The sequence below is a fragment of the Alosa pseudoharengus genome, unplaced genomic scaffold, assembly GCF_046254945.1.
Source record: "Alosa pseudoharengus isolate Yale_2024_CS ecotype anadromous, Long Island Sound unplaced genomic scaffold, YU_APseudo_1.1 YU_APseudo_1.1_scf_16, whole genome shotgun sequence".
Classification (NCBI taxonomy): Eukaryota; Metazoa; Chordata; class Actinopteri; order Clupeiformes; family Clupeidae; genus Alosa; species Alosa pseudoharengus.
Window position 1 is genome coordinate 24759022 of NW_027468630.1, and position 70583 is coordinate 24829604.

Genomic DNA, 70583 nt, shown 5'->3' on the forward strand with positions numbered 1-70583 from the left:
TTTGCAACCCAGTTGTTTGCGACAGCTATAACCTTTCATTCGTTTGTCAATTAGAAAAAATCTCTCAGTTGAGGGCAAGCAATAATGCGCAGCTGTGCGGCTCCGCGCGGTTTCTTTATTAGTTTGCGAGCAAGCGAGACAAAGACATATTTCAGTCAGCGGCATCCTAATGACACCATCCAAATATATAATGTAAATGCCAGCCTGTACCAACGGCGCCACCGCGCACCACCTTCCAGCTAATAGAAGTGTTGTATACGCCACCTAATGGTCAAGTGAGAAACGATAAAGACCACAACCTCTGTAACACAACTTTATCTTTGGACTTGGTATCCGAAAATGCAAACAGAAGCCAACAGCATCCTGATTTTTTTTTAAATCCAAATCCTTTATCCCCAAATAATTATTTTCCGCTTAACACTAAATTGTGCTTAACTAACATTCAAATGTGTGCTGTTTTGCTGTCATGATATTCATCATTTCCTATTACAGTGGCAATGCAGAAATCAAATTATATATATGACAAAGGATGAATAGTAATGTGGGAAGGACATACAAATCTATTGATCATTAAATTTCAAAACATTCAATGAGTGCTCATTATCTCCAAGTGCAACTGTTCCTATTTTGATCTTTTCAAAAGCATTCTTGTCCCATAAAACACTGAAAAGATCAAAATAACATAGTGTTGAGCACTCACATTTCGAGGACAGTAACTGTTGTGCGTCTCTGCCAAATATCAGCAAAATGAAGTGTGACCAGCCAGGCTATATAAATGTCTTCCCAGCATGAGAATGATGAGGTTGTGTGTGTTGAGTGTGTGTTGAGTGCGCTCAGGGAAATCCGTCCTGCTTTTCTTTTCTTGTCAATAGCCCTTGAAGTGGGCATCCTGCATGTCTGCCCGGCGTGTGTATCGACTGGGGAGTGGAGTGAGGAGACCCCTTTTGCTCTCACTTACCTCGCAAGGAATCCAATTAAAAGGGAGAGGAGAGGAGAGGAGGTCGAGCCCCCCCCCCCCCCCCCCCCCCCCCCACACACACATACACACTAATGAACCCCTGTGCTTCCACTCCGCCAGTGGTTGGGGTCAGGCCGGGAGAGCTGGTAATCTAAACTCACGGTTTATTGAGACATCCATTAATCGCAGACTTCTGCTGCTGACCTCTGACCTCTGCTGACCCCTGCACATCGTGTTACTGGCCGGAGGGAGAGGGTGCCTCTGCACCCACACGGCTGGCCGGCCGGCCACCCCTCCTCCTACAGACACACACACACACACACACACACACACACCTCGTCTTTTCTCGCCTCACCCCAGCTCCGTGGTGGCAGGCGCGCACACGCTCTTGCTAGGCGGGCAGAAGCATCATTAAGCTGCCTTTGGAAAAGAGGACCAGGGGAGGGTTTCATCCAGTCAAACAGTGCCATAAAGCCTGGTGTCCACGTTAATACCTATAGATAGAATTACACCCATGTGAAAATGAATCATGGCGTAATTGCATTCCCCCCCCCCCAGTCACCCCTACTTGTGCTAACAAATCTGCACCACAGAAAATTAAAGCCAGAGGAATTTCCATGCCACATTAATTTTTAATGCCGCTCAAGAACCCAAATGATTCAGATGAATCAGGGATCCATTTTGTTTTAAAACACTTTGATTGTTTTTTTGGTTTTTTTCACTGCAGTGTTACGGAAGTATTGCTTTACAGAGTGCATTATTGGCCCAGATGTCTAAAAAGGACTTAAATGCACATCAGTCCTGCTCATGGAGCGTCTAAAAATAAGGATTGAAACTTTAGATAGGCGTTTTGCGAGCGCAACACACATAGACGAGCTCTCGCTCTCACTCTCGCTCGCTCTGCCTGCCCTGCCTCTCTTCAGAGGACCGTACAGAGGACACACGCTGAAAGAAAATCCCTGATTGTGTTAGTGTCTCCCCTTTAAGCTGTTGTCACCTCTCTCACCGATTATGAGCAATTACCTGCTCTGTCGGAATCCTAGCTGAATGGATTGAATTCGGATTGATTTCCGCCCAGGAAAGAGAAGGGAATTTAAAGGTTTTTCTCTTTAATTGGGTACTTGGTGTGTGCTGATGTGAACACCATGGCTGTCCCCGGGGATCCTTTATGGGGCAATAATGGCATTGGGCTGCAGTCTCGTCTGCCGCCTCCCTCCAAGGCCATAACCCTACATTTGCTCTGAGTGCTTTTCTATTATGCATTGATAGTTGAGCATCAATCAATAGCCGGTGGAAACAGAAAACCCAGCGAAACCAACTTCTTAAGTGTAAAACGCCTCTTAATACCGGAGCTTTCAAACAACTTAACCTGGGTGCTTTTTTTCTCCTCTGGTCTTCTCAGACACTTACAGAGAGCTGGGCCATGTTTTATTTAACAGGGACAAGTAGAGGAGGCCCACTGGGTAAGTGCCCACTGGGTAAGTGCAACATGGTCTCTGTATTTTTATTTATCATTTGTGTTTTTCTCTCTCTGTCTTTCTCTCTCACACACAGACATGGTGCATGGTGCATACACACAGACCTGCACACCTACACACACACACACACACACACACACACACACACACACACACACACACACACACAGACACACACACACTCTTTAAATCCCTAAATCTGCACAAATACAATGGAGGATAAGCATATCAGGATAGCCATCACCCAGATTGGAGGGAAATATAGCAGCTATCATCCCTAACTATGGCTAATTAAATGCTCAAATCATTTTGTTCACTCAGCATACCAAGCAGTAAGACTCTGAGAAGATGAATAATATAATAAGCAGTGAACTTGTTACCAGTCTTACAAAGAATTAATTTGAGATAGTAGGTATAAAGGAAATAGGATTTTATTTACATAAATCAGAAATTGTACTCACTGGAATGCAATTATACATACACTTCAAGCATCTTATAAAATCTATCTAAATATATTTTGTTACATATTCTTTACCGCCAAACAAATTTACACGTACATATGCCCACTGGAGTGGCCTTCGTAGTCTTCATCCTCACCATCCTCTTCATCGTCTATGATGCTGTATGGCTTCGTCTTCATCTCATCGCTTGCTGTCTGAGATTCTAGGGAAAGAACAGAGTCATCATTACAACTAGAACTGCAATAAACTCCATTTCATAAAATCACAAGAGTTGCACGTGCAATCAGTAGCCTATGTTTCTGATAGTATAATGGTATGCAGAGAATGAAGCATTACAGCTGTAAAGCTCTTCAGAATGACTGTGGAGAACTTTTGGCATCCATACATTGAGATATGAATATATGTCTTATGGTTTATTCAACCTTCAGTGTGGGCAGAAAATGGGAGTGTAGGGGGTTAAAAAGGCCAAAGTGGATTCCCTTGGTTGCAGGTTCACCTTTCAGCAACAGGGTTCAATGAGTTGGGAGCATTCCGGGAAAGAAGACCAGAAAAACACGGATCCTGGGTGCACCGATAAAGGGTGAGGGGGGTACAGACCCCCCAGAGATGAAGATAACAAGGAGACAGTCACTGCCATATAATATACCCCCTCTACCCCCCTCCTCTCCTCTCCTCTCCTCTCCTCTCTCCTCTCCTCTCCTCTCCTCTCCTCTCTGCTCTGTCCACTCCTCATCACAAACGCCTGTCATCACTAATGTGACTTTTCCTTCAGCATAAAGCCCCTGACAATGTAAGGCTATCTGCATCTCCGTGAAATTTCTCGGAAAGCCAAGTTCACCTTTACGTGCGTCCAGATGAGAGGCACTGATAGTGGGGCCTGGAGACGGGGAAGTGGGCTGGGGGATCGATGGGACTCAGTTGTTGATAGCAACGTCTCTTTATGCCACAGGTCAGACCGCAGTCAGCAAATGAATTGATTTGAAAATGGTTGCAGGGTGTATGAGTTTGAATGCAGGGTACAATTTCTATTCAGAAATTCCGTCATTCAGAAAACAGATACAGTCGGGAAAAGCAGCATGCGTGGTCCTCATCTGTTGAGGAGAAATGCTAATCTGTGGGCTTGAATGCATTGAGAATTAAAATGTTTTGTTTTTATACAAATGTTTTGTTTTTATTCAAATGTTTTGTTATATATAAGGTATTATAAATATACTTTTCTCTCCCTAGAACAATTAATCCCTGTAATCCGCAGAGGGTTTTCGGTGCATAATGTCTCTTGCCTTCTAGATTTGTCATACACTGTGCTTTAACATTGACTGAACCTTGAAAGCTAGATCTAGGAACATGTTTAGACAAAGAGGTCATTGCTTTTCAGTGGAGTCTCCCCCAGACAAGCCTGTCTAGTGACCCATTGAACGCGTTGTTTTGGTGGTTAAGCGCGTTGCCCTTTGCCCTGACTCCGTTATCGTCTAAGAGTGCCGCTGTTTGGCCATGCTCAGACATACCTTTCCTCAGAACCTGCAATCTGGCCGAGGCAGACGCCTCTCCGAAGGCGTTCCTGGCAGCGCACGTGTACACGCCCTCGTCGTCAGGGCGGACGCTCTGGATCTGGAGCCAGCCGGTCAGTTCAAAGCGCTGGGGGCCTCGGCGCGCCTGGAAATTACACAGAGGGGCAAACACCGTGTGAGTGTGTGTGAGTGTGTGTGTGTGTACAGTATGAGCCTCTGCAAACCTGACAATTACACAGAGGGGGCTTACACACTTCGGTCTCACGCTTTAGTCTCTCTCTCTCTCTCTCTCTCTCTCTCTCTCTCTCTCTCTCTCTCTCTCTCTCTCTCTCTCTCTCTCTCTCTCTCTCTCTTTCTATTTCTTTCATTCCCTCTATTTCTCCCCAACTCCCTCTGTGTTTTTTCTGTCTATCTCTCTCTCCCTATCATTCTCAGGTGCACAGTATATAATTCAACGGGCAAAGGCAATATTATTGAGATAGAGATCACACTTGAAAGTTTCTTTAATGTTACACTGGTATGTCAGCAGCACCTCTCTATTTGTCTCTCTGTCTCTCCTTCTCTCTCATTCTGAGCACGCAATGCACAGGCTTAATGACAAAGACAACATAATTGAGGCGTAGGCTGCATTTGACTGCCACTGGCACACATAAAAGAAGGACTACGTCTAGGTGCAAAATCATCCATATCATGGGACCCTGACACACATCTGACCTGATTCAGACCCTCAGCCATGAGGAAATAAGGCACTATCAATAGAAGGGACATTGTCATCAACATTGTTTATTTCTCATCGGATTTCCCTGCACAGTAACATTTGTATACACAGTGAGGTGAAAAAAGTGTTAATATCTGTTACATGCATGCATATGTAATGTACTCTGTTAATGGGCACCTGTGTAGCGATGTTGGAGTCATCAGAAGGGCGAAAGATGTTCTTCCCATCTTTCCTCCAGTGAACGGTGGCCAGGGGATAGGAGGAGACCTCGCACACAAACACAGCGTCGCTCCCCTCTAACATGTGGCTGGTCTGGGGGCCAATGGTGATGACTGGCTCTGCAAAGAACACAGAAAGCCAAACATAGCTGTTAGTGTAACATTGGGTTTAAGACAATTAATTTACTTGTTCTAGTAATTCACAAGTATGACCTCTGTGGGTAGCACTGAGGCTAACATTCAATCTGGAATGAATTCACACAGAAACATATGCAGTTTGGGGAAAGATACGTGAGCTGAAAGTAACATTGTCTGTGAGTAATGCAGATATCCCCTAAATGACTGCCGTAGGATTTCATTGCTTTCATCTCACCTTTGTAGGAGCAAAGTAATAAATGGTCATTCCGTTAATATCTCTTGCCTAATTAAAGTCATGATGAGCAATGCCTCATTGGCCTTTAGCTCTGCATGGCCTACTGCAGGGAATGCTATAGTACCTTGTCTTGAAGAAGGCCACAGGGTGAATTTACCTTAGCCGATGTGCAGTTAATGTCATAATGTTTTATGATTCCCAGTCAATCTAATTGGACTACTATATCAACATTTCACACATCTCTATCCATTTAGTGCTGTTGGCACTACCAGTAGTTTATGATTTAATCTGCAAAAGACATTCTTGGTTTTACAGGTAATTATCACAGGTATATAATGGACAGTAAAATCTAAACTGTAGTAGTTAACAATCTTGTTCATAATTCTTACTGCAAGTCTGAGGGTTAACACACTGCAAAAACACATTAGCATAATTTAATTGGGCTCCCTTTTCTACTATCAGTTGATAGGCTAGCGAAAACGTAAGTTCTTTGTCAAGGACAGACTCGCAAATAACAATTAAGAAACACATCCCAAAAGACACTCACATTCTCATTATTAAACCTCTCTGCCTTTTCTTAACCCCAGGATGTGGTTAACCCCTGTCCTACTACCCAGAATGCACTCACTTGATCGGCATGGTCCATAGTGAGCCACGCTGGGTCTACTCTCTCCCTGTGCCAGGCCACGCTGGGCACTGCGCAGTTGGCACTTGTTCTCGTAGGTCTTCCCATCAGTGGCACACAGCACCTCATGCTTGGCACACACGCAGACGGCCTTGGGCGTCTCCTCCTCCTCCGCCGCACTGGTAAGGAAGCGGGCCCTCTCCCTGGGAGGAACGCGGCACCTCAGGCCCTCGCCGCAGCGTCCGTAGAACCCAGCGGCCGGGTCGGCGTCGCAGAACTGACCCTCGGCGTTGCCGCACTCCCAGCAGCACCCGCAGGCGTCCCGCACCCGCCCTGCCGGGCACCGCTGCAGGAGGTGAGCCACCGGGCACAGGTCGGGCTGGCACACCTGCGGGCACCCTGGTTGCCGTGGGACAATTGGCATGTTCTGAAGGAACTCCACAGGCACCGGTTCAACACAGAGGGCCAGCAGCAAAGCCAACAGTGCCTCCTTAAGAGCCATGGTCTTTTTAAATCCCTTTGGAAAAATGGAAAACACACCAAAAAAAAAAACACACACAAGAAATGTGCCCCAGTTGTTTTGTCCTGTTGTTCCTCCAGGCGTTGTTTGTGTGGGGCGCTCCAGAGTCTCAGCGGGATCAGAGTGCTTCCATCTGCTCAGCTTGAGTGGCGGCTCTGGCACTAGTGGTTCAGCTCTTTCTGGAGATGAGTGATCTTCAGCAGGCTTTAAGGCCCGATCATATCACCTGTCTGTCAAAAACACCGGGCTCACTGGTACCAGGATACTTAAGTGCGGCTTATCTCACCTCAGTTCCCCACCTCTCTCTCTCTCTCTCTCTCTCTCTCTCTCTCTCTCTCTCTCTTTGTGCCGGTCTAAGTGCTGTCTGCCTTCACTCCTTTGCATGGAAGCGACCTGCACAGACAGTCAAAAAGAGCAGACAAGGCAGAAATGGGAGAGACAAAGGGTGTCACGGACTGTCTGATGTTCAGCTGACCCCACTCTTAAATTGCAACCTAGTACAGCAAGGTATGGAGAGGGTGGGCCCAGCGGCTTGTGGTGTCCAATCAAAAATCTGTCTCCTTAGGGTTGGGGAGGGGGGGTGACGGTCACAGCCATGGCCATAAATTCACCTCTACACACCTGGTACAGGATAATACCTGCACCTGAAAACATTCAAGAGCTTTAGATAATTACGCACAAAATGGGCGCACAAAGATTCTGTTGTGAAAATGTTTAGTGCTGTATTTGGCAAGATATTCTATCATGCATTGCATCATGCGTGTAATTACTGACTTTTTTAAGAGTAAAAAACAGGTCAAGCCTGACATCAAATGCATGTAACAATAAGTATTATAATTGCAGGGGGAATATACATAACAATAACAATAATACAATAACACCATGATATGGTGGCCAGGTCTTAACACATCACACTCTTATTTAAAACTATTTAAAGTGACTTTTATATACAGTATTATCAGATATTTTTCTTTTTAAATTATATAGTATATCTATCTATCTATCTATCTATCTATCTATCTATCTATCTCTCTATATATATATATATATATATATAGAGAGAGAGAGAGAGAGAGAGAGAGAGAGAGATATATACTGTACATTAGCCTAGCAATGAGAATACTATTAGGTCCATGCCTTTGCCACACAAGACTTTGTCTTAAATAAACATACCTTTTAAAGTTTTTTCCCTCTGAGCATTTGCAAAATATCATATTAATATCAAAAACAAAAAAGTAACATGCTTCATTACCATTGCTACATTACCATTATGTATGAACATTCAGTTAATTAATTGTCTTGCCATTGTGCAATAGATTCAAGCTATCTGTAGATATGTTCAACCAGTGTGTGCAGATCATCAGTTAGAGCACTGCATGTTAATGCCTAATGACTATGAAAGGGACTGCGCAGAAGTGGGCGAGCATTGGCCCACCTCTCTGTCCTGATTTATCCCCGAGTCTCACCTCTCCCCGTTCAAACAAAACAAACAATTAGTGGGCCATTACGGGCCCTTTGTTAATTGTAAATAATCCATCATTAATATTGATTAGCCGTGTGGAGCAGATCTCATTCAGCTCGCTGGACGCCTAATGAGTGGCCCTTATTGGAGGTAATTGCCTCAAGCTGCCTCAATGGATGGTGGAAAGGAATGCACTATTGCAATGCAAAGAGGACCAAGCTGTAGGTATTGCATTGCATTTTTAAATCTACCCGTTTGACTACATCTCCCTGCTTTCTATATGTCAAGGTGCGTCCACTGTCTAACTTTGAAGTGCTCAAGCATGCTGATTTAATTATTTAAACAAATACACATTAAGCTAAACTGCAGATTCAAAATTCAAAATGATTGACACTCAAAAGGAACTCTTTATGGCTCTCCACCGTGATGTTCAGCTGTGTTGGCCTTTGACAGCATGCAAATCTTTTCAAGCCAGTGGCCTGTTAAAGCAAGTGGGGGCTGCAGAGTCCCTCATGCAGGGGCGTGATGAGTAACTTGGGTAGGGGAGAGTGAAGGCCTGTGCCATTGCAGTGACCTGAGCAGTCACTCTGTCAGCCATAATCATGGTGGGAGCTCAGTACTACTACTTTTCCTCGACAATCAGATACCAGATGTCGGGGTGTATAACGTGTAATTAAAGGCTAAGTGTATTTCGGTGTCAAGTTGGAAGATTTAATGTACAAGATCTGCAGGAGAGCAGTGTTTTAGACGAACATGCCAACTTTGTGGAAAAGGGTCAATGTTTATCTCAGACATTTTAATCAATTGAATGTGAAGTAGAGGTTGGGTAAAATAGATCTTATCAATTGGTAAAGTAAAATATTGTAACACCTGCAGTTCATTTTAGACTTATTTAAATATTGTGAAAACAGCCAGTGGCTGTGCAGAACATCAAAGTCTTGTCACCTCCTGAACTGACAGAATAGCAAAGCTGATGCCTTCATGTAAACAAACAAAGAAAAGATGGAAAGAGTATGAAAAATATCTATGGACTGCACACACACAGCTGACAGACTGCACAGCAGCATATGACAGATGACTGTCATACTTGAAAATAAATCAGTCGAAAGATTTACTGTCAACTCAAAGATCATGCAAAAATATCCTCTCATCTCAACATATACTTTATCTGTACCATTGACAGAAACGTTCATCCCCTCAGTAGTAGGCTACTTCCACTAAATTGTATAGATGCCAATATCATCAAGATCGATACACATTTATGTCCAATATATCAAAACGGCCTTTTATTTGAGACCATTTCTACAAAAGGACAAATCAACCAGCTAACCATGATAAAGCCACAACAGACTTATTTGGCCTTCTCCGCCAGACCAGAGCACGGACACGTTACATAAAACCACACCCTATTCCCTCTCCCAGTGAACAACATCCAGTGAGCTTATTTGCAGTCTAAATGGGGACATGCACTGATAAGTGTTAACACATCATCATGCTGATTTCTCTCATAATGGCCACAGATAACAAGAGGCTCTGGTTAACAGCAAAGTAGACTGCATACCTCCCTCAGGGTTTCTTTTCTTATCCCAGCAATGGTTTCTGAATGGTTAGGCCTACTCTTAGATTGCATGGTGCACTTAAAGTTTGTCTGAAGGCAGTGTATTCTGATGTGATGACTTAACACCAAACAGCTGATTTATAGTAAGAATAAAAAGATATAAACATAATCTGCTGTCTACTTTCCTCATTTCTAAGTGTGTCATTTGTATCAGTCTCACAAAGATCATTCTCATATTGCACTTGTGGTATCACCTGTGAGACCAAAGTGCTTTCCAAAAACTGCAGGCCTGGCTTAGTCTGAATAATTAAAAGCAGTGCACTGGCCGTCATTTATGTGAAGCACTCTCATTAGGCCTTCTCCAGGGATAGCCTAACGGGAACACCCCCACCCCAAACACACACACACATAACACACACCATTATGAAAAGCATCCAAGCATTAAAAAATAAGTTCTCCACATTCTCTTGAAAGGTTTCTATACGTGGAGTGGAGTATAGGCTTTGGCTGCACTTTCACTTCATAAAGGGTTGTCTCTCTGATCCTTTGGAGTAATTGTAGGATATAGTATTTTTATTTTATTTTAAAAGAATGATGTTACGTCCGTGGAGTAATTTCCCACAGATTATAATATTTGATTTCTGTTCAGGCTTGCTTGGTGGGTGCCTTTCGATTTTGTCAGAAGATTTGATCAGCATGAGCAATGGAGCTCCAATATCCTCAGTGTCCTGATGGAATATCAATCACTGTGGATAGATAGATAGATAGATAGATAGATACTTTATTCATCCTGAAGGAAATTTTAGAAGAAAAAAAAATGCATTCATGCATAACCATAACATATCAGTCACTCATTTAAGTCATCCACATTACCAGGCATTTCAGTTGGGTCCACCTACTTCATATCATAGCACAGATATGGAATGACCCACCAAATGAGTAAACAACCCCAAACCTTAGGCTCAAATGTCATTCATGAAGTATCAGTGACCTGCTATCAGCTTACATCTTACAGCATACAGCAAAACACAACAAAATTTGAACAGGACAGCAATGGATGCCTGAAAGCCTGAAACTACGCTCGGCTACGGTTGCACAAACTTTGCCTTCGTCTCCTCTCCTCTCCTCTCCTCTCCTTTCCTTTCCTCTCTCCTCTCCTCTCCTCTCCTCTCTCCATCAGAGCCCTCTCCCCCCGTCCGCCATCTGTTCTGGAAGAATCTGTTTCACTCTGCGAGCCAAGCCCAGCCTTTATTGGTCCTAATGGCGCTATCAGCTGAGCCGCTAAACCCAATTACTGCTTAAAAAGGGAGGCCACCCCAGCTAATCATGGCCGTCTAACCCGATTTCGCTGTGATGAAGAGACGGGATAAAGAGCAGTTAATGGAGGGAGAATGATCTCACAAATACAAAAAACTCAATTCATTTCTTTGGGATGGCAATCTGTCCGACTCAGCAGTAATGGAGTGGAGTTTCATTAGACTGTGGGCCTAAGCAGCGATGCGACGCCACCCCCTCAGCCGCCAAATGACAAGAAAGAAAACATTAACTGCTCACACTTCTCCGTTCTGGTGATGCCATGCCTACTCTCTTTTTTGGAGAGAAACCAAATCATGAATGAGGATGTCCTCCTCAGTGAACATAGATTACATTATATGGGCTCCACCAGACATGGAGGGGTGGAGGATATTGGCTACAGTATTTTGCAAACATCCAGTTCTATGCTGTATAATATAATGCACCACAAACCTATGATAGACCTATTCTTGGAAATGCCTATTTAGAATCACTGCTTTGCCAGTAGAACAGAAACAAGACCGGGTGCTCCAGAGAAATGGGAAGGCCATGTAAACTGTGATTAACATTTATAGGGTAGTAACATGTCTCCAACTGCAATTTATCACTGGGACAATAACGACAACAACAGCAACAACAAACATAATCAACTGTGTTATCTGTGTTTGTAGCAATTAACGCTGCATGTTTAATGAAGCTCTCCTCAGCGGAGGGGAACCAGACTAGTAGCGCCACGCCGGGAAGAGGCTTCAGAGGAGTTAGTCTCATCTGCAGACATGTGCAGTGGGCAGAGACCAGCACACAATATGATCCAGAAGGCAACGGGTGGGTCAGCGGACAGGGCTGGGCCCAGGCCTTTTGCAGACGGACATTAGGCCAAGCCGGAGTTAAAATCCTATTAGTTTGAGTTGGGAATCAGATTATCGTCGTCGAGAATCACTCGTCTGGCAACTAGGGTCTAATTTACGCCAATCAACGGCAATTATTGAGGGGAAGGGGAGCTCCTATTAGGGAGCTTCATCCACTTAGTCTAATGAATGGGGCAGATTCAATCTCTAACTGAGAGATGTATTGGGGAACAGCAGCTGGGGGCTACTATGCTGTGCTGAAGGAGCATCACTGTTATTTATCAGGGAAAGGAGGGGAAGACTGCATGAGAAAGGTCAGAGTGCCACAGTCAGATTCGGGGGCCAGGGGTTAGGGGCACTCTATAAAGCAGGAGCAAGGTCAAGAGCACTGGCTATGACATAGATTAGTAGTGAAGCACACTCAGTTTTCCTTTTTCTGATACCCACAAAACTAAATTAGACCTTTAATAGTTGTAATAGCTCAGTGACCAATATCATATGGTTAGCTTATTATCTCGTCTCGTGATATGTTCAACGGCTGAGAGCCATTCCCCTGGTGCACTGTTTTAATGTCAGTGTGAACTGCCAATGTATTTTATAATCCAATGGTAGCTGTTCTAATTGTATGCAATTTTATATTGTCCCAAATATGTTTACCATTGACCTTCTAGAAAAGGCAATAGACTAGAGCCTGCCGAGTTTTCAAAAAGATTGTAAACAATTGGCGCCCTCTAGTGTGAGATCTACGGACTAGGCTAATGGAAAATAGGTCTACAGTTTCATTAACTATTTTTCTTTCTTTCTTTCTTTCTTTCTTTTTTTCTTTGTTTTCTGAAAGAAAAATAGTTATATTTTATCCAGTAGGTTTGTCTCTCTCGGCACAATTTCTTCTAATTTCTTTGTCTTATAGGCTACTGTGACTCAAATTCTGCTGACCAAATATTTAATTGAAGCGATTTCCTATTTATAATCTAAATATCAGGGACATTTTAAAATACCTATGAAGCCTTTTAAGGACTTAGGCCCAGGCTATTCTAGATATCCAGCCTACACGGTCGGCACAGTCACTATTGCGCTGTTGTGCCACTATTGCATGCATTGGTTACTCCTTGGCGCTAGGTGTCAGCCCTCACTTGTGGAAAAAAGAACTGTCGAACCCACAACAAAAATTAGCCGTCCTTTCAACCCTTCAACCTATGAAGATTCTCTATAATCAAGATTTCAACATGGCGTCCGAAGTACAACAGATGAATAATACAAGCTAACAAGCTGGTGTCACTTAGCTGGTAGACACGAGTCTAACAATTTCCCGTTGTACTATGCAGGAAATTAAACAGTCAGTATTACGAACAAAAAGCAGAAAAAACAAATAATGGAAACGCGGGGCATAGAGCAGATGTTTGACTTCCAGAGGTAAGAAACGTTGCCCCAATTTAGCTAACGTTAACTGGCTAAGCTAACTAGCCGCCTGCTTGCAAATTAGCTGGCTAAGTGAGTCAGTCGTGTATCTTAAGCAACGTCAGTCTTATTTAGCTAGCGATAGCCACATTACTGGAAGCTATCAGAACGAATTAGCCATTATTTCAGATACCTAGTTGATCCAAACGTTACCTGTAGCATTGCAGAGAGTACCTATATGAAGTCAGATTATGCCTAGCAAGCTAAATTATATTAACATTGTTTGATTTAACGTTAGTTGTCGTTTTTAATAACAAGCCAAGTGTAATCCAGCATACAGGGACAAGGCTTGTAACTTGCCTAACTAGCACTACGTTGCCAATGAATTTAAAGTTCACTAATGTTACGGTTAATGTAACCAAAGACCAATACATAACATTACCCCGGCCCTACCATACGACGTTAACACCTAAAACGTACAGGACCTGACATACGCCTGTTGCTATCAGCTAACATTAGTATGCTATGAAAATGGGGGTCCTCAGGTCGAAATTAAGTTTTGCCTCGTCAACTAGCTTTCAAGCTGGCTAGCTAACGTTAAAGCGATAATTTGATTGGTAACGGTAAAGTGTGTCTTTGCCTCATCTGTGCATTTTAAGGTTTGGTTACTGTTTGTTGATTAACTAGAGAAACACTCTTGTATTTCTGTTTCAGGTTGCCAAATGATGGACTGGTACTGTTGCTGTTGCTGCTGTACTCACCTGTTGGTCTCTGTTTGATGTTGTTACGAATATTTATTGGCGTCCATGTATTCTTAGTGAGCTGTGCACTTCCTGACAGTCTGATTAGAAGGTAAGAGGGAACAACATCCCAAGCACGCAACTCCATTATGTTCTGTTGTGTACTGCTTTGGGACATTTGGGTAATAAACAGATATCTACACATAAGATATAAGACATCCATTCTCAGACCAACTGTGACTATACTACTACTCATTCTCAGCTGACCACTTGGCAGCAATAGCCCAGACTTAGTCCAAACAGCTAGTTAGTTTAACCTCAGCAATTGCACCTTGTTGTTCAGTGATACCAAGGAAAACTCTGAATATGAATTGACCTGCTAATAATTCTCACGCTCATCTATCTTCCTCTAATCTTCCTCTCAGATTCATTGTCAGGATTATGTGCTCTGTGCTTGGTATGCATGTGAGACAGAACAGTCCTCGCTCGAGGGACAAGAATGTGAAGCTGTACATCTGTAACCATGTTACTCAGTTTGACCACAATGTTATAAACCTCCTTACATCATGCAACACAGTAAGTTGTTTTCTCCTTCTGTCAAGAAAACTACAAATAAGCCACCATATAACACCAACAGAGATAGCAGAAGTGTAGATGCTGAGGTCATTCTGCATGCTGTTCCATGTGCTAGCTTTGCCCTTTGTCTTCCTTAAGACCCACTGTTGTCTCAATTGTTGCCAGGATAAAGACCGCATTCACAGTGTGCACAGCTGTGTTGACCTAGATTTAGGCCAGTAGCCATAGTCTTATTTTTTGGTATTGCCCACTTGAGAGGACCTGCATAGAATAGGCAAACCATGGTCAGCAACACAACAATTCTGCCTGAAAAAAAATGTTGCTCTTTGCAGCAAAATTATGCTATGCAGCCACGCCCTAACCTCCATTATAACCATCACAATGCAATTGTGTTGTGTAAGGAAGAAACTCATGCTGGTGAATTGAAGAACAGACTAAACTCAGTACAAGTGTTTCATGATTAGATGTTTTCTCATTTGACTGAGTTGAATTGATTAATGAAGGCGCAACAGACTGATACAAGGATACAAGGAAGTTTATTGTCACATGCATATAGTTACTGGATGTAAGAAATGCAGTGAAATGATGTCTGGTGTCAGCCTATTTGTGCATTTATGGGGGGGAAAAACTTCCTTACTAAGGAAGAAACCTTGGGCAGGTCCACGGCTCAAGGGGCTAACCCAACTGCCAGGGGTCTTGGTGTATGTGTTGGGGGGGATGACAAGGGAAATGGGATAGTGTGCTGTGTATGTGGGGAGAGGGCAGTGTGCAATATGTGTGTTGGAGAAGCTTCCTCATGAGACAATGTGCTGTGTATTGGGGGGGGGGGGGGCAGTGTACTGCAAGTATGGTGAAGGGACTTACTATTGCAAGCAGAGTACTGTATGTATGATGTATGTGAGTGATGACAGTGAAGATGTGTGTGTGGGCGGGAGGGGAGTGAAGCAGTGACTGTAAAAAAAGCAGTATGTCACTCTCGTATATATTAAAGGTGTTCCTCTGTCCGGTTCCCTGTCTCCCCATGCAGCCCTTGCTGGAGGGCCCTGCAGGTTTCGTGTGCTGGGCGCGGGGCTTCATGGAGCTGGGGGGTGGGGCGGAGAGTCGGGCGGAGCTGGCCGGGACTCTCCAGAGGTACTGCTCCATCCCCGGGGCTCCACCACTGCTACTCTTCCCCGAGGAAGACACCACCAACGGCCGAGCAGGGCTCCTCAAATTCAGGTGACTCAAGAGAGGGAGGCCAACGGCCACTGCCGTGCCATGTTGCTCAAAAACGCTCAAATGTAATGATTAAGATCATGGCTGCAGGAAGTTGATTGCGTTTGCGTTTGCTTCATTCTGCTTTGCCCAGTCATGCTATTCTTTTGGATCGCTAAAAGCTTCCGCCCGTAAATTATGAATATGTATTGATCAAACTCCACTCTGTCAGCAGTGTCCATTTAGCTACCATAACACTTAACACAAGTAGAGTAAAGAAAGAACCAAGCATGACGTGATAGTCCAGTTGTAGAGTACAGTAAGCAGACCCCAGGAAGCGTGTAGTGTTTGTCTATTCTGTCTACATCTGACTTAGCACCTCTAACACATTGGTGACAATGTAGTTAAGAATATTGCTGGCCAGCGTGTTGGTGGTGTTGGTGACACGCTAAGGTAAGGTGCTGCTTGTAATGGCTCCTGTGAGTTAGGAAGGGGAATCTTTTTTTATTTTTTTATTTTTTCTTCATGGGAGCTATGCCAGGCTCTCGGACATTTGACTCCAGACAGCAGGGCTTAATCTGAACGGGGCAGAGACCGTAAAGGACAGGGTGGGGGATTTCCTCACTAATGTTACCTTAATGGACCCTTTCTCACTGATCCTGCTGCGTTGCTTTCTCTCTATTTACCTCAACTTTTCATCTACACTTAGTCACCCTCTGATATTGGATTCTTTTTTTTGTTCGGTGGAACATAGAGAGACAGAGAACACCCCTCATACTTTTCTGAAGATGGAACGTGGTGTGAAACTGCGTCTTAGTGCACAGAATTAAAGTACTGCAATGCTCACAGTAGTGTAGTGGTGTTGGTGCAGTCACATGGTGGGTGTTGAATGAATGGTGCATTGATGGTGTTGCACTGTAATACAATATTTTAGTCATGCTGTGCCATGAATCTTTTTAGTCTGAGTTAAAGTTTAGTCTGTCTCTTTATCAGCACACGGACTAATCCAGGGATTAGTGGAGTTTTGTATGTTTACATTCTGGGCAAAGCTTAGTCTTAGTACCAGCAAAGCATATGCTCCTGGATACTTACAGGAAAGCAATCAGTTCCAATGAGGGACTATTTTCAAAAAATATTCTTATAAAGCATGCTAGAATTGCATGAATAAAGTTTAAGGGGAATTGGGACAATGCCGCATAGTCTTAACTGCTTTGTCTGATCGGTAGAACTGTGCCATAAAAGTGAAAAAGAATCACATGTTTTGCCTACTTACGTTTGCTACTTTCCTCTTGATATCAAACACTACAGAGGTACATGTAGGCTTCACTTATTATCCAACTCTACAGAGGGCCATGTAGGCTACACTTGGTATCCAACACTACGGAGGACCAAGAGGGCCATGTAGGCTACACTTGGTATCCAACACTACGTAGGGCCATGTAGGCTACACATCCTAATCAGTCCAGTGGAATAGTATGTGCCACAGTACTATTTATTCACACAGTCTGTTTATAGAGATTGTTATCTTAATTGCCCATTGCACTCTTGCAGTGAGTATGTGTAAATGCACTTGTTCCTTTAAGCCCAGGTGGTGGAGGCACACTCCTGAATCTTGCAGTCTTGTAATGTGTGTTTCTCCTCCTCTTTAGTTCGTGGTCTTTCTCTGTGACTGACTCAGTCCAGCCTGTGGCCCTGCTGGTGCAGCGGCCCTTCCTAGCTGTGGTAAGCACACACACACACACACACACGTCACTATACTAGTACCCACATACTGAGGAATTCCTCAGTGTCAGGCTCAGCAAAACCAGTTGTGATTGTGAACTTGCTATAATCTCATCTATGAAGTAGTTTTATTTTGCCGTATTACACATTTAAGTGCACACTCTCATTGCAGCAGTTACAAATTAGCAATCTGACCGATGTTCAGACCATAGCAACATTGCAACATATGACGGATATGGCTTTTAGCTCTGTTACACTGCATTTGGAGTAAGGACAGCAGTGATTTTGTAAAACTAAGGTTCAAGCACAATCCTGGGATAGATGCAACTAACAGCTGGTAAAGGCAGTTTGTCTTATGATGAAATAAGTGTGTGGTGAGTGTGTGGAAATTATATCAGCAAAGACAAGTGTAGCAACAGTGCACATCTGCGGTGCACAACCTGTCGGTGCGAGGCTGAAATTCTATGCGTGCCAGTCGGATCGACGTCACAATCGCGCAAGAATGGCAGAGAACAGCGACTATACAGGCCGCTTAAAACAGGAGTCATATAATTGCCTTAACTTACTAAATAAATACTAAAGAAGAAAGTGTAGCTGCCATCTTAGCGTGGTGATGTGGACACAGTGCAGTGGTGCTAGATATGGGTCCAAAGGGTGGGAGTTTTTGCAGGTTGAGTTGCATTGAGAGCTCAACTGTGTGTGTGTGTGTGTGTGTGTGTGTGTGTGTGTGTGTGTGTGTGTGTGTGTGTGTGCGCTCTGATTTCTCGAACCACGACATGAGATTATGGATGTTTGTATTGTGATTTCAGCTGTGGATTTGCGTATTGTTACAGCCCTTGTCAGTATAAGTTGTTTGTATATCTGGTAGTGGTGACTCAGTGCCCATTGGTACCATGTGATAAATGCACATACACACACCTTTTGTTTGTGAAATGAAGAATGAAGACTATTATTGACAGTTGTACATCATTAATGTATTTCTCTTTCTTTTAGACTACGCCTGATTCATCTTGGCTGACAGAATTGCTGTGGACATTTTTTGTTCCGTTCACAGTGTACCATGTAAGGTACTACATATGACTGTTTGTTTGTTTCTGTATTTGGACTCTTCCTTATTATTTTCCAGGTGACTCTATTCATTATAAGCTCAAAGTAGAGTAGCTGTAATCACTTAACTCTATTGAGTCACCACGTTTGACTCAAACTGCAAGAGACAGACGTTCCCTTAGAATGACCTTTTCATAGGGGTTTCATAGGGGTTTCAAGGGTTTAGTGTTATGAGTTTTCTGTAAAAGCCTCTGGCTAAATCCAAAAGCAGATTTGTTTTTTTTAAATAACCAACATTTCTGCTAATATTGTTGAGAGCTTATGGAAATTCTTTTAGTGGGACTTAATGATGCAACCTATCTTTGCTTAGCAGGGGGTAGGACTAGTGAGAGGCCTGGTGCACGGCTAAAGCACCCCTCACCCTTTTTGTCTCCCTAATCTCCTTAATGTCTCCCTTCCTCTAGATGGCTTCCACCCATATCCAGACAGGAGGGGGACTCGCATCAAGACTTTGCTAACAAGGTCCAAGAGGTATGAGCCTGAGATCTGTGTCTGCAGAGTGAGAGCACAGTGCCACACATATGTGATTCCTGAGCAGTGTAACGGCAGACAGAAAACACGCGTTGGATTCCTGAGCAGTGTAACGACGGACAGACAACACATATCTGATTCCTGAGCAGCATACTTGCTAATAAAACAACCATACTCTCTAATCTGTGTTGGGTAGAAATGCTTAGCCAGCTAAACTGATGTGTTAAACACATTTGTGGGTGGTCAGAGAGGTGTCAAAATGTAGTTTTTATATGTATATGTTCATGTGTACAGATCTCACAGTTGTCATTGTTTCAACCCATCATTTAAATCTGAATGGTCCTAAACCCCCTCCAGTTTTGTAGGCTTTTGGTTTAGTAGCTTTTGACTTTGTCAAGCATATTAAATGTTAATCCCGTTATTTTGTCCGTTTTGTGATGTCTGTGTCGTAGTTTCTCGCCACTGAGCTTGGCGTGGTATCGACGCAGATCACTAAAGCAGACAAAGCAGAGCACATCAAAAGGAAACGACACACCGCAGCACAGACAGCGAGCACCAGTAAGGATCTTACTGAGGTCACAGCATGCAGCTGGGATAATCCATATGATGTACTGATCAGATTTGGACTGCATAGTTTGGCCATTGTGAAGATGCAGATTGCCCGCTTCTACCAGACCTTTTTTTCCCCTCTTGATCCTCCTTAACCAACCAGTCCAATAATATGAGAGGATTTCTTATTCTATTCTTATCCTTACATGGGATAATATTTTTTTTACTAAATACTTATGCACAAGAGTGGATTTGTTCAGCAGCTGAATGGCATGTTTGTCTATGACATTAATGTACTGGTAATTTACTCTATCGCTTTGAATTAGTGAATGATTTCTCTAAGCCTTCCTGTGATTTATAAGCTGTGGACCTCGTGTACTTGTTTCAGATCTGGGTGCCCAACCCCGGACAGTCCCACGAGGTTTCATGTCCGCCAGCTTGGGGGCGGAGGACCCCAGGATCATCAGGATGGCCCAGCAGGTGAAGGACGTCCTCCCCGACGTTCCCCTCAGCGTCATCACCAGAGATTTGTGTACGTCCACCCCCCCCCCCCCCCCCCCCCCCCAACACTCTGTATCCAGCCTTTGTTCCCCCCCCCCCCCCCCGGAGCTGCCACTGGGCAAAGGCCTCTGATTGTGTTTGCGGTCATCTCAAAGCCCTGGATTACCTCATTGTGTTTGCTCAGTGTCTGTAGTCTATCCATATCAAGCTCCTTCTATGTGTATGTAACTGTGAGAATTGATCCGACGAGGTGAAACTAGATTAGGCCTCCGCAGTTTTTCTTCTCTGATGATCTCTTGTGTCTGAAGCTTACCCTTGTTCTTCACTGTCTTGTTGTTCTTTCTTTATTCTTTTCTTATTCTGGAACCGTATGTTCTGGATGCAGTGCAGACGAACTGCGTGGACACCACCATCACCAACCTCTTAGAGAGAACCGAGGAGTATCCCCCAGAGGCGCTGAGCGGTTCTTCATCTGACTCTCTACGGCAACTTCCTACATCCCCCTCCTCCGCCTCCTCTCATGCTGCTGCACTAGCACCCATCCCGACCATCAAGGTGTGTTGAAATGGCTCAGATATGTTCCATTGAGTTGTTCCATGTTCCATATTCAGGGCTTAAAGTGTTCTGGCACCGTGCCTGAATTCAGGCGTGAGCTGGTATGCTTAAGATTTGAAAATAGGCAATGAGACTACAGTATATATGACGTCCTCATAAATGTGTGATATCTTCAGGCACAGACATTTCTATTGCTTTAAGCCCTGCATATTCCATGAGTGATGTTTGGCGGTCCTAAGTGTGCCAAGTTGGGCGGTGTCATGGGTGCCAGGAGGGGTGCCATGCTTGAGTGCAATTTGTTCAGTGTTTCTAAACTCTAATCACCAGAATGGCTTCATCTTTTTTTCTTGTCTTTACATGAATGTGTTGTGTTTTTCCCCCTCCACATACAGCCAGCTGCCAAATCTTTTGGAAGATGTCCAATTGACAGACACATGTCCTTACAAGAGAGAAAAGAGGCCTTGTATGAATATGCCAGACGGTATGGCTTTCATTTCTTTCTTACTCTTGCTGGTTGTATTTTAATCCATGTTTTAGGCCCAACCTTTATTAGATGCTTACGTGTGTCTTGCCATGTTGTTAAACTCAACTATACCTCATATTCTCCCTCTTTTCTGTCCACCAGGCGTTACATTGAGAAACATGGGTTGAATCAGGAGGAGAACCTTTGAATGAGGTTTTTTTTTCTTTGAAGATTTGGTATATGAGGAGAGCCACTTGATGGACAAGAGAAATAGTCATTATGGTGAAAACGGGACACGACACAGGCTGAATGAAAACATTTTTGATTACCATGCGTGGTCAGGAGAATACGAGGCTGTGGAGATCTCGGCAGATTTTGTTTTTTATTCTCTTGCATGGCAATCATGCATGTCTTTTTAATTATTTCTCTCTGCAAGAAGAAGAAAATAGATTATTTTGGTATCAATTTGTATCAAGTCCCAGTGACAGTGACACATCTCATATTATTTTTATAAAGTCCAGAAATGGAAATTTAACAAAGCAAAGGTTCAGTTTTGTGTGGTTTGAGCTATGACACGGTTGAGGTTCATTATGTTCTGAGGACTCTTTGTCGATGCAGCATCAGCTTTTAAGGACATTAAAATCATTTCTTGATGCAATGTGACTGGCCTCTTGGTGATGTTTGAGGACACCTTTGAGGCTTTCATTAAAATAAATGTCTGCTAAAGTGGGTTAATAAAGAAATATGCAATTGCACAATTGCCAAAGTCAGTGCAAGTTTCTTCAAGTAGTAAAGGATGTGTTGTGTATGTTGGTGATTAAAAATGCTTTTTCTAGTTCTACTGCTTTCAAGTGGAGCTGCTGTATATGTAGTTGTATTTGGTCTTAAAGTCCAAACACTGGGTTTTGTACCACATGGCCTTGTTAATATTAAGAAATTCATCTGGGTGAAGGTATAATGCATGTTCTTACTATTTGGCAGTAATATTTAATGACTGCATCACTGTAAATCTTTATTGCTAGTATGTTAAGCTATGAGCATAGCTGTTGGGTCACTTGCATGTCTTTGGACATAATAAAGTAAGATGACTTTACCCAGGACAGCTGTCCAGAAAGAAATCCTGAAGGCATATCCATGGCCTATAAACTGCCCCATCCAGCAAATGGAAATAGTTGGCATGAGCGTAGTTGAGTAGTCCAAGGGATGCATTTTGTGATGAGGGATTTAGAAGACTGCACAATTTATTCCCCCATGCTTTAAAGGAGAAAACTGGTGATTTTTCACATAAATCTCCGTTTCTCGAGGTCACCAAGTACTGTCAGTACGAAATTAAAAAAACAAAAAAATTGGTGCTACGTAGCTCAAGTTGCTGCAGCCAGACAGCTGAAGTGCTACATATATACTTTTATTATTTTCACAGGAATTGTTTATCCTCACCTGTGAAGTACTTTATCATTTTCTCAGAGTAGCTTTGCAATAAATTGTCTAGGGAAGGATGCTTTGTGACCCCCTTCTCTAAGCCTTCTCTAAGCCTCAACCCTTGATCTATACAGGGTCAGCCAAACCCCCTGCTTGAGTTTCTGTTCTGCCAGGAAATTTCCCATCGAGAGTAAACTCCACCCAGCAAGAAGCTTACAAATCAAAGAGGATATATAGATCCACATGTTGGAGCAGTGTCCATTTTCAAAGGTGTGCCTGAAAGTACCCAGTTTTTCCATGAGTCTGCAGGAACTACAAATGAGGGAGATAGTGCATTTACAAGTTGGCCAGTGTGGGAATCAAATTGGAGCCAAGGTATGTACAAGTTATATTTAGTTAAACATTTCATGGATAGGGCTATAACCAGACTCAAATATTTACTAAGATCAATGTTTTTTGTTCTCCTAATATGATTGTTTCAAAATAAAAGGGAAATCTATAGATTGTATGCTTTACAATAAATATAAAATAGAATAGAAACGTGATGCACTCAGTCTTGTGTAGACAGCTTTTCTCTGCACCTCTGCCAGTGTTAATAATCTCAAACCATGCATACTATAATGCTACAACCTCAGATGTCCTATTGTGAGTGATGTGTCAGCTGGGTGGTACAACACTTTTTTTCCCTCTTGGATAGTTTTGGGAAGTCATCAGTGATGAACATGGTATCGACCAAACAGGCAGTTACTGTGGAGACCGTGATCTTCAACTGGATAGAATCAATGTCTATTTTAACGAAGCCACTGGTAAGAAAGGAAATCTTATAGAAAGTTATTTTAGAAGGACTCCACATTTATGATACATTAATCCCATGCTCATCTATTTAGTACTCAATACATAGAAATGTAGTGATTTACTCTTATCCTCTAGTACTAGTACCAAAGTCCTTTTAGGCAAGTCCCTCCACTCGGCGGCCATATGCCAAAGTTTTATGGGCACTCATCGGGCACAGTCTTTGGGTCGAACTGCACGTGCGCTATGCTTCACGACACCAATCTTGCTCCAGCGGCGAGATCACAACACATGATTGGCACGATGTCTTCACAACACACCATATGATTGGCTCAATGTATTCACATGTCGACGTTTTGCCGAGGAAGGGGTGGGATATGTGTAGACAACGGCCATATTGGCGTGACAAACTAGCCCCATGCATTTCTATGGAGTATTTTTTGTAGTGCTGTGTCTCCACATTAGAAAGTCTCTGCAAGTACTGATAGATGCAGTGGTAATTCCTACCTAATGTCTCCTCTGCACTGTAGCTTGAATGTTATTCTTTGTCTGTAAGTGGCTTTGGATAAAAGGGTCTGTTTAATGAATACATGTAAATGTGATTTTTTCTTTTTATCATGTCCAGGAGGACGCTACTTGCCCCGTGCTGTGCTTGTGGACCTAGAACCTGGCACAATGGACTCCGTAAGGTCTGGACCGTTTGGCCAAATCTTCAGACCAGACAACTTTGTATTTGGTAAGACATAGCTCTGAATGGGTGGCTCGTCAGGCTACTGAATGGGTTTAAACAAGGTCAGAATATTAACGTGAAGGCCCAGCAGTGATTGTGTTGGCTGAGTTTCACATATTGATTTGGTTCAGCACAATTTGAATAATGCTAGTCTGTGGGGGAAGGGAGGATATAAGCAAAATCACAAAATGACTGTCTCCTTTTCTCTTTTTCCTCAGGTCAAAGCGGTGCTGGCAACAACTGGGCTAAGGGCCACTACACAGAGGGAGCAGAACTTGTGGACTCAGTTCTTGATGTGGTCAGGAAGGAGGCCGAGAGCTGCGACTGCTTGCAGGGCTTCCAGCTCACACATTCCCTGGGTGGTGGTACTGGCTCTGGCTTGGGTACCCTGCTCATCAGCAAGATCCGCGAGGAGTATCCCGACCGCATCATGAACACCTTCAGTGTGGTGCCTTCCCCCAAGGTGTCCGACACCGTGGTAGAGCCCTACAACGCCACACTGTCCGTTCACCAGTTGATTGAGAACACAGACGAAACCTACTGTATTGACAATGAAGCACTATATGATATCTGTTTCCGCACCCTTAAACTGACCACACCTACATATGGTGACCTCAACCACCTTGTCTCTGCAACCATGAGTGGTGTCACCACTTGCCTGCGCTTCCCTGGTCAGCTTAATGCAGATCTCCGCAAACTCGCCGTCAACATGGTGCCCTTCCCACGTCTGCACTTCTTCATGCCTGGATTCGCACCCCTTACCAGTAGGAATGGTTATCACTATACTACAATACGAGCACTTACTGTGCCTGAGCTTACCCAGCAGATGTTCGACGTCAAGAACATGATGACTGCCTGTGACCCACGTCATGGCCGCTACCTCACAGTGGCTACAGTCTTCCGTGGTCGCATGTCCATGCAGGAGGTGGACGAGCAAATGCTCAGTATCCAGAACAAAAACAGCAGCTACTTTGTGGAATGGATCCCCAACAACGTGAAGACCGCCGTCTGCAACATCCCACCCAGGGGACTCAAGATGGCCGCCACCTTCATCGGCAACAGCACTGCCATCCAGGAGCTGTTCAAGCGCATCTCCGAGCAGTTCACTGCCATGTTCAGGCGCAAGGCCTTTTTGCATTGGTACACAGGAGAGGGCATGGATGAGATGGAGTTCACAGAAGCTGAGAGCAACATGAATGACCTGGTGTCCGAGTACCAGCAGTACCAGGACGCCACAGCTGAAGAAGACTTTGATGAAGATGAAGAGATTGCTTAAATTTGTTGGGACGACCGAATTGAATTAGCTCATCATTGTTTTCCAACAGCTGATGAAAAACACTGTCCTCCTCGCTCTGTTTCTTATCCCTGAAATAATGTCAGTGCGTATAGGCTTGGCTATAACACATCACTGCCTCCGTCTTTTATATGTTGTTTGACTATTTGACCTTTTTCTCAATTGTCCTGAACTATAGTCATGGCACTGACAAACTGTTGTACATGGTTTTACAGTTATGAAAATAAATGATTTGAAGAAATGTTTTACCTCATTTTATACTTTAAAAAATAAATGCACTGTACAGTGACAACTGACTCATTTATAGTATAGAGTCTTTATTGTCCTATAAGGATATTCTTTTTCACACATATGTTACATCCCATGCAGGATGTACACAGCCTCATGCATATAACATATAACCCCCCCCCCCAATTCCCTCCCTCTTCAACACCATACAAGCAAAAGGTGGACAGTGCAGACAACATAAAACACAAAAGAATAGGGGGAATGGGTAATTGTTACAGGAGTTTGTTTAGTGCAGTGATTGCTGAGGGTATAAAACTTTTCTTAAAGTGCGCTTTTTTTCCAGTCCAGGGCTCTGTATCTGCGGCCAGATGGGAGTAGGGTGAAGAACCGGTTCAGGGGATGGTCAGGGCTGCTTACTTTGGTGCGTGCAAGGTGTGTGGTGGCTGTGTCATTTGCATCAGTGAGGCTGGGGGTGGGAAGCTGTATTATCTTGGATGCTAAGTGTGAGATTTTAATGAGTTTGTTCTTGCTGGTGACATTTAGTATGGTGAAGAAACAGGGGGAGCAGTAGAGTAGAAGGGGTTGGATGATGCTTTTGTAGAGTAGCAGAAGGAGATGGGGGGCAACATACAGAGATCTTAGTTTGTGTATTGCATACAGTCTCTGTTGTGCACGTTTCTGTGTAATGGTGACATGTTCATTGAAGTTAAGCTTATTGTCAATGGTGAGACCAAGATATTTGAAAGTGCTGACCTGTGCAACTGGTTGGCCATGGATGGTGATGTGAGTGAGTCCAGGGCGTGATTTTGATGCATGAATGACCAGTTCTTTTGTCTTGTCAATGTTGAGTTGGAGGTAGTTATCAGAGCACCACAGTGCAAAATCTATGATGGACTGGTGGTAGGCTGTGATGGAACTGTTGTCTGTAAGTAGTCCTGCTGTGGCTGTGTCATCTGCATATTTGTAGTAAGTGGTGTTGGGTAGTGAACTCTGGCAGATTTAACAACTGAAGCATGCAGGTGCAATGTAAAAGTCACACATGAAACGAACACAAACAGTCTGATTTTATATAGACAACATATGAAGACAAGTTATCTTTCTATTCTCCTCTCTTAAGGTTGATGTAGCAACATTCATCTTTATATGAAAAAAACTATCTAGAATTGAGCTCAAGAATACTGTGGAAATGCAATATATGCATGTTTAAATTGCTATTATGGGCTGGGCGCACAGAGGTTGGAGTGTGATTATATAGGGCTGCATAAGTGCCAAAGGTGTTGGGGAGATGACATTTATAGATGGCATCATGAATGTCTATGACCAAACCAAAATACTACCAACATGTCCCACAAGCAGAAGAGGAATATTCTAGCATGACTACCATTCCAAAGAAATCATGCAAAGTTTCTAGAGTGGGAAAAAATGTGAAAACGAGTATTTGATCTGATTTAGAGTCCATTAGATCACCCTTGAGTTATTGTGCAGAGAAATGTAGAGAAACACGGCCCCTCCAGCAAAGAGCAGCTGACCAATCAGAACAATGGCAGAGCATGAAAATACCAGTATGCTCTCAATCAAAACAGATTTAGTATGTCGTCTATAATAAAGGTGGAGGTACAAAGTAATGGAAAAAATAAAAGGTTCAGATCTCAATGATAAAAAGTGTTCAGACTTTTGTGTGTGTTAAGTTCCTGCATTAAGGCTGTATAAAAGATCCAAACTGCTAGTTTTTAGGTTACATGAAAGCAAAACCACTACTGTTCTGATTACATACTTAATGCAATCACTGTAAGGAGATACAATGACATTTAGGTGATATTACACATGGGGTGTATACTCACGTCTTTCACTTCTACTGCATACTGCATGAAAGGCAATTACCATAACCATTACCTCATGCTCTGGCTTATCATGTGCGCTGTGACCTCACTCTTAACTTGTAGTCTTGTTGCCGCACCCAGGAATGGTGACTGAGCTTAAAGCAGTTGCCATCTTTGTGAGACGTATGGGCTTATGAGGAGACACACCTTACGAAAAAAATAACTAGTAATTCTGTAAGATTTATATAGTAGGTCTATGATGGTTTATAATACTGTAATACCTTTATTATCCTTATCCTTATTCTCTAGTGTTCCTATAGTACAGTCTTATAGTACTTCTATATATGTCACAAAATACTATAAGATTGCTATAATATCTACTATAGGATTATTATAATATTTTGTCCCAAAATACTATAAGATTCCTATAGTTCTTTTTTTGTTATAACCTATAGGGACAGTAGAAAGCTACAGGGATGGTTGATTCTGGTTGCTAATTCAAGGATACACTTTGTTCAAGTTCAAGTTTATTGTCATGGGCTCATAAATAAGGATTTATCAGTAATGAAATTCCCTATGCTTAAGAGCCAGCTCAACTTTAAAGAATGTAAAGAAGATGTATTGTAATCGTTAAACAAAAGTGTGAGTATTAAGGGGGGGGGACATAATAGATAATAATGTAGATAATAGTCAGATTACTTATGAAAGCACAACAAAACAGTATGCCTGATAACAGCAAAAAGCAACATAACTTGTAATGCTACTGGTCATTGAGTGGACATGTTTTATGATTCAGCTTATTCAGGCCTTTAAAAAATGGCTGAACAACATTGTGATTGGCGTTCCTTGATTATAAATCGTTATTGATAAAAGTGTCTGCCAAATTAATTGTCCTAATAAAATGTTAAAGAAATGAACTTTGAGTGATACAATGTGCAGCGTTTCCCCTACTTCTAACTGCAGTGAAGTCCCCCTTATTGTATGGAGATCCACAGACTAAAACATGACTTTGTCTACTTTGTCTTTTATCCCATATGTATGATAAATACCCTTACAACTGCAAAATTGTCATTGCTAGCTTGAGTGTCAACGACTGTTTTTGAGGAATTATTTGAATCTCACATGCAGGAATGAAGTGGGACATACAAATTGCATCATAGTGCACTTCACTGCAGAAATGCAGTATTTTTGACATAAAACTGCATACTGCACTGTACTTCAGAAAAACTGCATTGTCTTTGTCCCATAGCTGCAGATATTTTTTATAAGGGATATTTTCTAGAGATAAACCCAAGACTAATAACCTACATCATGGTAAATATGGACTAGGCTATAGTTCAACGGTTGTGCTATATGCCAGACTGTCAGAGAATCTGCTGTCAATATTCCTCTTACCAGGAGGCTTCTTAAGTGTTTTCATCGCACAGATCGAAATAGACATCACTGCTGGGAAAGAAATAGTCTATAACAGCCAAGTGGCCAATTTGTTTACATGTTTCAGTTTACACGTGGCTGGAGACTCTAGTCTACAAGATATAAATTACAATGAATCTGTTTGAGTACTGACACAATATGATACAATGTACAACAGGTAACAGTCGAAAGACTTGAATTTGAAACATTGTTTTCTTCACCCGCCAATCATACGCTCTTGTGCCTGTCCAATCGGCCAATTGTTGCACGCCTCCTCGAGACACTCAAAACCAATGATATTTCAGAAAGGGCGTGCCAAGTATCAATTCTACCCAATGCGAACCTTTCAAATCCCGGCGAGTTGACCAGACTGGATATATAGACGTTCATCTCAAATTACAGTGTCATTGTTCCGGTTTCGTCTGAAAGAATCTCGTCCGCCAAAGTTACACTCACAAACTATCAAAATGAGGGAGATTGTGCATTTGCAAGCTGGACAGTGCGGAAATCAGATTGGTGCCAAGGTACGTGTATTTTCTATGTTAACAGTAAACCAAAATCCTTAATTACGTTATTTGAGTTGGGAGTTGGCGCCCACCTCGAGGCCTGCTTTCTTACTAACAAGCTATTATGAATCCTTGTGAATTGCCTAGTTCTTTCCATGAAATGTGGGCTACAGGGATTATGAAGTCGTTATTTTGTTACCAAAAATCTAAAAATGTATAATCTCTAAAATGTTGCTGTAATTAGGGAACCTAAATGGGTGTGGCTGAACTACATCTTTTCTGTAGTTACTTTGTAGTTATTCATTTGAGCAAAAGTCCCTTTGTATGATAACGGGAGGAAAAACGGCTGCAGTATAAAGCTTGAAGGGTGTTGGCCGCATTGGATCAGCGCGCGCGCCGTGTCGTAATATGGCCGGCTGTATCTGGTTCAGCTCAGAAAGTGCGTACATGGAACGCCGCCTGACTGAAGGGAAATGCCGGTCAACGTCTGTATTGAGCGTTGGGAGTGATTTTTGTTCAAAAAAATCCGAATAACAACGTTGATTTATCGTTGAATGGCCTATGTTTCTCATTTAACCCACTTCGCACGAGAAAGGAATTCTTGGAGTAAAATGGCCACAGTGTCGTAGGCTACTCCATTTTGCCTAAGCGCCGGCCATGCTGCCAGACGGCAGTCTCGGGCGATGGCCAGATTTGTTCAAATGGCGTTGTGGCTACTGAGCTCTACAGGTTTATCAGGAGGATTTAAGGACCGAAGTTCTTATTTTGAATGCGCCACTTGCAAAAATAGCTTAATGTACCTTGAAGCTATGCTGTCATCACCCTACATTCCCAACAGCCGACTAACCTTCTCTTTTTTTTATTTTTTCCCCCCTTTCCTTTTGCCTCTCCCTGAGTAGTTCTGGGAGGTGATCAGTGATGAGCATGGTATTGACCCAACTGGCAGTTACCATGGCGACAGTGATCTCCAGTTGGACAGGATCAATGTCTACTACAATGAAGCCAGTGGTAAGGACATCTTTATGAGTTGATTTAAACAGGATTTTATATTTTGACTGATGGTCAAATGTTTTGTTTGAACAAATGAATGGCTCATTGATAATTTGTTTTACCATTACACATTTGTAGGTGGAAAGTATGTTCCCCGTGCTGTGCTTGTGGACCTGGAACCTGGAACAATGGACTCTGTAAGGTCTGGTCCATTTGGCCAAATCTTCAGACCAGATAACTTCGTATTCGGTAAGCCACCGCACTGCCATTTCAATTTAAATAAGGCTAGAGGACATGATCCCATCTGTGATTGTGTTTGCTGATTTGCAAATATTGATTCAGTTCAGTGTGATGCAGATGGATTTGAATAATGTGGTTAGTGGGGGAGGGAGAGTATTGGAGTAGGAAGAGAACACATATCTTGACTGAGTCTTGTGTTTTGTGTTAGGTCAAAGCGGTGCTGGCAACAACTGGGCTAAGGGCCACTACACGGAAGGAGCAGAACTTGTGGACTCAGTTCTTGATGTGGTCAGGAAGGAGGCCGAGAGCTGCGACTGCCTGCAGGGCTTCCAGCTCACACATTCCCTGGGTGGTGGTACTGGCTCTGGCATGGGTACCCTGCTCATCAGCAAGATCCGCGAGGAGTACCCCGACCGCATCATGAACACCTTCAGTGTGGTGCCTTCACCCAAGGTGTCCGACACTGTGGTAGAGCCCTACAACGCCACACTGTCCGTTCACCAGTTGGTTGAAAACACAGACGAAACCTACTGTATTGACAATGAAGCACTATACGATATCTGTTTCCGCACCCTTAAACTGACCACACCTACATATGGTGACCTCAACCACCTTGTCTCTGCAACCATGAGTGGTGTCACCACTTGCCTGCGCTTCCCTGGTCAGCTTAATGCAGATCTCCGCAAACTCGCAGTCAACATGGTGCCCTTCCCACGTCTGCACTTCTTCATGCCTGGATTCGCACCCCTTACAAGCAGAGGCAGCCAGCAGTACAGAGCCCTCACTGTACCAGAGCTCACCCAGCAGATGTTCGACGCCAAGAACATGATGGCTGCCTGTGATCCACGTCATGGCCGCTACCTCACAGTGGCTGCAGTCTTCCGTGGACGCATGTCAATGAAAGAGGTGGATGAGCAGATGCTCAATGTCCAGAACAAGAACAGCAGCTACTTCGTGGAATGGATCCCCAACAACGTGAAGACCGCCGTCTGTGACATCCCCCCCAGGGGACTCAAGATGGCCGCCACCTTCATCGGCAACAGCACTGCCATCCAGGAGCTGTTCAAGCGCATCTCCGAGCAGTTCACTGCCATGTTCAGGCGCAAGGCTTTCTTGCATTGGTACACAGGAGAGGGCATGGATGAGATGGAGTTCACAGAAGCTGAGAGCAACATGAATGACCTGGTGTCCGAGTACCAGCAGTACCAGGACGCCACAGCTGAGGAGGAGGGCGAGTTTGAGGAGGAGGGAGAAGAGGAGCTTGCTTAAGTTGTCTTGTCATTTTCCATGTTTCCCTTATTCCATCTTTGTGTTTTTTCCTAATTTCTAACTTCACATTTTGTCACTGACGACCTTCCGGTGTACCACCTGTGTTAATGTCAATAAAAAAAAAAAGAAAATCCAAAGCAATGTTTCTACTGTTTTTTTTTTTTTTTTTGTTGGCGGGTAGGACTGGTTGGGTTGGATGTGTAACCTTTTAAAATGCCAGTTCTGGAATTTGCTGCCCCAGTTAAGAACTGCTTCTAGCACCAGATTAGCATCACAATTATAGTAAGCATATATTCTATTCTGACAAGTGTCCATCTTGGACACAGGTTGGTGCATTTGTAGGTCTATCAAAATAAGTTTTCAGTAATTCTAGTTGAAGTGCATTCAAATGTCATTTGAGTTGCCATTCCACAAGATTTGAAACTAGCTCCGTGAAGCTGACCCATTTACTCTGAATGTGCTGTAATGGCATGTTGGTTACCCCAATGTAACCAAAATGTAAGTCTGTTACTCTGTGGTTAAATCAGGATGACTCAATTGGTTACAGATGTGTGGCCTTTATGTGGCCAAAAAGCATATTGTATTTTGCAATCCAAAGACACAAGAACACAGGAATCTGTACATCCTATGTACAAAACATACATAATGGTGGTTTAGATTAATCATCTGGTATGAAGAGACAAGTTACATTTATAATGTACTAACACATTTAGGTGAGATGTTTAACTTGGATCGTTGTTTTCTGTAAATGTAGTGAAAAAGCTGAATCTTAAAAATTGAATACAAAAATGTGCATATTCCACTTAACATGGGAAAAGGTGTCCCTGGTCTTTGAAAAAGTATTATACATAGGAACATGAGCAGACCTGGCATAGTACAATATGGAAATAAATAAGTGTACTATACATTCTGGTTTAAGGAAAAGGAACACATCCTGACATCTGTCTACAGATGTTAAGAAATTTGGTTATTATGCTGTCCAGGATAGTGTTCAAACTTCTTTTCTTCCTCGTCACTAAATGAACCACCTGCAGAAAACAGAAATAAACTTTAATGATGCTGCTGTGGCTGTTTTTTTAAATTATATATTATATCTGCTATGGTTACTGGAGAAAAAAAACGTTAAGCCTCAAGGTATTAGGCCAACACACTTACCGAAGTGGCATTTGTGTAGCCAAACACGATTGCCATCATATTTGCAGTTACACCTCACACCATTGTTAGTGAAGTCACTCTCTGCTACATCAAAGTTGGGGTTTATGATTACCTTGTTAGTAAAGCAAAAAGTTAAATAAAAAAATTAGTTAATCTGATACTGGTGCGTCTGAATTATTCAAGAACAGCCTCTTACTGTCCCTGTAGTACAATGTCTGCAATGTCTAGCAAACCCAAGGGCCAGTCAGAGTGAACTGTAGCTCTTATAGCACATGACTCACTAATCACTAATCATGACTAACAAAAATCCCCAGAAATACTTAGGCATGAAAGTCTTATGACCAGTAGAGGGCAGTATGACCCCTATAAAACTATTCTTGCACAAGGTCGGTCCTGATAATGCAGTCCATATGCACATAGAGCCCACTAAAGTAACATTTATGTGTTGGATCATTATAAAGACACTTTCATGTCAAAATGTAATTAAAGAAACCATTAAGAGTTTTTTTTTACGGGAACATAACATTTCCAAAATCATTTAGATGGCACATAACCCCATAACATGACGAACAGCACTTCTGCCATGGTCTGAGTGGCCCTCTATAGGCGATTACCGGGTAGGAATGGAAATCGCTGCTATGGTACAGGAATCAATTTCTACAGACTGTTGTTGGTGCATTCCCTCTATATCATATCAGAGTTATTTTCATACTTTGTTGCAAAAGACACATATTTAGTATTTATTATTGCACTTCTCAACTGTAGCGGGACCCTGAGAGCAAATCTTCTTTAGTGCTGCTTTAAAGATGTTTGAAGGTAAATATTACAAAGGCCAATAAAACATGGTCTGTTGTTCATCCTCTAGTACCAGTTTAATTCCACACATGTTAGCAGTTAACTTACCTGCAATATGTAGTTGCCAGGTTTGACATCAGTGATATCAATCCATTGGCAGTCGATATCATGGCGGTATACATCCCAACAGCCGACTGTGATGCCTTGTTCACCAAAGTTTGCACATTCATAGCGCTTAGACACGCCTAAAAACATGAGAACAGACCACACAATTCTAACAACCTGATTACCTTTTTTGAGGGAAAAATATGTTCTTAATTCCACATCATTAAAGCAAGTCAATCAGGCAGACGGGAATAAAGATGGCTAGTCAAAGAGCCAAGGCTCACAGTGAATGATACAGAGCTAATTTGAGCTAATCACAAGTGTTTATTATTACTAATTCCTGTGGTTAAAATGAAAGGACTTAGCCAGTGGGTTTGCTCATTTCAATGTTTTTAACAGACAACTACAACAGAAGGGCTCAGAATATTTGGACTAAAGTGTGTCCAGACAGGCGAGTAGCTGAGAGATTACAGTTGGCATCATTACCCTCCTGGCACTCCGTGTCCTCCAAGCAGAAACTAGCCTTGTGTCCGTCAGCCACCTTAGTGCCGTTTAGGTCAAGCAGGTCGTAATTCGTAAACACCTCCATGCTATGGTAGTGCCTAAAGGGTTCACAGACATTTCACACACAGACATGAGGATATATAGGCACAATCTTCAGTGTTGACAGATAAAGAGCATTGTGTCCAGCTCAGCCAAGGATAACAAAGCCACATCAGACCTTTGGCCAGACCACCTAATGATCATCTTCTCATATCTGTATCCATTGCTGGGCAGTGACGACTTTTCTGAGCTAAATTCAGAACTGATGCCATGGTGTAAACATCGGTCTCTCTTTGGCTTCACGCTAAAACCTAGTACATCCCATTGTGACTTCAATGCCAGTGGTTACATGGATAAAACAACGGGCCAGTGGGCCATTGTGACAACTGAAATGGGCTTTGCTGGAAAGAGGCAAACTTGCATTCAGGAAATCCACTTGTGCTGTCAACTGTCAATGGAATCACTGATTGTATTAAAATACCTCAGAGGAAGTGCTGGTGCAGGACGGCAGTGTGACCCTCTAGTGTAGGCTAAGCTATACCATGTGTTTTTGTGATTATAGGTACAGTAATGTACCACATGCTGCCTTTATTCTATGGAAACTAAAGTCTGTGGTTTGTAAAGTGGACTTTTAAATACTTCATTATGGAGAAAACCTACCACAGAGATGAGTGCAAGTGAAAAGTGCTCTGTGCATTGCGTTCCATTAAGATTAACTGTCTATATCAAAACAATATACTGTTTAACCTCTTCATTACTAGAGATTTTACTTACTTATTTGGACCCTTTTCAGTATTTACACAATATAGTCAACACTTAGTTGGAATCCAATACGGCCATGCAGACATGTAGGTATCGTGTGGGGAAAAGAGAAATCACAGATGGAAAGACAACAAACAAAGATAAGTGACCACAAGCACAAACCTGCTATTTTCCAGCCAGAAGCATGCAGTAGCAGCACATGTGGCTATCTGGGCCAAAAGTGACCGCCGGTTGTGCTGAAGAACTCTCTACTGTGGACTGGCAGCACGCCAAGTGGGACTCTAAATTACTATAGCAGACTTCTGAGGAGACGCTTGCATCACAGATTCCTGACAGGAGCCGAGGTCGCCTTTAGCTCGCCATGGTAGTTACATTCTCAAAGCCCAAATTGAAGTCGTTCTAATGCAACTTTACAGAGTAACACGCTCAACAGAAAATCATTTTAGCATTGCATTCCATTCAGGGAGTAGCTGTCTGTGAGTAACTGTTAAAGAAGTAACTGTCTTAGAGGTCTTCAGATTACCATGCTACTTGTGCTGTTAAATAAAATGACATTCACAGCCTTATAGTGACGCATGCACAATGGGATGGGACAAGGTCAGAGCAGCCATGCTTTTTTGCCGGGCCAAAAAGAGTCCACTGTTTACCTATGGCACTCGTGCCAGACCCAGGAGTGGCGGCCAAGCTTTGGCCGGAAGTCCGCGCGGCCGATGTTGTGGATCTGCGAGGAGAAGCGCAGGAGCCGGCGGTGTCCGTAGGGCCAGTTGGCGCGGGCGGCCGACTTGGAGAGGCAGTTCTCCTCCGCGGCGCAGTAGAGCAAGTGGAGTGGACGGTCCTCGATGTAGGCGGACTGCTCCACCAGCGGAGCGTTCAGGATAAGGTCAGAGGCCGCTGGGGGGAAACAGGAAGCGAGGGAGGACACAAGGGGAACAGAGAGCAGTCAACGCAAGCAGGAAACTTGACTGCATGTCAACTATGCAGGCCACAAAACAAACAAACAAATAAACTCAAGGGATGTGCTTCTCGACAGATGTACCTGAACACTAACATCTTCAGGCTTATTAAAGATCAGTGTACTCTGGTCATTCAAAGGTGTTCTTGGACAATAATATATATCATTCTTGTTGCAGCATACTCTGGTTCAAATTCAGTGATTCAAAGGTGTTCTTGGACAATAATACATATCATTCTTGTTGCTGCCTGCTGTACTCATCTCTCAAACCCCTCCAAAGTACATGGGGGTGGGTGGGGGGTAACAGCCAGACTTCACAGAGAGCATACAGAGAAGCACTGTTGTGAAGCACTGCCTGTCGATGATGCAAACCACTAAATAAGCACACAAACCACTAAACAAACAAACAAACGGAAAATGGAAAAGAAACTGATGTTCCTCAAGGAATGTTAAGAAAGGGCTGTACCCGTGCCATTTCAAAGTACTTCACTTCTACTTCACACATTTAAAGTAACTTTTGATTTGTTGTTTGTCAAACTAATCTTTTTTTGGGATGATTGCTCGCAAACCTGCACTGTGCACACAGGTACCTACCGTATCTGGCTATTTATTGTGCATACAACACTGGCGGGACACACTGTACAGGATGTCAACATTTATTTTGCTCTACCCAGTGGAAAACACTTTGATACGATCAGAAAAGAAAAATGGCAGAACTAGTCTGGAGCCTGAGACATGACATTGCTCAAAAGTAAAGTCTGTGATACTTTGGTGAAAGGTTGCAGCAGCCAGCCAACAGCCAGCCAATGCACCTACAACAATGTGCTGATTGGCTGGAGCTGGTTATGGAGGCTCGACTATGGAGGTCTGTGAAGAGCCATTCACCGAATTCGACAAAAAAAGTATTTGTCCACTATTTTGGACCATTGTCACAGGTTCTACTTTTAAGCAATGTCCCTTCTCAGACCCTTCCCCTGGACCCTGAAGCCCAACCCTCTGTGTGAAGTTGCTACTATGTTATCCACCCCTGATATCTGAATGGGGCCCTTCAGTCAAATAACACAGGTTATGTTATGTGATGTCTTAATAGGGCCCCTCAGCCATGGATGATGTTAGGGTGTACTCACACTATGCCATTCGTATCGTACCTGAGTATGCTTGACCCCCAAAGTCCTGTTCGTTTGACCAGAGTGATCGCTCCGTACCGTACCCGGGCACGGTATGGTTGGGCTTATGATCGTGCCTATGCAAAGATTCTAGAGCACAGCAGCTCAACCGTGCCTGGGTACAGTTTGGTAGTATGCAGTGTGAGTGCGGACCAAGAATGGGAGAGAACCGTTCTCAGGCACCGTGTGAACTGTGCCCAGTGTGAGTGCGCCCTTATTCACCCCTGATTTCTGAATGACGTCTGTGCCCACGGACCCTGTGCCTCACATCTGTCCATGGGTACGGCAGGTACCTGTGCGTACAGTGTATCGCCTCTGAATAGCAGACTGTACGTTAAAGTCTACTTCTTCTAGATCTCAGTTGTGGCCAGACACTCACTGTCTGTGCAGATGACCCCTGCGGAGAATTGCGCCCCTGCCCTGCGACAGCTGACGGAGCGGTCGTGGCGACAGTCGGCCAGGGTCATCTCGTTACCCGTACACTTCACCCCGCTCAGCACCATCTCTGTCACGTTACTGCTGTCCCAGTACCACGTTTCCTTGGCAACACCACACACAAACACAGACAGGACAGAGGGAGAGAGAGAGAGAGAGAGAGAGAGAGAGAGAGAGAGAAAGAGAGAGGCAAAAGGGTCTTAGCTCCAAAATGAAATGAGCCAACATTACAAGATTGCTATGTGGATTAAAAAACAGACCTTTCTCTCTAAATATTATTCTGAGGAAGGTTTCTTGGTGACTTGGCAGAGAGTGATGATATTTTTTTTCCATTCAGTCTTTCCAGGAATTTTGTCTGAAGGGATTTTTAATTGGTTTTCTACACTTTAGTTGCTATTGTTGTTCTACAGTTTGCTTTTTGCTCCAAGGGTGCTTTTCAGCAAACCTACCTGCTGCTGACAACCAGAACTAAACTGATTTGCCAGTGCTGACTCTCCAGGACTGAGAGCATCATAGAGTCTGAACTAACATCACACCAAGCTTTTTTTCTTTTTCTTTTTTGTCTTGTGTTGTCTTGCTCTGACTCTGTAAAGCGATAATTATTATTATTATTATTATCATTACAAGCTCTCGCGCGTCTCCGGTCAGTACTCACTGTGATGGCATGCAGAGAGTAGCCGAGCCCTAGCTGCCGACAGGCCACCATAGCCTCTCGGGTGGTCCAGCCTTCACTGCACAGCGTGCCCCACCTGGACCCCACATGCAATTCCACCCGACCCTCGTAGTCCGTCCTGCCTCCCGCGATTCGGATCTGTGGAGGCGACCCTGAACAGGGTCAGCATGCAACCTGTGCTTCCTCTAAATGTTACATTTTGTCTGTAGTTACCAGTCATTTTTTATACATGACAGCATTGCAGTGGGTTACAGTATATGCGGAGGGTATGAGGCCAGTCATACACACCACTGCCTTAGTGTCAGATCATGAAAATATAGAAAGCAGCATGATGGGCTTCTGCAAGGCTATGAAAAATATCACAAGGAACTTTTTGTTGAGCTACAGGGTTTTAGGTCTGTAACGCCTTTGTACCTTTGTAATTCTGCATTCTGTACGAATGTGCAGAAGTATGCTGTAAATCTCCCTGGAGGTATCTGAAAAGGGCTGCCATGGTTGAAAGCAGGGTGGTTTTAAGTGAGCACGTACTGTAAGCTCCATGTAAGGCATGGAGTATTGCAGGTTAGGCCTAATCCTTAGTGCCTAATCCTTAAGTTTCAGAATAATAAAAGCGAGTCTTTGTGCAAGGTGAGTTCTGACAGCGCTTGAGATTAGGAAGAGTGGAATTGTGGGATTGCAGCAGTAAGGGAAGCCTGCCTATGGGCAGTATCACACTCCTCTCCTCTCCTCTCCTGTCCACTCCCTGGGCTTACTCGTAGGCCACTGCTGGCATAGGTCAGCCCCAGCTGTCTGCAGACCACCATAGCCTCCCGCACCGTCCAGCCATCCCCGCAGATCACGCCCCAGGCCTTGGTGGCGTTGCCGGTAGCAGCCAGGACCTCCACGCGGCCCTCCACACGTGTACGCCCTCCACTGAGACGGATCTGAGCAAGACGGGGAGAGGGGAGCAGGATGGGAAGCAGCAGGAGGGAAAGAGAGAGAGAGAGAAAGTGAAAGAGATAAAGAGAGAGAAAGAGAGACAGAGAAAGAGAGAAAGAGAGAGATAGAGAGAGAGAGAGAGAGAGAGAGAGAGCGAGAGAGAGAGAGAGAGAGGCAGCCACATGCACTTCAAACATGGGTCAGCCACCACATGTTTTAAATCTAATGCACGTATTGCACTGTGTTTCTGGTGAGTATTCCAAATTGTGCAATTGTGAAGCAGCAAGCAATTGCTTTTGAGCGTCAATATGGCTGTCAGAACATGCATGACTAACATTAGCCAGTTATAATATAAAACAGAAGAGACTGTTCCTCGGATATTCACTGTAATGTGAGTCCATGTCTATCTGTTTTGGCTAATCCAAGGATATGTCTACCACATTTGTCTGGCTAAACAGGTAAACTGGGCAGGCTGAGGCTTTCCTGACCGTTTTCTCGAATGCCATGTAGGGGACGTTGCACTTGACGGAGGCGTCCTCCACATGGTTGCAGTCTTCGGACGTGATGGTCTTATGGGGGCAGTCCCACAGCATGCGCTCGTTCCCACTGCACTGGACCTCATTCATGTAAATTGGGCCCATTCCTAGACAACGACCAACAAGGACAAATGCACATCATCCATCCAACCACACAGTGTTACGGCTAACAGAAATGTTTACATTCTGTACACATTTATCAAATGTATTCTGAAAAACACATCAGTGTAAGGTTTAGTAGGATTTCTGCCCATGTACTTGTGTCAGTGTGCTGTTCGTATAATTTCAATCTATGGTGTTTAATTGAACAACTTTCTAAAATTGCATCATTTTGTAAAATTGCTTCAAAAACCAATTTCTGAACTTCTTCTAATTCTTTTTAAATATCAACGCAATAAAAATGCATTTCAGAGGTCTGCTCTATCTCTGTGATAGCCTGGGAATACCCATACGACCTTTCAGCAAATTTGGGATTTGCTCTGCAGGTCAGTCTGGCCAAGAGGCCATTGAAGCCCATTTCCAATGTCCCTAAAACACAGGCAAGCAAATACAATTTCTAATCCAGCATGGACGTGTACTCCTTTGAAACTGAGTGAACAACTGCATTTAAAACCTTCCTTAACAAGATTGCTACACTTCTGAAACAATTTGGTAAGAGTTTAATGTACCCATTTAAATTTAATTTCACTGCTAGTTACGCCCCCCGCTGGAAGTCGTAAGTCAATGAACCTTTTCCAGACCCACTCCCAATTGTACAATTGTGAAGGTCTGGGTGTTTCCAGGCTATTTCTGCGAGTGAATGATAAATAAAGATGGCTGGAGGTTTCGGATGCGGCTGGCCGCTCACCCTGGCCCATGCGTGCGCCCGTGAGGGCCTCCTTGGCGCTGCCAAAGCCCAGCTCCCGGCACACCACACTGGCGGAGAGCAGGTTCCAGCGGTCGTCGCATACCGTGCCCCACTGCGTGCCCTTCAGGACCTCCACACGGCCCTCACCAGCACGGGCACCGCCCCGCAGACGCACCTTAGCCGCCTGACACACACACACACACAAGGCTTTCTGGGTAACACTATTCACACATGTATCTAGGAGCATGGTGTTTTGTGGACTGGACTGAAGTAATCAGATGAACGAAAATCATTACTAACTTATCAATTCATATCATATCAACATTCTTGCTGGTATGAAGACCTAACCCTGTGTAACACTATTTTGACAGGCTAGTTTTGGTCCACAAACATCCTGTTTACATGTAAACTATCTTGGCTGAAAGTTAATCCAAATGTAAATCTATTTTGGAGAGACTGGATACTCCTGGAGTGCATGTAAGTGTGAACAGCTCCTAAAGGTACACTCAAGCTAAGGTAATCTGAGAAAGATTCTGATTCTATTCTGATTGGTATGCATGAACTGTTACGAGATCAAGCATGTCGGTTTAAAGTGAAATGTGTTCCCAGTATTTGGCATGATCCTGCAGCAGGTGTGGGGTTGATGGTGTCTCTGTAGTGGCCTAGAACAGCCTTAAACTCACCTGATCTATGTGCACTGCACTGTTTTATATGACCCCGCACGCTGAAACCAGCTGGTCTATGTGTGTGTGTATGTGTGTGCCCTATGTGTATGTTTAGGGGTCTGACACAAAATCCTATTTGTTAAAAGCCAAATTTCTACTATAATTCAACTTTACTCTATTGAAGTCTACAAAATCCCAGATCTAACACAAGTTGGTAACACTACACACAATTAATCATTTATTAAGCCTTTGTTACTTATTAGTTAATGGTTTGTTCATCATTAGTAATTTCTTGTTCATACATAATTTATCATCAGTAAAGCATTTGTTCACACAGTTATAAATGGTTTGTTCATAGAAAATAAGCCTATCCGAAAAATATGTTTATAAGTACATGATTTATACTTAATGATGAAACAACCACTTATAAATGAAATCATTTTCCCATTATAGTTTACATATAGTTTGTAAATAAACATTTAACATTTAAAAATATTAAATGATGTAAGAAATAACTGTTAATTAGTGCCAAAAAGACATTTAGTTAACTATTAACACATATTAATACAATATTATAGATTTGCTAAAACATTAACATACAGATTTTATGCAAACAACTAATATTTAATTAATCATGAAAAAACTATTAACTTGTGACAAATTGATATTTTAGTAACAATTAATAAATATTAACAAAGGGTTAGGTAATTACTAGTTTGCTATTTATTATGGCACCTTATTATGGAGTGTTACCGCATGGAGTAACCCATAATGTTGGGGGTTCAAGCCCCGTCGTCCCCCAATGTGGCCTTGCCCTTTAATTTCATTGACATGTGTAAGTCGCTTTGGGTGAAAGTGTCTGCTAAATGAATAAATGCAATGTAAACTTTTTAACTCATTTGTAAATGTGTTGCAAGGCATAAAACGTCCTCACTTTAGATGAGCTCATAAAATATTATTAACTAACCACTTGTAACTCCTGAGTTAATCATAAATTATAGTATTAGGAAGTGGTTTATAAAATATGTATCCTTACCCTAACTAATCATTAGTGCATGTGTATGTAACAACTGTTAAATAATGGAAATATTACTTCATCAAAAACATATTATTGCATCATTTATTAAGTATTAACAATAATGTATAAACATATTTTAGATATAGACTTATTTACTATGAACAAACCATTAATAACTGTGTGAACACTTGCTTTACTGATGATAAATTATGTATGAACAATAAATTACTAATGATGAACAAACTATTAACTAATAAGTAACAAAGGCTTAATAAATGATGAATTGTGTGCAGTTATTATAAAGTGTTACCCACAAGGTGTATTCGAAATGTTCACTCATTCACTACATAGGGCACTATATTATAACACTATATGGGGAATGAGTGAGTGAGTGAATGAGTGAACATCTCCAACTTTGGTGTTACCACCAATTCAACTTAACTGATGTCTACACAACCCCAGATCTAACAGTAGATGTTACCACCATTTAAACTTAACTGATGTCTACACAACCCCAGATCTAACAGTAGGTGTTACCTGCAATTCAACTTAACTCTATTGATGTCTACACAACCCCAGATCCAACAGTAGGTGTTACCACCAATTCAACTTAACTGATGTCTACACAACCCCAGATCTAACAGTAGGTGTTACCAGCAATTCAACTTTATTGATGTCTACACAACCCCAGATCTAACAGTAGGTGTTACCAGTAGTCCCAGCCTGAGCTTCCTCTTCTGGCTCCTGCTCTGGGTAAACTGTGGTCCAGGGACACAGCTGACCACGGATGGCCCTCCTCCAGCACAGGGGTAGCTGCTGTTGGGCTTGACGAACTCCATGTTACAGGCCGACAGGTGAACCTCATGACCTGTGCAGGACACCGAGTGAATCCGGTATGGACCGGAACCGCTGGAGAAACATGGAAAGAGAGACGAGATAAATCACTGAAAACTTGGCAGTCATGGCAGTATAAATGTGAATATAACACTACTCTGCTAGGTGACACTCTTGCTTGGAAACCTTGTTAACTTTGCCTGCTGATGCCCAGCATATCCGCTGTCTCTGTGAGCCCTACAGAATATTATGAGTAGCGTGTAACAAATGACATCCAGGGCAGTGCTGAGGAATCTGATTTATGCTCCGTCTGTCTGCACTATCACATCTGACATGCACTGAAGAGTCTTGGGTGTCTGGGCGACAGCAGAGAGGGCCAGAGATCTCAGCACATATTCAGCATTCCGACATAGTGCTGAGAAGCTGCACCGAAGACAGGCAGAGATTACAGAAATAGTGCGATAGCACGCTCTCCCTTGCCAAGTGCCCATCCTTAACTTGATCACCCCTGCACCCTCTTCCCCTCCTGTGTGGCTACAGGAGGACATACCATTACATTGTTAACACAAAATGCCTCCATGTCAGCTTGAACCCTCTTGAAACCAGATGAACTATCACTCCTTCTAGACTAATCGTCCCCTTAGTATTCTGTGTCTATGTCTATTATATGTCTATCTGACATTTTTTGTCAAAATTGATTATTCTGTGACAACTTCATAAGATGAAGTGAGGTGTTTCTTGAAGTTGTATATTTTTGGGCATTATCTACAGAGGCTTCTTCCACTTATCAATATAACTTTATGGAATTCTGAAACTTTGAATCTCAATATCTCAGAACTATTTAGAATGCAGATAGAACCTTACAGTTGTAATTCCAAGTGGATTTGATGGCATTTTAAGGTGAACAGATTCAGCTGAGATATAGCACTCAATATCATGCCATTTCGGCCTGTGCCTCTACAATCTGCATTACTGCACGCATTTACTGTACGCATTGACCCTGTATGGCTGTCCAAACCCGAGCCGTCAGACTTTTCACATAGACTCGACAGATCACTGGCTTTCCTTTCACACTCGCGTGCCCTTTTGACACAGACGTCATAAACTGTGTCTCAGGATGCACATCAGCCCAATGAGCTGATCAGACACAAAACACAAGTCATCTAGCAGCCTTCTCAATATCGCTCAGCTCAAGAACACTCCACTCCGTTTCAACATTTGTGTAGCCTGCACCACCGTTTAAAAAGGGCCATGCAGCATGGTTAAGCCAGTGGATCTATTTACAGTCAATCAAATGCTATCTTTTAATAAAAGTCAAAGATGGATAGGCGTGATGGGAGAGAATATTTGTTGCGTTGGCAGGCAAAATGATATTACATCCTTGTAAACCACAGGAGTGAAACTAAGATGACTGTCAGGCCGAGCTCTTAATTTTGCTGTAATGACATCCAGGCTTGCAGGCCGCCACGTTTCTGAAACTCAAGCTGCGTGCCTCCGACGACATCGTACTCGCGCCCCTGGGGGAAATCTTTAGCCAATGAGTCACCGCGGCGCTGTGATCAACACAGACGGAGAGTCTGATCCAGATCCATCCAGACGAAGACCATCATCTGCTTATCTCTCTCTCTCTCTCTCTCTCTCTCTCCCTTTTTCAATTTTCTCCCCCATGCTAATTGCTCTATCCATAGTTCATTCTCTATAAATCATTAGCCCTCTCCCAATTAGACTTTACTGCCATTGTAAGCAGAGCAAACTACGGGATTAATGGTGCAACTCCAATTATTGTATAAGAAATGTCAGAAATGAAAAAAAACATAGAACATAAGGACAACACAGAGTAGCAATCAATAGTGCAAACCTAAAAAAAATATATAAATATGTATTAAATACTGTGGGATAAAACATAGATGGATTCATTATTGCACTCTGATGTTTCTCGGGGCTTATTAGAATTCAGTGTGCTGAGGGTCTCTCCCTCTCTCTCTCTCTCTCTCTCTCTCTCTCTCTTTCACTCACTATCCTCTCACACTATCCATCATTCCCTTTTCATTTGGTTTCTCTCTTCACTCATTCTCTGTTTCACTCCATTATACTCCCTCTCCCCTCAGTGTATCTCTCTCTCTCTCTCTCTCTCTCTCTCTCTCTCTCTCTCTCTCTCTCTCTCTCTCTCTCTCTCTCTCTCTCCACGTAAGCTGCATCTGACAGAGTTTGTCACCCTGTAGACTTGCTTGCATTTCGCCATCTGGTGTGAATCTCAAAGGTCTGAAAACTACATCTCATGTCAGATGTGGATCGCCACCCAGACACACACTGTTTGAATTTCTATGGGGATGTGGGTCAAGGGGGGTATAAAGTACATTAAATAAAACAAATGACACGTGAGGCACTACACCATACATAACTCTAGGGCAGCTACTGTTGCTATACTCCACCATACATAACTCTAGGGCAGCTACCGTTGCTTCCAAACCACGTGATGCCACGCTCTATGGACAGAGACAATAACATCAGTCACTTAGAGAGGCAGTGTGTTTACATTGCAAACCTGGGTCCTCAAGTGCACTCCTTGATGGAATAACGTATTTCACCGAAATTGCATCAGTCTTATATATTCTGGCCCTCAATTCTCACTTGCATATGGAAACAATCTAGAACCAGACACCGTATAATTATCAGTTCCATTTGACTACTGTAACACAATGCTTCTCAATGCAGAGGACAAAAATGGCCATTGCTAATCAGCTTTTATCTAAAAAATGCTAGCATCATTTAGCATCAAACTCAATGTTAGATAATGAAAGGCCAGATTATGCATTGGATTCCTGTTTCCCTGCTAGCACACAATTCCAGGTTTCATAACAGAGTGAGTGCTTGCATAAAGCTCTCTCTTGGCATGACCAGCCAGTAAACTGGCCTGGCCTTCCAGCATCCTGATATATAACATGATTCACGACTGAGTTTGTATGACAGCCATTTTCCATTATTTTGTTAATGTCTGCATATCAATCACAGTGAAAATGGGAATGTTTCTTTTTCAAGACACTACATTTTACTGTTTCTTTTTCAAAATACTAAATTTTAAACCTAGGACCACAAGTATTTTTGATGAAAGTGTAATGATATATTTGCTTATTCAAAAGTAGCCTCTTCAGCCTGCTGAAATGCAAAGTTGTAGTATACAGACATGCAAATGAAAAATCAGGGGAATCAAGCCAGTCAAAACAAATCAAATGAAGCACTCATCTTTTCAACAGTGCACATGTAAACAAACATGTTTTCTTCGGTCCATAATCTGTGTTGGCTTCAGTTGTTTTCTTCTTTTGTGGCACAGGAGGATGAAAGGCTTTGGCATTCTAAAAACCACATTTCACTCACGTTTTTCAGATCACACATTTTGTGTTAATTATCCTCCACATCCTCTCCCTTAGTAATAACTATTGTAGTTCAGTATGAGTCAGCTGTCGAATAAAACCATGTGGAGGCCCCAGCCCCAATCTGACACGTTTAAACTGTGGCCTTCCATGTGTTTTGTAGACCTTTAGTGTTTAGATTTAGACTAAAGTAGAGGTACACACCATAACAGTGGTTAGGAATTAATTTCTGATAATAAAACTGAACACTTCTTACACTCAGACATTGGCGGTAGCCTATGATATATAAGACTCTAAAAGTCTTGAAAATGTCCTGGAAATGTCATAAAAAGATTTTTCAACTATTTGAAATCAAAACAAAATTGAAAGAGCCGGATGTTAGTCTGTGTATTTTCATACTGCAAATAATTCAGAACAAGACGTGTAGTTGTCTGCAGTCTTTGCTAACTGACATACATGTAGATCATTACTTTTCAATTCAGTTCTATTAAATACACTCATTTATGAAAACTCTTTTCTGATTGGCTGGCAGGTGTGCCTATTTTTTTGCCTCCGCCTCATCCAATATTTTTGTATAATGGCCATGACCTAATACTTAATGACTATTTTCTGGCCAATCCTATACCTCCCCCCCCCCACCCCCCTTTAAACACTAAGTGAGTTCAGCAGCTCACCCATCTTGCTAAGGCCTTAACTTGTCTCACCCACCTGTGGGAGGCCCTAGCCCCAGCTTTCTCTGAGGGGAATCCCATCATGCCACAGACCACACGGGAGTTCTTGACCGTCCAGCCCACGCTGCAGATTTGCGCCCAGCCTTCTTTGTACTTGACCTCCACGACTCCCTCGTTGATGGGCAACTTGGCAGCCGCTCCAGATGACAATGGCCGAAGTCGGACTTCTTTCAGGCGGTTCTCATCCACCTGCATCTGAAACATCACATTGCACTAGCTGTATTCTGTATAAACACAAAGGATTTGTTATACCAAATAACCATTATGCTGCGTTATGTCATAAACGTTTATTACTTGTTTATGACATGTTCATGACAGGGTCATGTCACTCTTATGTCGATACTGTCAAGTAAAGTGTAACCCAAACAAACAGACAAACAAACCAACAAAAAAAGGTCAGCAGTAAAGCAATATGGAGGTCAAGATGCCTAGAAATTAGTTTGAACACATGTGAACATATACCTGTTGCTCAAAATGGTTTGAAGTGTGGTAAAAGGATTAATGATAAAACTATCCTTATAACCAACCATATCAACCACTTTGTGCCTGGAACTGTTGAATAAATCACTAACAGCATCTGTTACACCTTATTAGCTTATGCTCTGAATCACAGCAAGTACAAACATGTGTTTTATGCCTTTATATTTCTATCTATCAGTCTAATATGTCTGTCTAAGATGTTTAGAGGTTGTCATATTACATCCAGGACTGTAAATAAATACTTGTCATCATTTATATGAAACTCTCCTGTGAGTTAGTCAGTTGACGCTGGAAGGGAAAATGGCACAGATTGTACCGCGGAAGGAACTTGCTAGAACAGCTTGTCCGATACCTAGACCAACTGAGTCACAACCTCAAATGAACTCTTTCTTAAAGCCTGTCCTTGAACGGGAAGTCTTAAGATGCTGAGATCAATAAAAAACTAAAAGCACTCCACACAAGAGGTTCCCTGGGGAGTGCTCAACAACAAAAGTATGTAAATAACCCTGCGTGCCTCCTCTCACTCATGTGCTGGAGAGAGAGAGAGGGTGGGATAGAGAGAAAGAGAGAGAGAGAGAGAAAGAGAAAGGGAGAGAGCTCCGTGTTCTCTCGCCTCCCGCAGGACCAGCAAAACTAGACTGGACCGCACCGAGCTGCGCTGCATGCCTGTGTGGGGAAACAGACGGTTTCCCAGTCATCTGTTCGGGCTCCCATCCAGACGCGCTGTCTGGACTGCAAGTCCCACCCCCCCAACCCCCCGACACACACACACACAGCAGACACCCCCCACCCCCCGCCCGTTCCTTCTTGCCTTGCTATGCCCCTCCTCTGCTGCTTCAAAGGAGAGATTTCAGTGCAGGGCAGGAGTGGACTGGCGAATGTTGTGGGCCTGAGCAGAGTGTTCCTCACTAGCCCCAGTCTGCGCCCCATCTCCTGACCAAACCTCCTGCTAACCTGGGAAGCGGTGAGTGCCGACAGATCCATTCAGAGATAGACACGGCATGGACACTCTTCCCTGAGACGGCTGGTTGACTATACCAGCAGTGCGGTCACCACTATGCAGCCCTCAGTCTTAAAGTAGTCAAAATGACAGTGTCATTGGTTCAATCATTAAACTTTAATGGGTGATTAAATATCTTTCCAATACAAATGTTAGTGGTGTAAGTGACTCGGTTTTATGATCCATCAAAGGATTAGAGCTCAGTAGAGCTGCAATGAGGACTGCTGACAGTCTGTCATAATCATATCATTCCATAGTGGCCACAATCAAAACCACTCAGCTATCATCCTGGCTATATGAACACGTCTTCTTTTTATGGCAGAACTGTCTATATAGCTCAATGTGTGACGACGGCGTTTCACCTCGATGATGTTCGAGTCCACAAATCCAGGGAGCCTCTCGTCCTTGCAGACGATACCAGCATCCTCATCGTGCGTACAGTCGCTGTTCCCCCACCCACGGGAGTGGCACTTCTCTATGCTTGACTCTGTGCCGCTGCATATCACATTGTCCAGCCAGATCTTTCCTGGACAAACCACACAATCACACAGCTAGCTCAGAGCGAAACAAAGTTGATATGAAGGACTATGTTTAAGATGTTTAATGTTTAAACAGCCATAGCCTTAAACATTTGTTCAAATATACAGTACTTCTTAAGTGGTCTAATCCATTTGTGCTCAATCAACAGTTATTATTGATGTTTAATGTTGATGTATTAAATAACAGCTGATGCATAGTCCGTCAGCACATGTTAGGATGTCTAAAAGGCTTCACTGCTCAGTGCTGTGAATTAAGACAGCACAGCTGACACTCTAACAAGCTCCACTCACCTGTGCCAGCGCCGTACTTGGCACTGTGTGACCAGGCTGTGGCAGAGACAAAGCCAAGCTGTCGGCACAGCACCATGGCGTTGGCCAGGGTGAAGTCATCATCGCATATGGTGCCCCACTCGCCCTGGTAGAGGACCTCGACGCGGCCCTCGTTGTGCTTGCGTGGGTATCCGGCCAGACGGAACTTGATCTTGCCGTCCTGCGTGGGGGGTGTTGTTTGGCACAGAAAAGATGGCAACCAACATCCCAGAAGCAGAGCCACAATGGGCTCCCAGAGCCTGGATGTCTCCATGCAGAGGCTACCGTGTGCTGCAAATATGCCGGTTTGAAAGCAAGTCAAGACAAGCCATGGTATAAAAACAGACACTATATCTTTATAGACTGGTAGCTGTATGTAATAATAGAGAACAACTTCTCAGCAGAGGGAAATTACAGCATGTAAATAGACTATGATTGAAAAGGATATTTAACTCTAGACAACAGAGACAGCAGTCTGTCTACAGAAAATAGCTATATTGATCTGTTATAATCTAAATGTCATTATTAAAATAAAGCAATAAAGGTAAACGAAATAATAAAATAACATTCACAACTTTGGAAACTAAACTGACTGTTGTACTAAATTGACTTGAAAGACAGTGAAGACATAAATCTAAAGTTATGCTTGAGGGATGACAGAAAAGCACATGCTAATCTGAAAACCAATTGCAATGCACACATACAGAATCATATTGCTGGGTGCAAATCAACACATTGTGTAAACATGGATTATAGGAGAAACATAATACCTAGGGAGCATTATTTATGATTGACAGGATTTGTTTGACAAAAATATATACAAAAAGTGTGAAGATTGAATAGCACACATTACAATAAACGTTCAACGACAACCCTCTGACATTAATGCAAAACCGATTTCACTTCAACATTTTCTGTCAAGTCTAGGACGACGTCAGAAAACTCAACACGTCCAAGGATGTGCATCCTGACACGTACCTGGTTTTAAGCAGGTTGTAAAGCTTAGAGCTTGCTTCAGTCCTGGATATGTATTTATTATCACTTCATAACAATGTTAGAATCTTGCGGTTTACCTCTGTGTCCCTGAAATCTTCGGAGAGATGAGGTAGCTGAGGTAAGACGTTTTGGAGAGTGAGACTGGAGTTTCATCCAACTGTTGCGCTCTGCCAGTGGAGAGCTAGAGGGAGGTAGGGGTTGCTCTGGGATTGTGGTGTAGCCTAGCGCAACGAGCGTTGGCCCTCCACATCTTTTAACCTGATCCACCGGAGCAGGCAGTCCTTTCATGGAGAATCAAATTCCTGCAGTCGTTACGCGGCACGTTTTTGTCGTCTCTGAATATTCAAAGTAAAGGGTGCGTGTGTGTGAGAGAGAGAACGACTCTCCTTTATTTCAAAATTATGGTATTGTAATTTGGAAGTACGGTATACCATTGGGGTCTTGGACCCTGACACGTGATATTTGGCCATCAGAAACTGATGTTGGCAGATGTTCTTATCATGTTCCTATGGGAGATTGCGATCTCGGGATCCATTGGATTTTAGAATTGCTCCCCCTATTGGATACTTACCTCTATTGCATCCAAATTCCTAAAAGCTCAAGTACATAATGAAATGACAATGCAGTGCAGTCGTATATACGGCTCTGGTGCACCAACCCCCCCCCCCCCCCCACCACCACCATTGGCTCTCACAAACACTATCTATCTGTGTTATCTGTTTGCCTGCTGTATTGTCTGTGTGTACTGGCATTGACAAATGCTGGTGAATTCTGTGAATTCAGCATTCAATGAATTAATATAATTCCCAAGGTTGTAGCTTAACAGATCAGGATCACTTAATCAGGGTAAAAATCTATGGTTTAAGTGGCCCTGTGAAAAGATCATAATATATAGTTTAGTATGGTTTTCTAGTAAATCATCACAACAGACAGTGTATTGTAATACTTTACCAGGGATCATTCATCACTCAAAACTGTCCGAGCAGGAGCATACATTCCTATCTGGAGCATGGCACAGGCTGTCCATCACAGACTCTCATCCTATCTCCCTGACAACAGCTACTCAATATTGGCCATTTATCCCCAAGGCTAAGACAACCATGTCTCTTATCCACTTACAGCAACACGTGCTACTCAGAGAGCACACCTCTCTTAGTGAGTGCCCACATATTCACGCCTGCTTCTTTTTTCTATCTCTCTCCTGCTCTCTCTCTCCTTCCCTTTGTTATCTCTGCTAGAAAGCCCATGAAAGTAAATGGCAGTTTGCTGTGCAATCTACCTCATCCAAATTCAATGTTGTTTTGTCAAAGAAAGTGGTAATGTGGGGAGGTGAGTGGAGAACACATGTGGATGATGAGCGAGTGTTCGGTGTGGGGTAAGGGTGGGTGGTGTGGGGTAAGGGCAGGTGGTGTGGGGTAAGGGTGGGCATGGTGGTACTGGATAGAGATCAGATGAGAAGGCCTAGTGGCTACTGCTGTTCTCAGCTGGAGGACAGGTGTAATGCATTCAGGACACACACAAGAACACCTCCTATAGAGCTGTGTTTTGTAACAACCCCTCATTCTCTACAAGAGGTAGTACAATTGTGTGTGTGTGTGTGTTTGTGAATTGAATTTGTGATGGAGGGTTTCAGTGTAGAGAAGAAGCTGCAGGTAACCTTCGGCCAGATCACACACTCAATAGTCACATCACACAGCTGTGGGATGCCTCCCCCTCTGCCATTCCCCTTCCTGTGCTCACGCAGTTGAGTTCCCGCAGAGCCTCATGTTAGAGTTGATCTCAGTGAGTCAGACACACCAGAACAGGAGTAGAACAGTACATTTCATAGGGTTTTTATAGAGACTTTTATCATTTGTACAAGCATGTCTTGGGAAATCTAAAAAGGGTGATGTTTTGTTTGCTATTGAGAGTGCCCGTGTTCCTCTACACTCTCAAAAGAGTTTTGCGTTTCCAATCTGTGCCTTTTAAGCACACAAGAGACACTGGGGTTGCCTTCGCACTGGAGCCCAGAATCGAATTTCATTTCCATGAAATTGGTTACTGAAATGGCCCGTGTTGTTCATACAGAGCACGTCTCTACTGAAACAACAGAGCCATGCTGTAAAGGGTGCCATTTATGGCCACCAGCAGACTCCAAACAATCTCCAAATGTCACCCATACCAATGTTATATAAAAGCATGCAGAAAGCTGGTGTTTTTTTTTTTTATCTTACCTTTTGAAAGTGCTGTTGTTAAATTCAGGGTCATAAAGTGAACATGGCCCGCATAGACGTATAACATCTGAGTGGGATGACACGGTGACTCTGTGTTTATTGTCGCCCTCAGGGGGGGAAGGCTTTGATTTTCTCAGCCAGCTTCCAGCTACTGCGGAGGGCAGGTCAAAGTCACTTCATCTATTCTGTTGCCATAAACGCAGTGATGCATGGGCTCTTGACTACCTGGAGAGCACTAAGCAGGTTGGCCCCCCTCGCTTTGTGTCGAAACGCAATCAGGGAGCAGGGGCCTCTGCCAAGTATGCGCCTCCTGATTGAGTTTGAATTGGCTTCCCCCCTAGCTGGATATAATCACCCCAAGCGAATGAGATGCCAAGATGCTGAAGATGAGGTGAACTTCACTGTTCCCTTGACATTGAGCGCTGGCCCAGCCCCAGTCCAGTTGCTTGGCGTGCGGGGGAAGATTTTCTCAATCCCCCAGCCAATTTAAGGCAGCAACAGCGCATATGCACCCGGAGGGCAAGGCTGCTCGTCGTGCATCTCTAAATGGTCTTACCCTTCAGCCCCGTAAAACGTCTGATTAAAATAGGCACCTGGGAGAGAGGTGAGCGGGGTCACGACACCTGCCAGAGTCTTTCTGCTGAGGCATGCACTTCCTGGGCTGACAGACCAGCGAGCCAGCGAGCCAGCCTGCCCAAACCTGTGAGAGGTGGTCCAGCGGAGTCTTTAGAGGAGATCAATTAATAAGTTCTTCAGCGGTAAGCACCTTCCTGTTTGGCCCTCTTTCTGCAGGAAGAGGTTGGGGAAGTGTCAGTGCAGTCAGTCAGGGAATATGTGCATATTGGAGAGGATTAATGACCTTGTAGGTTGAGTGAGCAGTGGAGGGGCAGGTGGGGGGGGGGTTGTTTGTTGTTTCGGACTCTCTCCCCCCCCTGAGGCGTGCCTCTCTCTCATCCCGAAGGCCGAGAGAGCAATCAGTGACGTTGATTAACAGTTCGCCGCCGCTCGAGGGAGTGTCTCATGCTGACTAACCACACACACACACACACACACACACACACACACACACACACACACACACACACACCCAGACTGCTCAACAGTTCTCACAGCATCTCACACTTCACCTCCCGCCACCTCACACATGCTCACAAGCCGCGTTTTACGTTTCTGACACACAGATATCAAGTGATGTGACAGGGAGTAGTAACAGTGGCACCATGAGGGACCAATGTTGTGTTAGAGTGGGGAGGCAGCTGGGGGTCCTGGGAGAGTAATTAGCGGTGGGTAATTAAGACGGAGGTGTAAATGGTTACCAGGGAGGCAGTGGGTTTGCAGGTGTGGAGACAAAGACACACCTGCGGAAGCACACTCAAATGCTCCTCACAGCATCTGGCAGCGTCTGCAGAGCTCCATTCAAAACTACTACAATGTGAAGACTGAGAACATTACTGGGCAGTTATTGGGCAGTTCTGTGTAAGTGACACTTCATATTCCATTAATCAGAATATATTAGCTGTTCTCCCAATGTACAGTGATTTCAGGATGATGCCTTAGAGATCAGACGACACACTTCCTTGTATGGTTTTCACAAGTTCTGTCTATCTATCTATCTATCTATCTATCTATCTATGTCTAATGTCATACCATATGCAGTTGAATCAAACAAAAAATAGATTTAATGGACAAAATGCTGATACCACTAGGGTTGATACACGCTTCATGAAGTTTGTGCCATTACCTCTGATTATTCTCATGTCCATTAGATGGTGCTGTGGACTATTTCTCATGAAATCCATGGCAACTCAGCACACAGTCATTATGTGAGAACAATTTTTATGTGTCAAGACAATTATATGGATATGACAGCTTCTCTGTCAAACCATCACACCACATTTATGAAAATGTTCTTTAACATGAGTCCCTAAACGGTTGTTTTGTGGTGCACATACAGTATAATGATGGATCACATTAATTGCTACCTATAGTCAGAATATTTACCTAAAAAGCCATTACCATTATAATATTATATTGATCTATTTCTATATAGGCATTTTACAAATACATGGACTTCCATGGACCTCCACTGGAGTGTGGCTAGGGTGTGTGTGTGGATTTCTGTGCTCCTCTGTAGCTTTAAAAGGCAGATCCCTTCAGCCCTGTCAGCTCCTCCCCTCTCACTCCCTACATGATGTCATCGTGGCTTCCCCTGCTGCCTGGACAAATGATTAGAGGAGTTGCTCTGCACACGTTTTTTTCTCCCCTCTCTCTCTGCCTCTCACTCCGCTGCGCTCTTCATTACTGGAGTGACGGCGGCCAAGGGAGCTTGTCAGCCCTCTCTCTCTCTCTCTCTCTTTCTCTCCCCATCTCTTTCTCCCTCTCCCACTCCCTTCAGCGCCAGCAGAGATGTAGTCCTCTCTCCCTTTCCCCCAAACTTCAGTACGCTCTCTGACTTTCAGCGGCTGAGTGACCTTTCCTGATCTTTCCTCTTGGCTTTTTTTCCCTCCAACAAAAACTCACCTGTCACCTGACCTATGGATCTTCTTTGAGCTTCTTTTTGAGGTTTCTCTTTTTTTGTGAGGTTGGCCTGACCTGTCTTCTTTTGATTTCTCTCCACTCCTGTCCGTCGGCGAGGACCATGGCCATGAAGGAGACCATCCTGCCCATCAGTGAGGTGTCCGGCCCGTGCCCGTTCCCGGAGGTGGTGGAGCTGAACGTGGGTGGCCAGGTGTACGTGACCAAGCGCTCCACGCTGGTGAGCGTGCCGGACACCACGCTTCACGCCATGTTCACGCGCTGCGCGCCACGCGAGCTCCCCCGCGACTCCCGCGGCCGCGTCTTCATCGACCGCGACGGCTTCCTCTTCCGCTACGTGCTGGACTTCCTGCGCGACCGGCAGCTGGTGCTGCCCGAGCACTTCCCCGAGCGCGACCGGCTCCAGCGCGAGGCGGAACACTTCCAGCTGGCCGACCTCCTGCGTCTGCTCGGGCCCCGCGTCTCCAAGCAGGGCTCCATGAACGACGAGGGCTGCCAGAGCGACATCGAGGAGAGCTCGCAGAGCAGCGAGCAGCCTGGACGCAACGCCCTGTCCTCCACCAACACGGCCTCCGCCATGACCAACTTGGCGGCCACCAGCTCCACCCCGGACAAGAGGTCCGGCTTCATCACCATCGGTTACCGGGGCTCGTACACCATGGTGCGGGACAACCAGGCCGACGCCAAGTTCCGGCGCGTGGCGCGCATCATGGTGTGCGGGCGCATCGCCCTGGCCAAGGAGGTGTTCGGCGACACACTTAATGAGAGCCGGGACCCCGACCGGCCGCCCGAGAAGTACACATCACGCTTCTACCTGAAGTTCACCTACCTGGAGCAGGCCTTCGACCGACTCTCCGAGTCGGGATTCCAGATGGTGGCGTGCAACTCCACCGGAACGGCCGCCTTTATCAACCAGTACAGGGACGATAAGATCTGGAGCAGCTACACTGAATACATCTTCTTCAGTAAGTTCCTCATAGGCTGCACCATCAGCCTATATCTCCCAACCCCCCTCCACCTTTTCAGGATATACTTTTACACAGTAGCTGTGGTCAAGGTAAGGACGTGGTGAGTGTGTGTCCTCTTTGTGAAGATTGGCACTGATGTTTGATTGACACGTGTGTACATTTCAACTCCAGCGAGCGAGCGAGGAAGGCTCTGATAAAGACACCCGCGCTCGTACTCTGGCAGTTCTGAAAAGAGACGCTCGGATGAGGGTGAGGAGTTAGTGTGCATGTGAATAGGAGCCCGTGGAGAGGTGTGAACAGGACCTTGACATTGCACTGAGAATAGCAAGAGAAGACAAAAGAGAGAGAGAGAGATGAGAGAAGGAGAGAAGAGACAGGTAGAGAGACAGTGGAAGAGAGAGAGAGAGGAATAGAGAGAGATATTAGGCTTGAGATGAGAGAAAGAGGGAAGAGACAGGTAGAGAGGCAGTGGTAGAGAGAGAGAGAAAGAGACTGGCAGATAAATGGTAGTAGAGAGAGAGATAATGTGGGAGAGAAAAAGGGAGGGATGAAGAGAAAGAGAGAGAAGAAAGTGACAGTGTGAGAGAGGGAGGGAGAGAGGAAGGGGGGCAAAGCTGTGAAAATCAGCCTTTTTGAGGTTTTTTTCTTTGTGAGTCATGTCTGGCAGACAGTAGTGAAAATTTGGGTTCACACTCACTCCACTCACACACACAGCCTCACAATGAACCTTTTCAATATATTTCATTTATCTGCCCCGTCCCTAATCCGGTGTTCTCTACCCTGCTGGGGGCTTTGTGGTGGCTTGGCACTGATAAGGGCAGATCACAGTAGGCAACAGTAGAGGATGGAGCGAGATGGACCCACAGAAAAAAAAGCCCTATATGATTGACAGGAGGGGAGGGGGAGGGAGATAGGGAAGAGAAAGGAGCCAGAGAGTGAGGGTGCCCATGTGTGTGTGTGTGGGCACGGAGGCAGAGAGTGAGGGTGCCCATGTGTGTGTGTGTGGGCACAGAGGCAGAGAGTGAGGGTGCCCATGTGTGTGTGTGTGGGCACGGAGGCAGAGAGTGAGGGTGCCCATGTGTGTGGTGGGCACGGAGGCAGAGAGTGAGGGTGCCCATGTGTGTGTGTGTGGGCACGGAGGCAGAGAGTGAGGGTACCCATGTGTGTGTGTGTGGGCACGGAGGCAGAGGTTAAGGGACCGTTAATGAAGATAGAGCACTGTTCTCCGTATAAATTGCTAACTGTGGACACTGGGTCTGACTTTAATGCTTGTTCCTACTCCCAGTGCTTACAGTTCAACATACAGTATATTACACACAAACAGGCACACACACACACACACACACACATACATACTCACACATACACACACACACACACACACACATACATACACACATATGGCAAATTTACAATCATATATCCACCCCAACATAAGTACACACACACACACACACACACACACACACACACACACACACACACACATACACACATCAACCCCTAGACGACACCACCCCCACCTCACATGTGTATTATCAGATGTGCATATGCACATCTATTCATGCAGCACAGTCCCCATGCACATGACATGAACATGAAGAAATGCCCCCCCCCACGCGCACACACACACACACACACACACACACACACACACAAACCCATCCACATGCACACACACACGCACACACACACACACACACACACACACACACACACACACACACACACACACAGCTCCCAACGCTGCCTGTCAGCTCAGATTGCAGGGAGTGTGTCCTCGGGAAGGGAAGACCCTGACAGACAGGCAAGGAGGAGGAGCACTGACAGGGGTGGACGGTCAGGGTGTGTGTGTATGCGTGAGTGTGTGATTGTATGTGTGTGTGCGTGAGTGTGTGTGAGTGTGTGAGTGAGTGTATGTGTGTTTGTGTGTGTGTGTGTGTGTGTGTGTGTGTGTGTGTGTTTGTGTGTGTGTGTGTGTGGGAGAGGGGTAGGGATGGGGTAGGTCGAGGCGTGTTGACAGAGGTTGTCGGGCAGCTTTAGCATGACGTGTGGCTTCCTCCCCGGGAGCCTACTGCCTTGTTATCTAATCTCCTGTCAGATTGGCCATCACATCTGAGTGTGTGTGTGTGTGTGTACATGTGAGTGGAGGGTGTGTATATATGTGTGCATATAGAAGGATGTGTGAGGGTGTGGGTATCTTTTCGTGTGTATGTGAGTTGAGGTAGGTGTGTTAAGGTGTGTGTGTGTCTGTGAGAGAGAGAGAGTGTGACAGAGAGAGAGTGAGTGAGAGATTGTATGTATGTATGTGAGTGTGTGAGAGAGAGAAAGAGAGAGAGAGGGTGTGTGTGTGTGCATGCATGCACGTGTGTGTGTGAGTGTGTGTAAGCCCATCAGGAGGAGGGTCTTGCTGGAGAGCACACTGATTTTCTCAGCTCCATTTGACACCTATGTGTGTGTGAGTGTGTGTGTGTGTCTGTGTGTACGTGTGTGTGTCAGCATGTGTGAATCAACTCCATTTGTCTCCCGTTGGTCAGCTCGTTATGGGAAATCACAGGTCACTAGGGGTCACTCTGCTGTCCAGCACTTTACTTTACACAGTACACAACTGTGTTAAGCTTATTCAGGCTTCGCATTACAGAGCTTTTGTTACATTGCAACTACACTATAAAGTATTGAGTAGTAACATGTATAAATAACAGCTTATGCTCTGTTCTTACATGCACACAGATTAGAGATATTATAAAATGCTGGTGTTGTTTAATTTGAGAGGTTTGGTAGATGTTCTGTTACAGTGCCTTGTGGAGCCCCTACCTTGAAGGATTCTTGAAGATCCTTTTGATACAGTGCCCCGTGTAGCCCCTATCTTGAAGGATTCTTCAGTATTCTTGAAGATCCTTGAGGACACATTGAAATGTTGTTTTCCTCCAGAGTTTCTAATGACATTGACAATGTCTGTCTTTCTTGGGTGGATGCTCATATTATGTGACATCTTGGCTGCAGGACAGATTGAGTGTGCGAGCGTGTCTCTTTCCACAAGGTAATTTCAGATGTTCTGTATAGAGCGTTACTGAGCCCTATCATTATGTCTTTGTTTTTTGCTCTTTTTGTTTTTGTTTTGGTCTTGTTTCTGAGGCATAAATGTTTGCAAATGCTGTCTGTGTGCGAAGAAACCGTCAAATGAGAGATTAGTGAGCTGTCAGAGACGCAAGAGCTACACAGGTCTGATAAACAGAGTCCTGTCATCCATCACACCAAGAGGAAAACACTCCATTCCTACTGAACTGCTGCCACTGATAGAGCTTCATCAAGTCACCAGGCACAGGTGGTGGTGGTCAGCACCAGCAAATGAAAAAGGAAATGAATCATTCCAGCTAATCTGTCCACTGGAAGCTGGCTAAGTACTGTTTTTCCCCCTCCTCTACACCAAGAATTCATTTTAATTTGGGATTCGAATGTAACCAATGGTTGTTGTGATGGTGAAGCTGTAATTGGACGATAAGAGGAAGAGAGAGAGAAAGCAGGGAGGAGAATGAGGCTGACGCTGGCTGTGGATTTCATGCCCTGGTGACAGGCGCACCCTCGAAGTCATCGCACGTGACACTCAGGTCATCCACTGGTGCTAAAAAGACTGCCCAGCAGAAAACTGAGCGAGACAGGTGATAAAGGCTTAGCAGATGGACTGTCAATAGACTTCCGTCCCGTCACTATGAATATTTAAAGGGATTGATTTGGAAGCGACAAGCATCCATATCCACAAGCATCCATATCCACTGTGCTAAATGGATGGGGTTTGCTGTGCTTTTCACACTCCCTCACACACTTGCACACGCACGCACACACACACACACACACACACAAACGCACATGCACTCACACACAAATGCACATGCACTCACTCACACACACACACACATGCACTCACACACACAACCCTCCTAGGTCAAATAAATCACCGGTCAATTAAAACCCAGCTTTGATCACTCATCAGCCAACATTTGTTTTCTCTCTCAGTATTGACTCAATGGAGTATTGACTCTACAGTAATTATCATGTTGAAGCAACACAGATGTCAGTTTGCTTATTGTGCCCAGAGTCTAATAAATCTGAGGCCATCTTGAGCTTATCTGGTATGAGCCTAGGCCTCACAATGTCTTCTCTTCTCCTCTCTGGTGGATCTCATGTGTGAGCTGCCAGAATCCCTCCTTGCAGACAGGAAAAGATGAGGTGGAGATCCTCCTGTGTGTTCACTGTGTGTGCGTGCGTGTGTGTGTGTGTGTGTGTGTGTGTGCGTGTGTGTGAGTGTGCATGTGTGTGTGTGTGAGTGTGCATGCGTGTGAGTGTGCATGTGTGTGTGTGTGTGTGTGTCAGTGTGCATGTGTTTGTGTGTGTGTGTGTGAGTGTGCATGTGTGTATGTGTTTGTGTGTGCGTGGTGTGCCTTGCCATCGTCTCCAGTCAACGTTATGAAAGTCCAGGCGCGGTGCCAGGGGTCCATGAATATGCGGCCAATACTGCACAGCCTGACCGAGCAAAGGTGCCACCACTGACATCGGGGGGCGGACGGCGATGACAAATGCCCCGGCGTGGCGTGGCTGGCACCCTGGTGCGCGCTGCGATGCCAGTCCCCCTGATGCTGCCATGCACACTCAATCCACAGGATCATCCGCCAGTGCCAACCTGCCCAGCCTGGAGTCTCTGCATTATTTATGTGCTGACGCGCGTATACAGCGTGTTATATTGATATTTATGAAGAGCCGAAACCTTTATCCCATCCTGCAAACGAGCATCGCAGGATAATGATGTCAATTTGTCTCTGTTTGAGAGGAAAGAGACGTCGCTGCAGCGGTGTAAATCTGCCTGCTTCATAAAGGAGGTGGGAATGGGCTTTGTAAAGGTTGCTTAGCGAATGAAGTGCCACCAAGGACGGAGGAGCTTGGTCTTTATGGGCATTTAACTTGGTGAAGTGCCAGCTGTCAGTCATTGAGCCGTGGTGCTGGCAGGGATTTGTTCTGAAGTGTTCAACATTTCTTTTAGCTGCATGCAAATGTGCATTCACATTTTAGATACACTCAAATACGTTTATTGGATTCTTTCTGTAGAATGACATCTTATAATTCTGTTAAATGTCGTTCAGGTTTAGACTAAGGTAAGCATCATTCATTCAGCCTTCACACTAAAGAACAATGTTTTAAATTCTAAACCATACACACGTACATACTATGAATTCACCAATGTCATAACACAAAAGTGATATTGGAAAAAAATTACTTGAGAGAGAAGTGGTAAAACCTCTATATCTCATGTTTGGCTCATTCTCAGGAAGCAAGACAAATGTTGTGTGAACTTCAATATCCTGGACACGGGTCCTTAAACTACCCCAAAAGATAACCAAGTGCCTTCGCTTGGTCCAGATAGGCATAATCCGAGGCTTTACCTGGTGAGACTTACTCCTATAGGACTAGACACATACATCATCATTCTTTTATCTCCGCGTCCCAGAGCCCATATCTCCTCACCAAGGGAGAATTAGTCCGAGGGAAATACATTTTATGCCACTAAGTCTCTCCTGAGCCGCCTGGTATTGCTTTGCTATCTCCGTCAAAGTTACTTCATGAAAAAAGGATCCCTTTATTCCATCGCACGGGAGCTATACACGCTTGCTGCAGCCAGTCATGTAACATAACGATTCATATATATGCAATGTTTCAGAATGTGTGAAATGCATTACGTACAGTATACTGGCTTACATGTCCAATGTGTATGTCCAATGGCATGTTATCTCATTCTCATTTTACATCAGTGAATTGCATAACATGGAAACGAATTGTGCAACGGGGCCAGGGGCTTACCCAAAAAGGATTATACCGATCAAGCCAATTTCCCGGGGTCAGCCAGTGAGCCCTATGTATGTGGTCACCATAAATAAATAAATAAATAAATAAGCAAATCCAACAATGATACATAATAAATAAAAAGACCCTGAACCTCTGTGTTAATGCACCTGTCTGTCATAGATACCACCCAGCCAGCGGCCCGTAGGTCCGGTCTGGCGTCACTGCCGTCTCCCCGTTGCCAGGCCTAGCTTGCGGCTGAAGCACCAGCACACGGCTAATCCTCTTTGCGCTGCCCTGATAGTAAAGCATCACCACAAGCCTCCTCTGATCACAAGTCTGATTGCCAGGTCTGCCCAAATCCCACTGTCATCTCCAGCCCCGCCGTCCCCAAGAGAGAGCAGTTACTGTCAGCCAAGATGGCTGCCGGCTCTGAGCTGTACGTGGCCCAGATGTGGCCTGAATCTGCCCTGCTGTGAGCTGCTGTCTGGGTCCCAATCCCTGTGTTATTTCACACCTCACCACCCAGAAAGAGCACAGACTACTGTTGATCCCCCCTTTAAAGCACAGCCAGCAGTTGGGAATGATCTTCTATAAGCTGGTCTGAAATGATTATGACCTTTTGAATGTTGTGGTTCAAGGGTTGTGCTTAAATAGTGTTTGGCTGCTAAAAGAGTCAAAGCCAAAGCACTGTACCAACTAATGGAGGTGATAGCCACCATGTGCCCTATCTGCCACTACTGAGGGCAGTTAAGTGGTCAGTGTCTTAGTGATTAGGTTTTGACGTGTATTGCACACGTCAACAGTCAAGAAAAGCCCGACATAAAACTAGAAATCTTCTAACTTGCATATATTTCGATTACATCCTTAGCCAGTCATTTATCCTATTTGTCTGAATATTATATTATTTTCTTTTGTCTTTGTCTCTATAACTGATATTTTATAGTTTGGGCACCCTGAGATGCTGTATATGGACACAATTAGACACAGCTGGGCATTCAATGTTTAGTAGACATTTGCTACGAGTTGAAAGTCACACTCCCAAATCGCCGACAGAGCTTTACAGCAATCCTTCATTTTGAAAATAAACATCGTTAGTCATGACTGCATGGCACATGGCATGAAATATTTAACCAAACTGTCAAAAAAAGGTTGTTTTGTACCTTGACAGATGACAGTGTAGAGCCATCACAGTTCAAAGTATCTGAATCATAGGAGGAGAGGTTGACTGGCTGTCATTAACTCATTACCTCTTCTCTTCACAATGTCAGTTTGTGCTGCCCTTTACTAGGTGCACGTTATACTGATGCAGGGCCTGACCTGTCTATCCACAGCAATCCTGACAGTGCCACAACACAAGTTTCAGGACGATATTTGTCTTGTGTTGTCAGTGAACCTGAGCACAGTGCCATTATTATATCTTCACAGGTGATACATTCACCTTGGTGATACTACAATTGTTTTCCTAATGCATACTAGCCAACAAAAGCATTGTGTATAAAGTTGTACCATATACCATGTGTTAACATTGCAAAATAATATTTGGTCTTTTCTGTGCTACCCAGTCAGAAAGAGAGAGGGAGAGAGAGAGGGAGGGAGAGAGAGAGAGAGATTACATTAGTTTAACATCAGTCAGACTAAATGACTAAACATTAACATTTTTGTGGAGAATATGCCCAAAATTAATGATGTGAGCATGGACGAACTGGCCATCTGGCATACCGGGCATTTTCCCGGTGGGCCGACGCACCTTTTGGGCCGATAGAATCGGCTATATATATAATTAATCATTTTGGCCAACGATAGGCCCAAATGAAGGACAATCAGCGGCCCACACTGGTTACATTTCCATATGTCGACTGATCCAATAACAGCTCACGTCAGGCCCACCACTCGCATTTTGGCCCAGAGCCAGGATTTTGTGAGCCATCAGAATCGAAGTTGCCTACACGAAATTGCGGCGGATGCCGGTCGTGACAATAGTGCAAAAGTAACACCAATGTAGAAGCTTCAAAAATACAATATTGCAAGTAGGCTAGCATATGTCATCAACATGTTGAAGTTCGTTGAGTTTGAACGAGGATGTAAGCAAGCATACAGAGGGACAGTGCAGGTGGTGGAGTCTTGCGGCTACATGATAAGAACTCAGTGGTGGAGCAGGGTATGTGTGACATGTCATGCTGATGATGATGATGATTATGATGACTTATTAATTGCGATAATGTAGGCTAATGATGTGGTTATGATAACGTAAGGCCGTGCTGTGATTATAATAACAAACAGCGTAACTTAAATGTTCTAAATGAATGATTTGCAACCCTGGACAGCAAAAGTGTCAAATCGATGTTAATTGTTGGTCAGATTGATCAGTTTCCGTCAGACGCCCAAAATTCAACAACGATGGCATGAGTGGTTGGTCTCTCAAAGTAGAGCGTCGAAAGGGTTCTATCTTGGAAGGGTTAATTATCTTGCACCAATTATCATGGTAAAGATGGGCTAAAACAGTGTTTCCCAAACTTTTTTTCTGGAGACCCACTTTTTAAAAATGACAGACCATCGCGACCCATTACCCTGCAACCACCAATATTGTTTTAGGCCACAGGTTCTCCAACTTTTCTATGCCTCCCCCAACCATACATTGCTATTAGGGTCCCTGCTTTGAACACGGTTGTGTTGCATTTTGAGCACCATCAGCGTGAAAAGTTGGAAATGACTACTGAAAAGATACGTTTTAATGCGCATCCGAGAGTAGGGGAAATTCTCGCATGTTGCGCAGTCCTCATTCGTCAGCATAGTAAGCTGTTCCTGTATTTCTAAAAAAGAATGTTGTAGGCTACGTTGCGTTGCAGACAAATGGGTCAATAACACGGTGGACGTCAATTCCAATGTAAACAGCAAATAACTCAAGTCGTTATATTGTATTGTTGTATTATATTATATTGTATAGTCGTTATATAAGAACAAGCGTTTGCGCAATATCCGGAAGAATGCGCCTTTACTTTGGAGTTAACGAGGTAGAAAACGAGAGGAATAGTGTTTAAATGCCCATTTAAATTGTAGACTAATATAATGCACTGTTGTGCATTTTAAATCAGAAATAAGAATGTGAAGAGGTTGCTATTAACTTTAAAGATTGCATCTGCAATCGAAACTGTATGCAAATTGAATGGCCTTATGTCCGGTCTATGGATGTCTGCTTTAGTTGACAGCACGGTCACTAGATTTTAATCGGTAAAGTTGAGGAACTGGTATCTATTAATGTTCGTGCAAATAGGCGGATTCATGTCCCTTGCAGTTTGCAACTGCGAGGTACATGACAGGCGCCCCATAGAACGGTTTCATTTTGAGAGGTAGATATCCATGCTGGCACCCCCTCTGCGATGCGTTCGTCCCCCAGATTCATGCGCAAGTTTCATGAGCTTTTATGACAAAACCGTGACTGTGGTAGTTAACAATCTACATCCTAATAGAAAACTGTTAGCTTTCCTGGTATTAAATGACAAATGGTATCAGTTAGTCCTATAACACAACATAAATTGTGCTGGCGACCCAAATAAAATCTCCTGTGACCCACCCGTGGGTCGCGACCCAGACTTTGGGAAACACTGGGCTAAAAGACTGTAGACTGACGGAAATGTAAACTACAAAACATCGTCATATTCATGCACAAGCCAACTAATATACAGTAACCTATAGGCATTAAGACATTAAAAGGAAGACATTAAAGATAATTAGTTAATGTAGCTATAATGTTCCAAAATGTATCAGCAATGTAGTATAGCCTACAGGAATAAAATATTTCCAGCAACAGCCCTATTTTTTGTTTTGTTTCAGTTGTCCTACAGTGATTAATGTCTACTACAATCTGCTCTTTACACATAGGCAAATTCAGTAACTGTTTGGTGCTGCTGTCAGTTGAGCATTGTATAGTTTAAATGTAGCCTATTGAATAATTTGAAATGATTCTTTGAATTCAAGCAGAAACTCTTCTTTAATAATTGCTTGTATAGCCTAGGCTACTTGAATATGAAGATCATGTACTCCATGGCTACCATTGATCAGTCAGAGTGATAGCCAATGAGGCCTATCACTTCCAGTGCTCCATGACAGTTGAAAATATATGCATATTTAAGGGTAATGCAAAGATTTTGTATTTAATTAGGTGTGCCCGACCGATTTTTGGTCCCAGTCCGCCCCTGGATGTGAGTAACAAGGTTATCCACTAATGATAATGATATCTATTCACATTTGGTAGTAAATATCTAGCTGCTGTGTTGGAGAAGGAATCACACTAAATAGCATTTCAGCTGCCTTTGTTTATTTTGCCTTGGGTTTGGGAAGATCTGGAGGAGAATATAATGAAAAACGAAGAACACGTGATGACTGAGGCCTGAGAGAACCACAGGAGGAAACAAGAAACGTGAGAGTTGTCAGCTCATCAGTATACAGTACAGTTGAAATAATGTTTCTCCAGGACCTATTGGACCTAGACATAGGAATGCAACAATCACATGCATACATGCACAGCTGAGATGATACAACTAGTACAGAGAGCTGTGACACACAGCATAAGATCAGGACATGCTAAAGACCAGGGCATGCTAAAGACCAGGGGATGCTAAAGACCAGGACATGCTAAAGACCGGGGCATGCTAAAGACCAGGGGATGCTAAAGACCAGGGGATGCTAAAGACCGGGGCATGCTAAAGACCAGGACATGCTAAAGACCAGGGCATGGTAAAGACCGGGGCATGTCAAGATAAGAGAATATTAAGAGAAGACTAAGAGAATGTATTTTGGATGAAAGTGTTCACTATTAATACTGACAGAGGAAGCAAGTCTTGATTAGACAAAAAGGGAAGAAATACCGAAAACTCAGGTCATGAAGGTGACTCCAGGTACAGGGAAGGTGCTCTTGAAGTTTTAAAGGACTATTCTCCTTGTCTTGATTAGAGCCAGAACCATGAGATGGATCTTCTTGCATGATTCTGTTTGAGGAAGTGGAATTAGTCTGGTCAGGATAGCCGCAGCTGTCGTCCAGAGAAGAGACGTCAGGCTGTGCTGCCATCCTGACGAAACCGCCGTCTGCTCTGCTTTCCATCTCGTGGTTAACTGAGCGGCTGGATCATGTCACCGTTGACAACAGAGATGGGGACATGGATAGAGGAAAGGTATTTCATGTAGTGACAGATGCAGCAACTCAGCTATCACCTTTTCAATATGGAACCGCTGAAACTTTGCTTATGGGAGCCGGGTCTCGGAGATGGATTACCTCCCAGTCACGTGACCGCTGTCAGGATGATGGATCCCCTGCCACCCTGGAAGTTTTACTCGCCTCTCTACGCACTCTCTCCGGAAACTTCTGTGCGATGGCGGCACACATCAGCATTGCAGCGGTGACTGATGGGTTTTGCCAAGCGTCGAATAAGATGATACGCCGCTGCTGCTGCAGATACCAAGCCTACGGGGCCTACGGTCTTTGTGTGCTGCGCGCTTTGTCAATTAAAGAAGGCTTTTCTTAATTTAGATAAGCGTTTACGACGGCCTCGGCTCAAAGACAGGTAGCCCATGCAAAACAAATAATCCCAGCTCTCCACTGCTTGTGTTGTGCATTGTTCGCCTCAAATCTCCCTGCAAATTTCTCAGTCAGTCAGACAGATAATAAACAACGCTGCAGCTCCTATGAATACTTCATTTACAAAGGCGGCATGGGGGGCACGCTCCCTGTGGAAGTCGATAAAAATGCTGCGTCTTTAATAAGTAAGAAAGCAATACAACTGCTAATTAAATCGTACAGTTCGGCAGTTAAAGCTGATTTGAGAATTCAATCAGTGTGTTCTCTGCAATAGCCTAAATGCTGCTTTTGTCTGCGATTTTAACAAGCAAAAGGAGGACCTGAAGGGAAGAAGAGAGGCGAGAGTCTGTATTCTGTTGGACTGTGAGTTTAGACACAGATGGGAATTTCTATGAGCAAGATTACCCAGAAAGCATGAGTGAGCACAATATGTTTACACAGCTCCCGCTCACATTGTTTCTAGGACATCACTTTGCCCCCTGAGATATGGCGGCTTCTGTGGCCATCTGTCGCGATACGGCACAGGTTCTCGATAGCCCAGCTCCTCTCAGCCAGATAATTCATTTTTAAATAACACACTAACCACAAGTTAAGGTTTTTCCCCACAAGTGGAATCATTAATTTGCATGTCTTTGAAGCGGGTGAAATGTTGATTTCCCGAGGCCTGAATGAAATGCAGATTGGTGGAAAATGTGTGTAGCGCTATTTGTAGAATACCATGTTCTTCTTCTTCGGTGACGCCGCACGGTGACACACTTCCTTATGCTCCCCCGCAGGCAGAGCTGTGTGTTGAAATTAATACTTGGCAAGTAGTTCATTTCCATCATTCCATAACAAAACCGATAGTGTTCTTAACCCACAGCACATGTGCATGCTCTCACAGTTACTTTCACTCATACACACACACACACTATACACACACACACTGCATTGAAAAAACTGCAACAAACAGCCTGCGATTGGCAATGCAAAGTGTGCACCAGTGCTGTTTTTTTTACCCTCTGTGGATCCATGGTGTTTATAGTTTAATAGTTTAGTCAATACTCCAGCATTTTTCACAAGCTCCTATTTTTGTCATTCAGAGTGGAAACAGGATATTTATGGAGCCTGTACAGTCCAGACACCTCACAGACGGGGCTTCCATTACGTAAAACCCTACACGTTACCTTGACACTTTAAACAAATACAGAAAAATATTAGCTTTGAAAAATAGCACATTGCTATAGGATGCCACGGGACCACAACTCGGCCTTGTTCCTGGATGAGCTCAAAGGAATTTGAGACAGGTTATTTCCTGAATGCTATGTACCCTGCCATGTGGCCTTGGCGCTGCCCTCTGAACAGACTCAAGCTAGTGTTTTACCCGGTGGGATTACAGTGCCAGCGGAAAGCTTTTCACTTCTTAACGTTTTCTCCCCTCTAGCTTTCTCTCTTCTATTTTACCGTTTCTGTTTCTCCTCCTGGCTAGCACACACGCCACGCCTTTTGCATTTCAATTATAGATTGGCATCGTGGTTGCCTTTCCCCCCCTATAATCCATTTTCCCTCAACAAAGGTCAGAATCTGCTTAGCCTGTGAAATCAGTATGTAGCCTGTGATGGCATAAGGGGCCTGGTGGGGCAGAGCTGCCAGAGGTGAAGTCTGAAGGGTTGGCACGACGTGCTCTCTCTTGCCAGCAGGGCAGACCTCACTCTCAGTGAAACCTGGCCCGTTCTGAGACTCAGCCGCACCATCAATCCCTTGGGGTACAGTGTGTGCCAACCAGTGTGCGCTATGAGCGGGAAGTCTCAAATATACTCTTCAAGAAATACAGTAAAATGCTATTTTACGAATTATTCAAATAAACTCTGTGCTGAGGTACTTTGAAGCCTTTTGATCAAAGGCCGTTTTCTTGCTGCATCTGTATTGCTGTCCAAAGCATTCATTGGAAAGTAACATTAGTTAGAGGGGCATGCATCACTTTCTGAAGACCTTAGTTGATCTGTATGGTCCAGATGACATTGGAGTGGAGCCTCTGGACCACTGAGTAAAGCTCAGAGTGACATAACCAAGAACCAGAGATTAAGCTGTCAATTACATGGGTGAGTGGAAAGCACAATAACGAGCAATTACATCTGAGCAAGTATCGCCCGCCACGAGGCAGAGAGTAGCCCTCCTCCTTACATATGTCCTTTGAAGTCAGTTCAGTTTGACTTTTATTTTGATGCATTGCGGTGAGTAACCTTTTCAAACGGTGTCTTTTTTCCCCTCTCCCAGCGAGGACACATGTAGGGGTAGATTTATGTCTTTGATGTAATTGAGGCTTTATCTTTGCACAGGACTGAACCTTGATTTATTTCTACGACCTCCAGGTGTCTGAACTGTAAAGAGGAAGGAGGAGCAGGCTTTTGAGATCTACTTTTTTTTGTCCTCAAACTTTGAATTAAGGAGGCAGAGATGAGATCTTGACTGCTGCTTATTCATCTCTGACCTGTATTTTTTTTTTTTTACCCACAAGCTCACATATTCTTTTGGGACTCTGACTTCATGGTTTGATGGCTTTGCAAGTTAAATGAAAGTGTTTTTGTACAGTTCAAATGAAATTTGCAGTGATTTTGTTTTGAACTGTGCCTGGGGGCACTACTCATCGGAAC

General features: G+C 43.9%; 6 protein-coding genes across 8 annotated transcripts in view; 4 read left to right on the forward strand and 2 right to left on the reverse strand.

The window, feature by feature from the left end:
• Window positions 1–2983: 2983 nt before the first annotated feature.
• Window positions 2984–6963, reverse strand: kazald2 (Kazal-type serine peptidase inhibitor domain 2). The gene is made up of 4 exons (XM_076286603.1): window positions 6343–6963; window positions 5301–5461; window positions 4403–4550; window positions 2984–3099 (listed from the first exon to the last, which is right to left on the reverse strand). Exons 1-4 carry the CDS (start codon window positions 6839–6841, stop codon window positions 2984–2986), a joined length of 924 nt encoding a protein of 307 aa, XP_076142718.1. The 5' UTR covers window positions 6842–6963.
• Window positions 6964–13235: 6272 nt separating this feature from the next.
• aup1 (AUP1 lipid droplet regulating VLDL assembly factor) lies at window positions 13236–21954 on the forward strand. Its single transcript, XM_076287530.1, has 12 exons — window positions 13236–13433; window positions 14133–14270; window positions 14584–14734; window positions 15762–15952; window positions 17578–17650; window positions 18644–18717; window positions 19162–19228; window positions 19681–19786; window positions 20166–20309; window positions 20664–20833; window positions 21226–21314; window positions 21459–21954. The coding sequence occupies exons 1-12, from the start codon at window positions 13393–13395 to the stop codon at window positions 21502–21504; spliced, it is 1290 nt and encodes a 429-aa protein (XP_076143645.1). The 5' UTR covers window positions 13236–13392; the 3' UTR covers window positions 21505–21954.
• Window positions 21955–22073: 119 nt separating this feature from the next.
• On the forward strand, window positions 22074–25734 carry LOC143125786 (tubulin beta chain-like). 2 transcript variants are annotated; one of them, XM_076287529.1, is made up of 4 exons: window positions 22074–23090; window positions 23413–23545; window positions 24136–24243; window positions 24456–25734. In XM_076287529.1, exons 1-4 carry the CDS (start codon window positions 22959–22961, stop codon window positions 25511–25513), a joined length of 1431 nt encoding a protein of 476 aa, XP_076143644.1. In that variant the 5' UTR covers window positions 22074–22958; the 3' UTR covers window positions 25514–25734. The 2 variants fall into 2 exon arrangements, with proteins under 2 accessions (XP_076143644.1, XP_076143643.1); XM_076287528.1 differs by having other exon boundaries at window positions 23413–23521; window positions 24133–24243.
• A 3656-nt stretch (window positions 25735–29390) lies between these two features.
• Window positions 29391–32134, forward strand: LOC143125790 (tubulin beta-4B chain-like). The gene is made up of 4 exons (XM_076287533.1): window positions 29391–29516; window positions 30398–30506; window positions 30627–30737; window positions 30937–32134. The coding sequence occupies exons 1-4, from the start codon at window positions 29460–29462 to the stop codon at window positions 31995–31997; spliced, it is 1338 nt and encodes a 445-aa protein (XP_076143648.1). The 5' UTR covers window positions 29391–29459; the 3' UTR covers window positions 31998–32134.
• Window positions 32135–32538: 404 nt separating this feature from the next.
• On the reverse strand, window positions 32539–50986 carry loxl3a (lysyl oxidase-like 3a). Of its 2 annotated transcripts, none has more exons than XM_076287531.1 (14): window positions 50905–50986; window positions 49814–50122; window positions 49346–49509; window positions 47481–47698; window positions 43278–43476; window positions 40885–41068; window positions 39990–40144; window positions 39336–39506; window positions 37855–38014; window positions 36005–36248; window positions 34539–34654; window positions 34056–34192; window positions 33153–33264; window positions 32539–33025 (listed from the first exon to the last, which is right to left on the reverse strand). In XM_076287531.1, exons 1-14 carry the CDS (start codon window positions 50978–50980, stop codon window positions 32952–32954), a joined length of 2319 nt encoding a protein of 772 aa, XP_076143646.1. In that variant the 5' UTR covers window positions 50981–50986; the 3' UTR covers window positions 32539–32951. The 2 variants fall into 2 exon arrangements, with proteins under 2 accessions (XP_076143646.1, XP_076143647.1); XM_076287532.1 differs by having other exon boundaries at window positions 50810–50968.
• Window positions 50987–55678: 4692 nt separating this feature from the next.
• The window catches only part of kctd8 (potassium channel tetramerization domain containing 8), a 17430-nt gene continuing 2525 nt past the window's right edge, over window positions 55679–70583 (forward strand). Inside the window, exon 1 of the mRNA XM_076287534.1 lies at window positions 55679–56540. Coding sequence (XP_076143649.1) covers window positions 55679–56540 — 862 coding nt within the window. The remainder of the gene's footprint in view (window positions 56541–70583) is intronic.

Coding starts and splice junctions, on each gene's coding strand:
- LOC143125790 (XM_076287533.1), top strand. CDS start 29,460: ATGAGGGAGATTGTGCATTTGCAAGCTGGACAGTGCGGAAATCAGATT. Junction 30,507..30,626: donor CTACTACAATGAAGCCAGTG/GTAAGGACATCT, acceptor ACACATTTGTAG/GTGGAAAGTATGTTCCCCGT. Junction 30,738..30,936: donor ACCAGATAACTTCGTATTCG/GTAAGCCACCGC, acceptor GTTTTGTGTTAG/GTCAAAGCGGTGCTGGCAAC.
- aup1 (XM_076287530.1), top strand. CDS start 13,393: ATGGAAACGCGGGGCATAGAGCAGATGTTTGACTTCCAGAG. Junction 14,271..14,583: donor CCTGACAGTCTGATTAGAAG/GTAAGAGGGAAC, acceptor TCTTCCTCTCAG/ATTCATTGTCAGGATTATGT. Junction 19,229..19,680: donor TTGCTAACAAGGTCCAAGAG/GTATGAGCCTGA, acceptor TCTGTGTCGTAG/TTTCTCGCCACTGAGCTTGG.
- LOC143125786 (XM_076287529.1), top strand. CDS start 22,959: ATGTTGGAGCAGTGTCCATTTTCAAAGGTGTGCCTGAAAGTACCCAGT. Junction 23,091..23,412: donor GGAATCAAATTGGAGCCAAG/GTATGTACAAGT, acceptor CCTCTTGGATAG/TTTTGGGAAGTCATCAGTGA. Junction 24,244..24,455: donor ACCAGACAACTTTGTATTTG/GTAAGACATAGC, acceptor CTTTTTCCTCAG/GTCAAAGCGGTGCTGGCAAC.
- loxl3a (XM_076287531.1), bottom strand. CDS start 50,980: ATGAAACTCCAGTCTCACTCTCCAAAACGTCTTACCTCAGCTACCTCA. Junction 50,123..50,904: donor AAGATTTCAGGGACACAGAG/GTAAACCGCAAG, acceptor GCATATTTGCAG/CACACGGTAGCCTCTGCATG. Junction 38,015..39,335: donor ATGCCAGCAGTGGCCTACGA/GTAAGCCCAGGG, acceptor GGTGTTGCCAAG/GAAACGTGGTACTGGGACAG.
- kazald2 (XM_076286603.1), bottom strand. CDS start 6,841: ATGGCTCTTAAGGAGGCACTGTTGGCTTTGCTGCTGGCCCTCTGTGTT. Junction 4,551..5,300: donor ACTCCAACATCGCTACACAG/GTGCCCATTAAC, acceptor TGTAATTTCCAG/GCGCGCCGAGGCCCCCAGCG. Junction 3,100..4,402: donor ATTGCAGGTTCTGAGGAAAG/GTATGTCTGAGC, acceptor TTCTTTCCCTAG/AATCTCAGACAGCAAGCGAT.